Consider the following 68663-nt stretch of genomic DNA (forward strand, 5'->3'; position numbering starts at 1 on the left):
AGCTAGCAAGGGAGCCGGGGAATTCGGCGGGGCGGGGCTGGGATGCACGCCGTGGCGCGAAAGTGCTTCCTGGGCTGCAGCCAACCCTCCATCAGAGATGTTTGGGGAGGGCGGGACGCGGGGGAGCAGCCCTGCCCTGGACGTGCCTGCGGGAGAAAAAGACACATGTGGGCTTTGCCTCGTTCCACTGGCGAGGCAAGCCCCACACTCCGCCATCCGGGAGGATGCACGTCGTCGAGGGCAGCAGTGACCAGCTGATGCATGACGGTCTGGCGAGGATGCACTCGGCCTTGGCAAGCCTTTACCTTTAAGGGAAGGAATGAGCTGGTCATAACAAACACCTGGTCGCATGTGGTTTTTGGGGTGCCTGCCTCTGAGGCGGCCAGGGGCGCCCATGGTCACCCCCCACCCCTGCTGGGCCTCACCCGAAGCGGCAAGTGAGCGGGTGGGGTCAGGTGAATGGGCGGTTTGCACTAATCCCCCCTCCCCTACCTCCCCCTCACCTGTCAGCGCTCCGTCAGTCAACACCAGGTGGGAATACCGGAGTCAGGGTACCTGCAAGGAAACGGGAGAGGCTGCTGTAAATTCGCCAAGTGTCACTCCCTTCTCTCACGGAAGGGTTAATTTGTTTGTGCTTAGTTAGAAGCAACTAGCTTGCATGAGTCCAGCCAGACAGACATTTGCACTTCTTCCCTTTTACGGGAAGTGCCTCCACTTTTTCGCAAAGTCCCCTGAGTGCATTCTGTGCCTGCCACCATGAATGCCCTCACCCCCGTTCGGTGTTCAAAGGGGCAACGCCACGCAGCACACGGACAGAGCCTCCGGCGATGTGCTCACTTACCTGAGGGTTTTGGCCGGTGCTGGCCGGATGTTTTGTAGGGCGCGGTTGCAGGTGATTGGGTGCGGAGAGGGGGGCTCGTCCACGCCGAGCGCACACGCTGATTGGTCCCCGGGATAGTTCGCATCCTATGCTCCTTCGGGCCACAGAGGTGGGGCTGAGCGCTCGGAGAGGGGGCCGGTTTTTCGCCATTCCATGAGCGCCTATGGGCTACGCCTTCTTTTTCTGTGGCGTAGCTTTTTTGCACCGCTGTGGCCATTCCCGCTTCTGGAGGGGCTTAGGGAGCAGACTAACTCCGACCCCGCTCTGTTCCTGCCCCCCCCCCCACGCCGGCGCAGGGCTCTACGCCGCTCCTCTGCCTCCGCCCGGCCGCCTGAGGCTTGCGCTGGTGCCGGCCCACCGGCGGGCCAGCGCCGCGTCCCAGTGCGGGTGGAGGGCGACTTACGCGGGCGTAAAGCCCAGATACGCCATCGCAAGCCTTAGTTCGGTTCCTATTCACTTTCCCCGCCCCTCTTAGGATTGGGCTGCCCATCATGATAAAATAATTTCAGACATAAAATCAGATACGCAAAATAAGAAAAAACTGAACCATTCTTGGTGGGATAGATTCCACATAATTAAATCCTTCTGCGTACCAAAACTTCTATTCCTGTTTAGATCTATTCTGGTGAAAATATCAATAACCCAATTGCAAAAATGGCAATAAATTCTGAATAGATTTTTGTGGCAAAACAAACCTCCATGGGTCTCTTTTAATATCCTCTCGTTGAAACATTCTAAAGGAGGTTTAAACTTTCCTGACTTGGCAATTTACCAAAAAGTAGTTAGTCTGTTTAATGTTCTACAACTCTTATCAGCACCTGAACTCTCTAGTTGGACTATACCATTGTGTTCACTCCCAAAATCATTCTCACTTGATTTGGAATCAAAGAAAGGATCGCCCTCCATTAAATAATAACATATTACTGTCAGCAATACTATCAGATAGAGATAAAATAGTTCCTAAGATTTCAAGATTCTCCTCTTTTCACTATCAAACATGGTTTCCACCAGGAGAAAACAGTAATTATAACTTGACCCTCAAAGATATGCAACTCAATAGGCTTATAGACATAGCTTCTGGGAAAGATATAATGTCAAAACAAGAATTGGAAAATAAAACGCAAAAGAAAATTCATTGGTATGTTTACCTGCAGATTAAAAACATGACAGCGAGTATAAATCTTTAAAAAATTACGAGTACCCCTTTGACTGATTTTGAACAAATTTTAAACAATACACAGAGGGAGAAAAAGGAGATGATATCTAAAATATATGCTATTCTGCTCTCTTGTCTAAAAAGTACTGATTTACCTTGCCAATCCAAATGGCATCAGGATTGCAATATCGAAAAAACACAGGAAAAATGGGAGGAAATCTGGTCATCTTCAATATTCACATCAAAAGTAATTTCTATAAGACTTCAAACGTTTAAAATTATTCACAGGTGGCAACTGATGCCTAAAAGATTGTCTACGATGTCATCCTCTTGCTCTCCCCTGTGTTGGAAGGGTTGCAATGAGGTAGGTTCCTTCTCTCATTGTTGGTGGGGTTGTCCACGGATAGCCACATTTTGGAAAGAAATATTGGAAGTAATAAAACAGATTACGAGTTAAGATATTCCATTATCGCCTTCAATTGTCTTTCTAGACCAATGGAATATTCCGCAGATCCCAAAAGCTATCAGGAATCTTATAGCAATATTTTTAGTTGCAGCAAAATCAGCGACAGCTTCAGTCTGGAAACTAAAGAAAGTGCCAACTAAAGAGATGTGGCTCTCTAAGATATGGGACCATTTCATCCTGGATAAGATTGATGACAATATCCTCAATGCTGAACGCTTTCCTGCCAGGTCTAATTTCTATGAGAAATGGTTCCCTTTTCTTGAATGTATAGACATGCATGATTTACATCCCAAAATAAGAATTGCTCGGACGTTGACTCAGTTTTCTGATATTTGGTAATATAATGTATGCTTTGTTTAAAAGTTATTGTAATGTTCATATGCTTCAAAACTTGCAAACTATTGTTGATTAGTTGTTGTGTTACAGTTGATGTTCATTGTTGATTTCTATTTGTTGTATGTTATAAAGCTTAATAAAAAAATGGGGGGGGAATAAAGAGATAAAATAGTAATACCATAAAACAAGATAAAAGCATCAATACAGTTTGTTAATGGTTTGTAAACTAGAGTTTGAGATGAGATTTTTCACAGAGAGTCTAAGGAGGGTGCTTTGGGTCAGTGGTGAACACAGTGAGCAAAAGTGAGCAACGAACTCAGGCAGGGTGTGACATGTAATGGGAACAGGAAGGTCTGGAAGGCTGCAGAATGGGAAAGGAGAACAGGAAGGGGGACAAGGGCAGGATTTTTGCTTGAAAATAGAGGAGGTGGCTCATATCAACCTCATGAAAGCGTAAGTAAACAGAGGAGCTGAAACGAAGGATAAATATACAGATGGAACTGATTCGGTGATAGCTACACATCTTCTAGAAATAATTAAAATGTAAAGTATTTAATTCCACTACCTCTACTCCCAGGGGCTGTCATTGCACTCATGGGGCTGTCATGCCAGTCTCACAGCCCATCTCCTACCCCTAGGGTCCGTAATTCCACTCAAGGGTCTGCCATTCCAGTGCTACAGCCCTTCTGCAACACCTTGAGGCTGTCCTTGGAATCAGGGGCCTATCATTCCTCTATCAAAGCCCTTCAAGCTACACCTAGGGGCCCACATTCCATTCAGGGGCCTGTCATCCCAGTCCCAAAGCCATATGGCTGCACCCAGGGGCTGTCACTCCACTCAGGAGCCTGTCATTCCACTTCCGGAACCCTTCTGTTACTCCCAGGGATCGTCTTTTAACTCAGAGGCATGTAATTTCCAGTCCCAGAGTGCTTTTGCTACACCCTGGGGCTGTCATTCCACTCCCAGAGCCCTTCTGCTACACCCAGGGGCCGTCACTCCACTCAGGGGTCTGTCATTCCACTCCCGGAGCCCTTCTGTTACTCCCGTGGATCGTCTTTTTACTCAGAGGAATGTCATTCCAGTATCAGAGCACTTTGGCTACACCGAGGGGCTGTTGCTCCACTCAGGGGCCTGTCATTCCAGTCCCAGAGCCCTTCTGCTATTTCCAGGGGCTGTCATTGCACTGTGGGGCCTGTCTTTCCAGTCCCTGTATAGTCTAACTGGGCCTAGAGATCTTCCTAGAAAATCCATTCCACATCTTCTCCCCCACCTTTTTTTTTTGCTTGCTGTAATGAATTTCAATGGAGCCCATGCAAGTAAATTGGCATTCTTGTTTCCCATAATTTACAATGGGCCTTCCAGCCTCTCCCATTATCCTGCCAGGGAGCATCATTCCCCTCTAGGGGGCAGTTCTCAGAGGAAGATTCTCCCACTCCATCCCAGGTTTGCATTACAATTTTTGGGTGCTGCGAGGCAATGCTAGCCAGTTGGCTTTTGCAGCTCCCATTATCTGTACTGAAAGTTTCCTTGGGGTGGCCGCTTTGGGGGCCTGTAACTCAGACATCTGAAATGCAATCTTAACCAAACTTGGAGGGTGGATGGAGGAGAGGCTTCGGAAGATTCTGAGTTTGGGCTGCCTGGGTGCAAAGGGGGCAGAGCCAGGCCCCCTGGAAGTGATGTAACCTGGTTTGCGAACTGGGCTGGTCCATTTAAAAGTTCGTGGTCTGTGGTCCATGAAAATCAATGGACCACAGACCAGTGGTCCATGCCCTCTCAGCGATCCATGCCCACCTCTAGCCCACAGCAACAACGACCAAGCCAACATGAAGGCAGGGAAGGCCGCAGTAACAAGGAGTCTGGAGGGAAGAGAAGTTAGGCACAGAAGTTGAAGGAACAGGCAGTGTCTACTGGGTCCTAGACACCACCACATTCACAGCCCAAAGGCAGCCAGGAGTAGACATGGGCACGAATGGGGGGGGGGGAAACCCTGAACACTGTTCGAAGTTTGGTGCCACCATGAACAACGAACAATGAACAACGAACATGGATGAACATTAACTGTTCCCGAACATGTTCATTGTTCATTGTTCGTGGGGGCCAGAACCACCCCCACCCCCCAAAACCCCTCCCACTTAGCCCCCCCATCCCTCAAACCCACTTACCTGGCTCTTTAAACATCCCTTTAAACTATCAGCTGGCAGGCGGTAGGGGGGGGATTCTCCCTGCCGACTGCCAGCTGATAGTTTAAAGGGCCCAGAGAGAAGTTGCACAGTCAGGCTGCCTGCCCAGTGCAAGAGAGGTGGGGAGATTCTTGAGAGAGACCCGAGAGAATCTCCCCAGTGTCCAATACCCACCAAATTTGCAGGGGATATAGTCCCCAATGTCCTCTGAAGACCCCCCCCCCAGTTTCAGAGAGATTGCATCCCAGAAAAGCACGATCCATGGCTCTCCCCCTTTAGTCCTCACTGTCCTCTGAAGAACCCCCCCCCCAGTTTCAGAGAGATTGCACCCCGGAAAAGGCATGATCCATGTGTCCCCCCACCCTTTGCTGTCATTTTCTGTTCACAGTGGGAAAAACAGAACTGCCTGTTGGAAGGCTGTTAATTTGAGGGGTTACAAACTGACCTTCCCAATGTCCAATACCCATCAAATTTGCAGGGGACATAGTCCTCACTGTCCCCCAAAGACCCCCCCCCCAAGTTTCAGAGAGATTGCACCCTGAGAAAGGCATGATGCATGGGTCTCCCCCTTTGTTGTCATTTTTCCTTCACAGTGGCTAAAATGGGACTCTCTGCTGGAAGTACTTTGAAGGGTTAAAGCCAGAAGGCGTTCAGACAGAGTTCATTCCCTCCCTCTCAAGTTGCAAAGGGGATTGATTGCAGCAGGCTTCAGACTGTCTGGCTTGCTGAACGGCTGCCGAAGGCAACTAACAAGGCTTTTAATGACCACCTGTTAGTTTAGGATGGGGCCTCCCGAACACCTTGCTCGCGAACAGCAGATTGGGCTGTTCGTGGGTTTTTTCTGTTCGTAATGCTGTTCATGCCCATGTCTAGCCAGGAGCCCCAGAGCAGAGGAAGGCTGCCATAGCCCGCAGCCCAGCAGCAGCTGGGAAGCACTCCAAGGCAGGAGGGTTACTTGAGGGCAAGACAGGGAAGGAAAGGGCAATAGGCAGGAAAGAGGGGAAGGAGAAGCTTCTGCATGCAGGGAAGCTGGGGCCCTGCAGGGATTTAGCATAAAAATCTATTTTCCTAAAAAAAAAATCTATTTTCCTAATAGGTGTGGCTGCCTAAGGCACCTAGAGTAGTTACCCAATTGCTGGGTGTGGGCCTTGGATGGTGGAAGCTGGAATTGGTGAAGGGATAAATGGGCAGTCATCTAACAAGCCAAAGAGGAATGAATAGTGTCTGATCAAGAGCATCCAAGGGTCAGAGTTAGTCCAAGAGAGGAGGGACTAGGGTGCTGCTAATCCCCCCCCCCACACACACACACTCTTTCTGAGGCTTGTGGCGCCCCAACCAGCCAGCAGGGGTCACCACAGCCACGGCTGACCAGGCTAATAGAGTCCAGACAAGGGGAATCTCCAAAATTGTATTTTACACAAAGATCCCCACATTTTGCATGCTGCTTCGTCAGAGGACCTGTAAAGCAACTTTCCCACCATATTATGATGAAGCAGCATGTGAAACATTTAGGCACCTAAATATTTTTCCCACTGTACTATCATTTTTCTTCTCTGCTTTGATAGTTATATAAGACCAAGAGAATTCGTGAAGACTAACTAACAAACCCAATAAAGAACATTCCCACAATTTATTATCATCAAAGTCTTGAAGTGTAATTTGCCAATACTTTTAGCAACAATGTCTTGAGATATAATTTATAACTACTCTATTATAACCAATTCTAGAGCACATGCAACAAACCCCACTCCAGCAGCAAGAATAGTACAATAATTAATACAGGAAGATCACTTAAAGTGCAACGTGCAAATGCCTATATATATACAATTGCAATTCATTCCCAATTACTGGGTATATTCTTGAAGTGCAAATGCTAAGGTATGAAGAATGTTCATTCAAGCACGCAGTGCCTCCCAAGGAATGTAAAAGTCCAATAATAATCTGCAAGCGAGCTGTGGGTGTCACCAGAAGAAGGAGTGGTCCTGTCAAGGACGTGCCATCTGACGGATGGACCGTTTCCTGTGTAGAAAGCCGTTTCGGTTCTTTTTCAAAGATGGCAAGCTGTGACACAAACGGGTACTGACGCTATCCTTGTTCCATTCCTATAAAGGTTTTAAGGACACAATAAAGTATACAAATACACAACCTCCATTCTCTTGCACAATTCAAATCCATACTCACATAATTTAACAGTTCATCAAACACGTCAGACCCACACCCTCTCAAAGGAAGTCTGTAATAAAGTGCGTGTGCATTGGAAACAACCAAGACCCATTATATACAAACGCTGAATAGTCGCTAATAAGCACCACTTAAAGAGACATGCCAGCCAGCAAACCTCCACTACAGATAACAAGAGAAGTCATTGCTGATATTCATACCTCCCGGGACCAATGTTCGTAATGTATAGATCCAAAACATTTCCTTTCTGTGAATATCTGTAGCAATCGAGTCAGGGTATTTTTCTCTAGATATATAAAGGACCGTACATCTGACGTCATTATCATTATGACCTATTTCTAAAAAATGACTGACAAGGGGCACTTCCAACACGTCATTGCGGATACGTGATTGATGTTCCAGTATCCGTTGCTTTACATAACGTGTGGTGCTTCCAATATACAATAATTTGCATCTACATTTATTCAAATACACCACATTTTGTGTGTTGCAGTTGGTAAAGCCCCAAATTGTTCTTATATCGAGCCTCTGCAAATCCTGTTCACTCATTACTAACGGGAATGCTTTACAGCCGCTGCAGCTATAATGCCCCACAGGCAGATGTCTCAATGATGTCTTTGGCGTAGATGTAAATTCAGATCTAATTAAAAGGTCCCTAATGTTACGGGTCTTACGAAATGCGATAACAGGAGGTTCTTTACAGCCCGGAACATCAGCTACCAAATTCCAATACTTATAAATGGCTCTCCTAATATTGTTTGCAAAAGGGGTGTAATCTAAGACACACTTTATTCCAGTCCCACTGTTTCTTTTATGTGAGGTCAAAAGATCCTCACAATTTACCAATTCAGCCCTTTCCTGAGCATTGTTGATGACACTAGCTGGATAACCCCTAGAAGCAAATTGCTCTGTCATTAATTTACTGTGTGTCCTATAATCAGTCAACTGAGTGGAGTTTCTCTTCAGGTGCAGAAATTGTCCAAATGAAATGTTATTTCTTATATAGGGTGAGTGAAAGGACTGGTAATGTAAGTACAAAGCCTGGTCCATTGGCTTCCTGTAGGGTCGTACTGCCAAATGGTTGTCCTCATCCTTGAAGATGGTAAGGTCCAAAAAATTAAGTTGCTGGGCACTATATTGCCAACTAAAATGTATATGTGAGTGGACCCCATCCATCCAACCACAAAATGTTTCCACCTGCTTGATATTTGCATAAATGATGAATAAATCATCAATATAGCAGCAGAACAAAATAATGTTGTCAAAAATGGATTATGGATGGGATTACAAATAAACTTTTGTTACAAGGTATGCATGAACAAGTTGGCCACACTAGAAGCAGCAGTACAGCCCATCGCCACTCCCTTGGTCTGTAGAAAAAAAGCATTGTCAAACTTAAAATAGGTTTTTTCTAACACTAATTCCAACAAGGAGACCAAAAAATGGGTTGGTGGCAAAAGTTCGGGGCGTTGATTTAATGTGTCTTCCACAACGAGCCTAGCCTCATCATGGGGAGTACTTGTATATAACCAGGCTACATCCATTGTAATTAATGCTGCCCCTTCAGGAAAGTGCACACAAATTATATCCCTAGAGTCCTGTAGGAATGTAGGCATACGTCTTACAAAGGGCTATAAGAACATGTCAATATATCTGGATAGAGGTTCAAGTATTGAATTGGACCCCGAGACTATCGGTCGTCCCGGCGGGGTGGACTTTGTTTGTGAATTTTGGGGAGTAAATAAAACATGGGTGTCCTAGGTTGGGAATTAATAAGAGCTCTATGTGTTTGCTCAGTAATATAACCCAACAACAGCCCTTCATCAACAGGAATCTTAATTAAGTTGGCAATATGTTTGGTGGGGTCCTCAAATATCGGCTTATAACTGACACCATCAGACAGTTGCCTCCTCGCCTCCTTAACATAATCAGATTTATTTAAAGCCACAATTGCTCCCCCCTGGTCAGCCTCTTTAAATATAATCTCAGGATCCATAGCCAACCCTTCCAAGGCTGCCCGTTCCTCACGAGTAATGTTATGCCATTTGGACACTGCAGATGCTTCAATTTTATTAATTTCCTTCAACACCATATTTTCAAAGATAACAATATGGGAATCATTGACACTAGGCACAAAAGTAGATCTAGTCCTAAGAACAGGAGCTTCATAGGGAACAGTCCCTTCACCAAAAAACAACCATAACTTAAGTTGACGAATTAATTTGTATAAGTCAATCCGGGTCTGAAAGCCTTTGAAGGGGAGCGGAACAAAGCCCAACCCACTATTCAATGTATTGTCGAAGGCTTTCACGGCCGGAGAACGATGGTTGTTGTGGGTTTTCCGGGCTGTATTGCCGTGGTCTTGGCATTGTAGTTCCTGACGTTTCGCCAGCAGCTGTGGCTGGCATCTTCAGAGGTGTAGCACCAAAAGACAGAGATCTCTCAGTGTCACAGTGTGGAAAAGATGTAGGTCATTTGTATCTACTCAGGAGGGGTGGGGTTGAGCTGAGTCATCCTGTAAGAGTTTCCCAGGGTGTGGAATGCTAATGGCGGGAGGCTTCACTATATCCTGAGGAGGTTCTTTTGCATATGGATTGGTACTTGATGTGCTAATCTTCTCTGCAGGGCTATTGTCGGGGATAGAATGTTTTGTTAGCCTGGTGTTTTTCAGAACTGGAAACCATGCTCTGTTCATTCTTAAGGTTTCTTCTTTCCTGTTGAAGTTTTGCTTATGCTTGTGAATTTCAATGGCTTCCCTGTGCAGTCTGACAAAGTAGTTGGAAGTGTTGTCCAGTATTTTGGTGTCCTGGAATAAGATACTGTGCCCTGTTTGAGTTAGGCTATGTTCAGCCACTGCTGATTTTTCAGGTTGTCCAAGTCTGCAGTGTCTTTCATGTTCTTTTATTCTTGTCTGGATGCTACGCTTTGTGGTCCCGATGTAAATTTGTCCACAGGTGCAAGGTATACGGTATACTCCTGCAGAGGTGAGGGGGTCTCTACTGTCTTTTGCTGATCGTAGCATCTGTTGTATTTTTGTCATCAATCTGACAGACCGTCAACTCTCACCAGAAGAAACCTCCATCTTGGCAAAGGGAGGAAACTTTGCAGTCACCCCCACCAGAATTCCTGTGGAAGACATCATTGCAAATGTAGAAGCTGCCATTCGTCATCTACCTGAAGAGGAAGCTGAGGAAATAAGAGGAGAGACAGCCAGGATTCTACGAAAGGCAAAGCTTCCCACCAGCAATATAACACGCAAGGAGAGAAATGCCATCAAGACCCTCAATGCAGATCCAGACATCATCATTCTACCAGCTGATAAAGGCAATGCTACAGTGATCATGAAAAGAGAGGAATACAAAAAGAAGATTAAGGAACTCCTAGACCCCTCCACCTACAAAAAACTAAAACGAGATCCCACTTGCAAAATCACCAGGCTAACAAATGCGCTGATCAAGAATTCCTCACTACATCCCGACACGCACAGAAAACTATGCAAGACTGAAGCACAGCCACCTAGATTATATGAACTCCCCAAAATACATAAGGATTCAGTCCCACTCTGACCCATTGTGAGTGCCATTGGTTCACAGACATCTGGCAGATCTCCTGCAGGACCACATCAGGAAAATCTCATCTTACATCAAAGATTCAGCAGATTTCATCAACAAAATCAGTTCTCTGAAACTCAATCCACAAGACATACTTGTCAGTTTTGATGTTGTATCCCTGTTTACCAAGGTTCCAGTAAAAGACACTATTGCACTTATTAATCAGATTTTCCCAGAGGATGTAACAGCCTTATTCCACCATTGTCTGACAACCAGTTACTTCCAATGGGACAACGAATTCTATGAACAGACGGATGGGGTGGCCATGGGGAGCCCACTCAGCCCAGTTATAGCAAACTTCTACATGGAACATTTTGAAAAAACAGCTCTAGAATCAGCACCCCACAAACCTAGTGTATGGTTCCGGTTTGTGGATGATACATTTATCATTTGGAGCCATGGGGAGGAAGAATTGATGGGGTTTTTGAATCATCTCAACAACATCCACCTGAACATACAATTCACAATGGAGAAAGAAATCGAGGGAAAACTCCCATTCCTGGATACCTTGGTCATGCGCAAAGCAAACTTTCAGTTAGGTCACAAGGTCTACAGGAAACCAACTCACACTGATCGGTACTTACAGAAAAACTCCAATCACCACCCCCGACAGAAAAGAGGCATAATGAAAACATTAGTGGATCGTGCAAGACGGATATGTGAGCCGCACTTTCTCAATGAGGAAATTAATCATCTAAACCACGCACTTCAGGCAAATGGCTACTCCAGAAATGAAATCCGAAGAGCAATCAAATCCAGGATGAATCAAACAACCAAGGAAAAACAATCTCCTACAGGAAAAGTGTTTTTGCCATATATCAAAGGAATTACTGATCAGATGGGAAAGCTTATGAAAAAGCATAACCTTCAAGCAGTATTCAGACCCACCCGAAAAATACAACAGATGCTACAATCAGCAAAAGACAGTAGAGACCCCCTCACCTCTGCAGGAGTATACCGTATACCCTGCAGCTGTGGACAGTTTACATCAGGACCACAAAGCGTAGCATTCAGACAAGAATAAAAGAACATGAAAGACACTGCAGACTTGGACAACCTGAAAAATCAGCAGTGGCTGAACATAGCCTAACTCAAACAGGGCACAGTATCTTATTCCAGGACACCAAAATACTGGACAACACTTCCAACTACTTTGTCAGACTGCACAGGGAAGCCATTGAAATTCACAAGCATAAGCAAAACTTCAACAGGAAAGAAGAAACCTTAAGAATGAACAGAGCATGGTTTCCAGTTCTGAAAAACACCAGGCTAACAAAACATTCTATCCCCGACAATAGCCCTGCAGAGAAGATTAGCACATCAAGTACCAATCCATATGCAAAAGAACCTCCTCAGGATACAGTGAAGCCTCCCGCCATTAGCATTCCACACCCTGGGAAACTCTTACAGGATGACTCAGCTCAACCCCACCCCTCCTGACTAGATACAAATGACCTACATCTTTTCCACACTGTGACACTGAGAGATCTCTGTCTTTTGGTGCTACACCTCTGAAGATGCCAGCCACAGCTGCTGGCGAAACGTCAGGAACTACAATGCCAAGTCCACGGCAATACAGCCCGGAAAACCCACAACAACCACCACTATTCAATGCTCTCAACTCCACCCCTGATAGTGGGCGTGAGGACAAATTTACTACTAAGTTTGCCTCCCCCTTCGTTGTGGAACCCCCCCCCCCGTAAAAAAATCACCACTATTATTGCTGGACCATTCCCTCAACCTAGTATTCCTTGACCGAGAGTGGCCAGTAGTATAGCCCTCCTCCAAGGAGGTGTCTGTCCTCTCCCTCCGTTGTATCTAACTCAGAGGTAGATTCAAGCGGATCCGACCATGTGACCCGCTTTTTTGGGTTGATGTTATCTGATTTCCAAATATAAACTTGTCCCAACGAATAATCCTTGCAATCTCGATGGTATTTTTTGATTTTGATTTCTTTTATTTTCGATTCAAAGTCCTTAACGTGAGATTCCAGCTCCTCTATTCGTTTTTTATACGAGTCAGAGGGCACTTTTTGTTCCATGTTGTGTGTGCTCTAGAATTGGTTATAATAGAGTAGTTATAAATTATATCTCAAGACATTGTTGCTAAAAGTATTGGCAAATTACACTTCAAGACTTTGATGATAATAAATTGTGGGAGAACTCTTTATTGGGTTTGTTAGTTAGTCTTCATGAATTCTCTTGGTCTTGATATTTATATGTCAGCAGGAAGGAAATCAGTGGTAACTTCAGGTTATCGCCAGGACTCACCTGGATATTGGAAACTTTATGAAGTAGCCCATCTTGCTCCCTTCTCCATAATTCGTGTACATTGTATATTTTATTTATTGTTTATTTATAGCATAGACTTGAAATTCATTCAACACCTTATTTAAACACACATAATTTTACAATGAAGTTAAATGGTGTTCCAGAAAAGGGAAGAGGAGCCCTAAAGGGCCAGCTTCAGCTGAGCGCAATAACTATTTTTGCCTGAAGTCAGTATTGAAGAGAGAGTTGTGCCTTTCCCACTTCAATCACAACTCAAGTTATGTACATCCAGACCTAGTTTTCAGTAGTCAACATGGGAAAGGAATAGGTCACCCGTGCAGACTAGAGAAATGTTCAGTGCCAACTGGCTTTTAGTAAAATTCATTGATCAGGCACATGAAGTGTGTGTGTGTGTGTGTGTGTGTGTGTTTGTGTGGCTCTAACTGTAGCTTTCAACTTTGCCTTTAGAATATAAATCTCTCTTCCACTTGATTACAAAATAAAAACACCCATGAAGATGTGGCTTTTAAATTTTTTTAAACAGAACCAACAGAGAAGTAGAACCTAAATTCAGATGAAGCCACTCACATACATGCACGCACGCACGCACAAACCATAATTCCAAATCTCTCTTTTCATTTCCCACCCAAAGTAGTTTTTTTCTTCCACAACTTCCTCATAGCATTTTTCACCTCTTGATTTCTCAAAGTATAAATTAAAGGGTTTAGCATAGGAGTGATAACAGTATAGAACACAGCCACACTCTTGTCCTCTGAAAATGTGGTGGAAGGCCTCATGTAGATGAAGATGCATGGTCCAAAAAATAAGATGACTACTATGATATGGGAAGCACAGGTGGAAAGAGCTTTGAGGCGTCCTTCCGAGGAATGAGTTCTTAGCGAGATTAGGATGAGAATGTATGAAACACTCAGCAAAAGAAAGCTGCTGAGAGAAATGATGCCACTATCAGCAAAGACGATGAGCCCCGCAATGTAGGTGTCAGTGCAGGCCAATTTCAGTAATGGCTGGACATCACAGAAATAGTGATCAATCTCATTGGGCCCACAGAAAGGGAGATGTGTGGTAAAGACTGTCTGTATTATTGAATGCAAAAGCCCTCCAATCCAGGAAGCCACTACCATCCAACTGCACACAGTCTTGTTCATAATTGTTGTATAATGGAGAGGTTTGCAGATTGCAATGTACCGATCATATGCCATCACAGTGAGAAGAAAGATCTCGGTGCAGCCAAAGAAATGAAATCCAAACAGCTGTGCTATACAGCCAATAAAGGAGATGGTTTTCTTCTTCACAAGGAAGTCACTAATGAGTTTGGGAGTGGTGACAGAAGAGTAGCAAATATCTACAAGTGAGAGGTAGCTAAGAAAGAAATACATGGGAGAATTCAGATTGGGACTACTCTTGACTGTGACAATGATAAGCAGATTCCCCAGGACAATCGCTGAATAGAAGACCAAAAATAGCCCAAAGAAGACTTTCTGTAGGTCCTGATTTTGGGTAAGTCCCAAGAGGATGAATTCAGACACATTGTTTGCATTCTCCATGTATTCAGTGTAGATGATGGGCTACGGCATAGAATTAAATAACCTGCCATTATAAATAATTAAGAATTGCATAAGATAAAATTTCATTTTCTTACAATGAAAAAATAACACATTCAAAAATGGAATATTAACATCTTGCCCAGATATTAACAGCTATTGATTCTCCTGGATTATTACTTCAATATCATGAAATGCAGTACTTGGTCACTTACCTCCCAGAATGAAAGATAGATACGAGCTTTGAGTTAAACTAAAATTTATTTTTAAAAGCTGAGCTGCAACTGGTAACTCAATCACACCCAATTAGTACAGGCACCCTAAAAGTCTACCCAACAGGTTCATCAGCATATGGGCAGTCCCACCTTGGCTCCAGTCCCTAAGTGATAATCCAACTGATCTTTGCTTATTCTTGCCTGAGCACTCAGCTCATCCTGCATTAGGCAGGGGGTTGGACAAGAAGGTCTGTATGGGCCATTCCAACTCTGATTCTGTGAATATTGTGTTAAGAAGTGCTGCCAATCAAGGGCTTTCACCCTACACCAGACAGCACGAAGGTTCAGGCACTGATGACCAGTACCAAATGAGTGCCCTCCCAAGCCTTACCAGTCTACTCTGACCATGCCTATTCAGCTTCCACCCCCTAGCACAGCGTGGAGCAGGCAAAAAAATGTTTTGCTCAAAGCCAGTTAGAGAATGCCCTCAAAAATTCCTGCTCAGTCTAGGGATTCCAGGTCCCCCATGAGGGCAAGGGATCTCCCACTCCCACCCTCTGCTCCCTGCCACCACTCACCTTGCTGATGGGGGGGAAAGGCGGAGAAACAGCCCTCTCGACGTGTTCCTGCGGTGGCACAATGGTGCCAAATCTGCCTTATTTGGGGCCCAAATCAGCTCAGTGCGAAGCACTGGAGCACTGCTAGGCCCTGCACAATGATGTCCTTCCCAGAAGTGATGTCATCATGCTGCCCTAGGAGAGCGTGGACATGAGGAAACAAGAAAAGTGAGTGCCAGATCCCCACCCCTCTCACCGGGAGAGTAACTGGGCCTGGCAACCCCAGCTCAGCCTCAAAGCAACTAGCCATTTCTTTACTGAGAAATTGGGAGGGAGAGTAGGATAGCTCCACCAAGAAGGCTGGCTCAGGGGTACTCAGGCTTAATGTAAACTGCAAATGCATCCAGTGATTCACTAAGAAATTAATCTTCCCAGTCACCCCATCAAATGGCTGTATCCTTAATTTTAAATGTGGGGAGTGAGTGACCAAACAGCAGCTCCCTTCCCTCAAGGCAGAAACTGACTCTTCTCTCTGAGACTGCTCAAAAACAATTGAAATAATTAAACAAGAACTCCGCAATTCACAATGATATATGCAGGATGATTCTGAAATAACTATTTAACAAGCCTATGTGAAGATACCTCTTAAAACTTTTACCAGGCTTAGTAAAGGTGAAAGAAAAACCATTTATAACTCAGATAATTTTGTAATAAATAATGTATTAATTTGAGGGGATATCACCAGTTGCATCAGTGGTTAGAGAGCTGAATAAGCTTCAGAATTACCATCTAGGTTCTCTTTCTAAATGGGAAAAACCTAGGTTGAGATACTTACAGGTCTTTACTTAATGGTAATAATGTGATAGCCTTTGATCTGGTCTGGAAAGAAAGTAATGGTCAGGTTAGTGCTCTTGAGTATTTGCAGATTAAGATCATCTTGTTAAGCAAATTACTTGGTGGATTAGTTTTAAGAAAACTTGCTGAGTTTAAACACCTTTTTCTCATCTATATGACATTTGTAAAATAGTGTTTTTTCAGTAAAAGTAGAATGTAATGTTAGGACTTGAATTGCATGAAGAGGCATGGAATTATATTTTGTCTATCATTTTCCATTTATTTACAACTAAAAGAAAATGTGTTCAAAGTGATACATCAATGGTATTTAATTCCTAAAAAGCTGGCAAAAATATACAGAAACTTTACAAGCAGATGTTGCATTGCAACTGCCAGAGGCTGACTTCTTCCATGTATGGTGGAGCTGTCTTCGGGCTGCTGAATACTGGAAGAATACTGGTAGTTTGAAGGATGAACTTAGCTCTTAATTTGAACATCCCACTACTACCTGAAATATTCTTCTTAAATAACATTATGACCATCCCAAGGAAATATCAAAACATTCTTCTATATTCTATAATGACAGCAAGAATAAACTTTGTGAGATACTAGAAGAAGGTTTCTTCACCCAGTATTTATTTATGACTGGAAAAGATTAAAGAAATGTATATTGTGATGAAGTTAACTTGTTTACTGAGAGGAAGAATATCACAATTTGAATTATTATGGTCAATTTTTATTAACTGTATTGAAAAAAGTTAATCTAAATTAGTAACAATTTTGATGGCTTTGCAATTGTATCTATGTAAGTCAGACTTTTATGGTTGCTTGTAGAGCTATTTTGTATTCAGATTTTTTTCTTTTGTTTAATCTTTTCTCTTTTTTGTACCTATGTTTAGGAAAATTGGAAAATAGATGGTAAAAAAAAAGAAAAGACCAAAAAAAAGATATCTGTAGATCCAGAGACAGTTCCATTAATTATCTTACTTGTTAAGGTTCCACAAAATATATTTTGCCATAAACATGGGATTAGGCTGTAATTCAATGTTTCCTCTGTACATTTTAGTCTATACTGCATAGAAGCTTCAATGTCCATATATGATGATGTGTATCCTTGGGTGTTTACAGTCACACACCCCAAAACAACCGAGTCAAGATTATCCAATGGCATGTTATTAACAAATTTTATAGCACCTGTTGATACTTATGAACTTGCAGCTCTCTGGACTAAAGTGTTAATGTGACTGTGACACAAATGTACCGGCTCATCTACCTGATGTTCTTTGTTGAGGGCTGGACACAGAAAATAGATTTTGAGATAATAATAACAATAGCAGACTAATAACGTTTGATTTATATACTGCTCTTCAGGAGCGGTCTTCAGGAGCAGTTCACAAGTATGTCATTATTATCCTCATGACAATCACTCTGATGTGGGTGGGGCTGAGAGAGCTCCAAGAAGCTATAACTGACCCAAGGTCAGCTAGCTAGCTTCAAGTGGAGGAGTGGGGAATCAAACCCTGTTCTCCAGATTAGAGTCCTGCTACTCTTAACCACTACTAGACATGAGCATGAACTAGAAAAAAACCGAACCATGGGGTTCGTGGGGTTTCCATGAACCATGAACTGGCACAGAACTGGCCCAATTACAAACCAGTTCGTGGTTCGTGGTATTTAAATGCCCCTTTCCAGCAGGGAAGGGGGCATTTAATCATTTAAAGGGCCCTTTCCTGCCACTTGCAAGGGGCAAGACCCTTTGAACTATCAGCTGGCAGGCGGGGGAATTCCCCCTGCCACCTGCCAGCTGATAGTTTAAAGGGACCTGCCCTTTGCAAGGCAGGGCCCTTTAAATGGCCCCAACCTGAGTCCCCAGCCCCAACCCCCCACTTACCTTCCCTCTGATGCTTGGGTGGTGGAGGCCTCCTTCGCTGCCCTGCAGGCCCACGCAGCAGAGGATAAGGCCAAAAACGGCCTTTCTGCCCCTCAAATGGCAGCCGCAGCCATTTTCAGCTTCTTCTGCTGCTGCCTTGCGCACCCGCAGGGCAGCGGAGGAAGCCTCCACCACCCCAGCATCAGATGGAAGGTAAGTGGGGGGCTGGGACTGGGGCTTGGGAGGGGGGTGAGGGGCTGAGTTTGGGGCTGGGGGTGGGGGCAGGGGGGTGGGCTGTTTAAAGGACCCTGCCGCAAGCCACAGGTCCCTTTAAACTATCAGCTGGCAGTTGGCAAGGGGGGATCCCCCCCTGCTGCCTGCCAGCTGATAGTTTAAAGGAGCCTGCCACTTGCAAGTGGCAGGAAAAGTTTAAATGGCCATTTAAACTGGCATTTAATATGAACCAAACGAACCAGTAGTCCAGTTCATGGAAGTTCATGGAAATGAGCTTCCACAAACCCTGGTTCGTAAACCCCAAACCGGGCTGGTTCGTGGGTACAGAAAGACAACTGGCTAGATTATTTAAATTATTTAAATGTTACAAAACTACAACCTGAAACCCATTTTATTCTAGGATAGTCTAGCATAGTTGGCAGTTACTGTGCTCTACTTTGACTTAAAAATAACAAGATTTAGCAACAGAGATTTATGAGGGAGAAAAGTGTCTATTCACAGATTTCCCAAACAGTATGCACAACAACCTTCAAGCAGGCTCTTACATCTAGATCTTGGAGTTCAATGACCTTACTCCGAAGAAAGTGTTCTTAGGATTGCAGCCTATCGATCTCAATGCTGTCAAACTTCTGTTGCCATTCTAATATTAAAAGAAAGAATGGGGATAAAATCCATCTCCTATGAGTTGAACCAAATAAACCACAATCAAAAGTTCAAATATTACTTGCCTTTCAGGATTCCCTCAGTGCCCAACAGCATAACCTGAACATGTTACTAAAATATTCAATCTTTTAAAAGTTCAGTTTAGCTTTCTATAAAGCACATGTGTTTGAATATTAAAAATACAGCTAAGATCTAAAAGTTTTCAATATGTTTAAATATTATCCAGTACAGGTTAGTAGATTAATTTCTGAATTTGGTGGTGATTGGTCAAAGAGTTGCCCACATTGTTTTCTGCTAGAGGCTCTGCCCTTCTAATATCCGTGTGTCATCCAGAAATTCAACAGTTGTAGCTGGATGGCCAACTGTAATGAATGAATCTCTGGAGCAAACTCCTAATGATACTACATCTGAACATAACTAGGACCCAATGGCCATTTCACCCTTACAACGGACCTCAGGACAAGGGATGAGCAGAAAGTGCATAACCTTTCTACTGTCATTCACTTTGCCTCTGAATCTTACATAAAGGCACACACAGTCAAAGAAAGCTACCCCAGCCAGGATTCTGAACAAATGTTGACCTCACAAGAACTAACAAACAACAGCTATTCAATGGTTCAAAAAGCCTTTATAGAGTCAAGAGGCGCCTTATAAACTAAGAACATTTATCCCTTAGGCAAGAAAAGGAATTGTCAAATATATAATATAATGGGAACAATAATGATCTGAAAGAACGTTTCCCTCCTTTAGCAATTAGGATGAGCTGGACCATACAAAATATATATTAAAGGAAGAAATTGTTGATCCAACAGAAAATCCTAATAAATATTTTCTTCAGTATTCTAATTAGCCATCTGTACAATTAAATCAAGTACTGTTGACCACCTTTGTTACCTTCACAGAATTTCTTGTAAGGCATCCCTTAGTCCACGATATAGATGCTCTTGTATCTTCTGTTCCAGTGTCCTTTTACCCTTGCCGAGGTTCGCCCAAATTCCACTCAGTTGTTCGGTGGATAAGTGGACTGCCCTTCAGTGATATGCAGTTCTAGTGTACTGTTTGAGCATTCCTAGCTCAAACAGCCTCAGAAGCCATTTCTTCTCTTCACAGGCCAGCAAAGCCACTGGCTCTATCTGTAGCTAAGTAAATGAATTGCTTCAATTTCTTAGTTTTCTCTCTCTCGCCGTGTTTATTTAATATTTAATATTTAAACACTGGCATGGCTTGCTAGCATGTCTATGATTTTGTTAATATGCTCCCAAGAGCATTTTGAAACTTTTCAATATGTAACAAGTCCCTGAAGAAGTAACTCAACTTTTTAAAGCACAGTGCACAGTTTTTTTTCAAACTTTTAGTCGTTTGAGTTATTACTGAATTTACAGGTCTACATTAAAAGAATTTTTGCAATTTCCCACATTTTCAGTATTCTGCATAGGATGACACATGGTAGGATGCCATCCAATTTTTCAGGCTGGCCTAAAACTATCCCGTTTCTTTTTCAATGAAAACCATAATAGGATACAGCACAGTCACAACAGTATTGCAAAAAGTTAAGAGGAAAACATTTCATGCTTGTGTTGTCAGGGCAAAACTAGCTGAAAATAAGCTCTGCTGAGCCTTAGTTTCAGTTGTGGGAGGAAAATGAAGCAAGCTTTGCGCAAGACTACATATGAATAGCCTGGGTACTATTCTGTCCAGGTTTGCCAGACCAGAGCTCTTGATGGAGCTGGGCCCGTGAGACTTACACTGCAGAAGCGGGCACTGGCTGAACCAGCTTTTTGCATCTTCAGTTGAAGGGAAAGAAGAAGTTGAAGGTAGTGCTGACTTTCTGCACAGCAGAATTCTATACGTAGATTGAGGAATGAATTCACATTGAGGCTTGTCAGAAAAGAAATGTTCTTTACTGCAAGGGAACATACAAAACAGGAGAGGCAAAGTAAAAACTATCTTTCCTAAACAAGGATGAACAGAGATTGCCCCCGCCTCCAGTCAGAATGAAGAGGCAGACACAAGAGCTGGGAACTAAAGTGCCACTTTATTAAATACAACAACATAACTGTCAGCATGGCAAGGGCCTAACTATCAGTACAGGTCAGGCCCTGGAGTCGCTCTTAGACCTCTATCTTGACCTGTCTGGGCGAGCCACCTGCTGCCCTGGGAGCAAGCCATCCTGCATACGGTTGGGACCTGGCCTGGCCAGGCGATGCAATTCGCCCCTAAAGCTCCACCCCTCCAGCCATAAAGCTAGAGGAGGACTGGCTTGTCCAGAGGTTTCCCACTAGTTCTCACCACTGGGCCATGAAGCAGCCAGCCATTCCTGACAGACTCCAATTCCCCACCAATGAGGTTATGCCAAAGGTGATCACCAGCCCACATCTTTTCCCCCAAGTTCTAACCTGCCAATACCAAGGCCAAGCCTCTGCTTAGGCCTCTGTGTCCCACAGGTGGCTTAAAGCCAACCTGAGCCCTTGCTGTAGGTCCTCCAGAAATATGTTATTCCCTTTCACTGACAGGTGAACTCCATCTCCTCAGCAGAGGTCTGCAAATTCAGTCCTGATTTGCGGATGGGGCAGATAAATTCCCAATCCTTGCACCAAATCTTTGAAGAGGGCTCTGTTGGCCTTCCTCTCAGCCCTCTCTATTGCCTTAGGGTCCAATGCTTCCTGTCACATGCAACACGGAAGCATTGCAGACCAGAAAATCAGGACGCCAAGCCAGCACTTGCCTATCTCCTGCAAGTCCACTTACACCTGCAAAGAAAGGTCCTTACCCTTAACAAGATTGTTACTGCCCAGGTGCATGACCAAGATGTGAGGCGGAGGAGCAGTCCTCCCTTCAAACAAGAGCAGTAGCAGTCCTGGCCATCTCAGGCCTCTTCAGCCTTGCCATTCAATAGGGGCCCACAGGCTCAGGCCAAGCTGGAACCCAATTGGTGTCCTCTTGGCTTGTTGTGCCGCCAGGGCCGGTGCATCCATTGAGGTGGAGCTGGCAGCCACCTCGAGCGCAGGTCTCTGAAGGAGGTGCTGTGGCCCATGCTGGCCCCCGATGACCCCCCCAGCCTCATCCAGCATCAGCGCCGCAGGCTGCGCAGCACAGAAGTGACCAGGCTGTGCCTGTTGCTTCATGCACTTCCGCCCCTGGCCCGACCCAGTGGCAGCACCACAGAACGCACAGCGCAGAAGCAATCAGGCTGTGCCTATTGTTTCGTGTGCTTGGTGGGTTTTGGACATTGGGAAGGTCAGTTTGTAGGCCCTCAAAGTAGCTTCCAGCAGACACTCCAGTTTTTGCCACTGTCTCTGCCAATTAGAGAGCTCCTATTCTGGCCCATCCAGCCAGGAAAAGGGCCAGCCCCTCAAAGTAGCTGCCAGCAGACACTTCTGTTTTTGCCACTGTGGAGAGAAAATTACAGGAAAGGGAGGGACCCATGGATCATGCCTTTTCTGGGGTTCAATCTCTCTGAAACCCGGGGGATCTTTAGAGGACAGTGAGGACTATGTCCTCTGCAAATTTGGTGGTTATTGGACATTAAGAAGGTCAGTTTGTAGCCCCTCAAAGTAGCTTCCAGCAGACACTTCGGGGGCAAACATAAGCTTGATAAGTGGAGGAGCGCCACTGATTCACCCTTTGAATGGCTAGCCCCATGTAGCCCATTGGCTGCTGCTGTGGATGCTGACCCAATTTGACCCCTGCCAGACCCAGTTTGAAGACTGCCCACTCCATGACAATCCAAAACTGGTACTTGGTCAGCAGAGAACTGTCCGAGTGGTGAAACAGCACACCCTGCTCCATGCCTCTGGCCCTGATCTGAGGGCAAGTACTGGGCACGAGTCCCTCTCAGCACATGGGCCAAGGATGACATCTATTCCCTTCTGCCTCTGATCAGTCTTCGAGCGTGGAGTGGTTAATACAACCTGCTCTCCCCACTGACCCTCAAGGCTCAGCTGGGCTCATCCTTAAGGGACTGAGGAATGAGCTCGCTAACTGTGAGCACTCCAAAGAAGGCAATCAGGGAAGCAGCGTGGAACAGGACTGCCTCAAATTTAGAGTGACAGACCCTACCCCACACTGCTTTCAACCCCTTAAGGATTTCAGGCGAGATGGGCTGTGTCTGATGTCTGGGTGCCCCCACCTTGCAAGCCCAACCCTCCAGCACCTTCTGGATGCGGAAGTCCCCTGTGGTGTCACCCAGGCTATGGACTTCGCACGCAAAGGCCAGAGCCACCAGCTGGCTCCGAAATTACCTGACTGCTAGCCCCATATCTTTCTGTGTCGTGCAGAACTGCATCAGGTGCTCCACAGGGATAGTAGGCGGAGACCTACTTCACACCTGAACCCTGCAAACTGCTGGACCGCCTGGCCGTCAACCCTCTGGGTGCCGGGAACCATAGCTAACTGAATGGCCCTGAAAGCCTCAGACTTCTAGTCTGCCAAAGTTCCTTTGGCTTCTGAGCTGGCAACAAGTCAGCCTCGGGGCAAGCTGATGAAACTGGTCCATCTGTAGGTGAGACAGTGTGTCTGCCACTCCGTTGCTCACACCAGGTACATGCCTGGCTGCGAACAAAATATTAAGATGCAAGCACCTGAGGGTAAATGCCCAGACCAGTCTCATAACCCTGGGTGATTTGGATGAGAGGGAGTTAACCACTTGAACCACTACCATATTATCACACCAAAAGTGCACTAAGTGGTTCACCAGCCCCAACTGAACCACTACCAGGCTTGGGGAAAACTCAAGGAATGTCAGGTCTCTTCTGCTCAATCAGCCAGCCATTGGGCCACACATCAGTGTCCCTCAAAAAGTACCCCAAAGCCATCGGAGGAAACTTGGACCTCCCCCTCCAGCAATAATTCCTGCCTCCAGAAGGATATACCATTAAAGGAGTCTAACAATTATCCCCAAACTTCATGGTCTTCCTTCATCCCTGCATTAATCCACAAACAATGGTGCAAGAGCATCACACAAATGTTTAAGGAATGCCCTGCTGGGTGCAACCACCCTGCATGCAAAGTTAAGGGGTCCATCACCTGCTGAAGTTCTAGCACAGATCTTACAATTCCTTTTTAACCTGGCTTAACGAACCTGAGGGGTGAAGCGGCCTTATAAGGCCTGTGTCTCCACCCCTCCAGCATACCCAGGATGCCTGGGCAAACCCCACTGCCTCCCCCTCCTATGGGGAGGCAAATTCCAGCTCCCAGCCAAGAGGCTCTTGCTGCGGCCAGGAGTGTCGCATTGCATAAACATGTCCAAGCCTCATTGTGGGCAAAAATAGAGAGAAAGAAGTGGAAGGAATTGTATTCTGGGTGGATAGCTGCAGGAGACAGCAAAGGTCAGCAAAGGTCAGGAAAGGACAGGAAATGTCAGGAAGCAGCCTATCTAGCCCTGTACTGACTCTCCACTGTCTTCCCTTGAGACTCCAATGTCTGTGCTAGCATTAAATGACATTGCACTTCCCACAAAAGTGTCTGTCCAGTTTCTCTGTAGTGTCTGCTTATCTCACCAGCTTCACAAGGCGCTTTCCAGGACAAAGCAAGAAGACAGGAATAGGATAGAACCTTTTTATAGAGTGGACCGTGTGTTACAAATATAGCTAGAATTACAGAAGAACAGTTTCTGGATTTGGCCAAGAAAATCATAGAAGTCTTTGCACAAACGAACAGGGCTAGCCTGGCCCCATAGCTAGACATGCCATGAAGGGAGTCTAGAGACCTAGAAAGAACAACCTGGGAGAGGGGCATGAAACAGAGGAGTAACACAGTTGAATGGCCTTGTGTAGATTAGAAGGGCCGTCAAAACCTTTGAAACCCCAAGTGCAGAGAGCGTATGAGAATGGCAGGAATGTCTAACTTCACAGAAGTTGGAGATATAACTCAAGGATGGGTGTATTGGTGGAGGGCTAAAAGATATTTGTATGTATGAGAAACTTGTAATCACTAATTTTATATAGACTTTGTTAAAATAACATTTAATAAGAACTTTTGTATACTTTAATAAGATGTTTCAAATAGAGATAGCCTTGTCTGGCATTTGAAGTTATAAGATAATAAGAATATGAGACCTTTGAAGCTGAACAGTTAGTTATTGTTAGGAGATGGTTCTGAAACCCTACAAAATTTGAGAATAATAATAACATAATAACATCTGATTTATATACCGCCCTTCAGGATAACTTAACACCCACTCAGAGTGGTTTACAATGTCATTATTATCCCCACAACAACAATCAGCTTGTGACGTGGGTGGGGTTGAGAGAACTCCAAGAAGCTGTGAGTGACCCAAGGTCACCCAGCTGGCTTCAAGTGGAGGAGTGAGGAATCAAACTCTGTTCTCCAGATTAGAGTCCCGCGCTCTTAACCACTACACCAACCTGGCTGAATTGATTAGGAGAAGCTGAATTTATTAGGAGCTTCTTCTTAAAAGGAGTTCCCTTCCTACAACCTGCTTATCTTTGGGTAAGATACTTTCTTGGACTCATATGATTGTGCTCTCTTAATGATCTATGTACTTATGATAGATGGTATGATTTTCTGTTGATTGAGGTGATATTTAGAATGCTAAATAATCATGTCTTAATAATAACAGCTTAGAATGGAAGCAGAGATTCTGTAATTGTATTAATTGTATACTATACCAGGTAATTAACCTAAAATGTTATTTGTGGTGTACCTCTTGCCAGGAGTTAAATTATTTTATATAGGAAAGCTAAATAGAAGTTTAGGGCTTCTTAAGTTAATGCCTATATCTGAATCAGGCTGTCCAGTCATCCGGAACACTTGGAAGGACAGAAAGCAAACACTTGGAGTAGGGTTGCCAGATCCCTATGTCTTCCCAGTGGGAGAGGGCCAGCCTTCCCTTCTGCCAGTGCCAGGTAAGTGGGGAGGAGGAAAGGGTGGGAGGGAATGGCTAGGTTTAAAGGGCCCTGCCGCTTGTGAAAGGGCCCTTTAAACCTAACCCCCCCCCCGGGTCCCCCAAAGCTTCCTGAAGCATTCCGAATACTTCGGGATTTCCGAATCAGGTCCAACATGTTGGCCCCGATTTGGAAATCCCGAAGCTTTCTGGATCAGGTCCGATGCGGATATTTTACCCGAATTGGATTCCCGAAGCGCACACCCCTACCTGGAACTTACCAGGAGTCTCCTTCCTTCTGGGAAGTGATGTCATTACACTGGCAACAGGTTTGCTCCTGAGCTTTGCACAGGGCCATTTCAGTGGTGGGGGCCAAAATTGTCCCCATGAAGCACAGAAGCAGGCCCACCACAGGGCGCAATGAGGTCACTTCAGGAAGTGGCATCATGTCAGCCAGAAGCGTGCCCACTGCACACTTACTTGGGAGTTTCCTTGCAGGTTTTGAAGAAGGGTGGGACCTCAGTAGAGTATAATACCATAGAGATTGCCAACCTCCACGTGGCAATCCCATGATTATAACCTATCTCCACACAACAGAAATCAGTTCCTCTGGAGAAAACGGCTGCTTTGTAGGGTGGCCTCTATGGCATTATAACTTGTTGAGCCCCAGCTCCACTCCAAACCCCACTCTCCTCAGGTTCTACCCCCCACCCCAAATCTCCAGGTATTTCTCAACCTCAAGCTGACAACATTTTCAGACACCTCACCGATGCAGGTTTTTTTTCATGTTTCCACATGATGTCATCTACTGTTTATGAGGGTTAAATTTCATTTCTACAAAAAAAAATGATTTTAAAATTGTAGCAAAATGTTTTTTTCCTGTAAAGGATGCTTTCAATTCCAACATAGGAAACAGCATATTTGCAGAGGACTTTGGTGAAGAATTAGTCAATTATTCTTTATCATTTGTTGATGACAGCAGGTGGCCAGTCCTTTGCCACAATTAGTATAACAGAAAAGAATTGCCTGCCTTTTAAATGTGGGAAAGGGGTGTCTGAATTATTCCTATGCAGCAGGAGGAATAACACAATACCTGTGGAGGTTTTTTTATGAGAGAGAGAGAGAGAGAGAGAGAGAGCTTATTAAATCAACCATTTTACCAAAATATTTATTTTATTTTGAAATATTCCTATTAAACTAAACCCAAAAGATTTAAAAGCTTGCCAAAATAATATAATAAACTTCCTTTGGTCTAATAAAAGACCAAGAAAAAATTATTTATTAACAAAACCAACCAAACTTGAAGGATTAGGCTTTCCTAATTTAAGCAAATATTATGAATCAGCACAAATAAAAAATATATTATCTTATAACTCACAGAATAAAAATCAAGCATGGCTGCTAATAGAACAAACATATTGTCAGGTTCCGCCCCGGGCGCCACTGTGCTGGTTGCTGGCGTGCTTGACTTTGGCCTTGGGAAGCTGTCAGGGATTGTGCAGGTTCTCGCTCTGTGGAAAGAGGGGTGGTGGTGGTAATACATCACCCTCACTCTCTCTCAATCCACTCACAGGCCAGCTCAACCTGACAGAGCCCCGGCTGCCTCCCCATATATCCTGCCTTCCAAAGCCTCCAGGCTTGCTCTTCCTCCTCTTCTGCATCTTCCTTGCTCTTCCTGCTTCTAGCTTCTCTCTCTCATTCTCCTAAACTCCACCACCCACCTACAAAACCCACCTCCTTCTCCTGCTTCCTTCTCCTAACTCACCACCCCACCTTGTGGGAGAACTTCCCTTATATACTTTTACCCATCCCCAGCTCCACCTGTCACCCATGCCCCCATCCCTCTAGCCATGGCCCTGGCTGTCCTAGGCAGCCACACCTGTGGTTGCTTGGCTGGCTGCTCTGGGAAGCCAGACCTGCGCCTCCTTTGCTGGCCGCCAGGCTTTCTCTGCTGATTGCCTCAGGCAGCCCCACTTGTGGCTGCTTTGCTCCTAGCCTCACCTGGTCCTGGCTAATCCCTTCTAGTCTGTCTACAAGTTGGGGCACAGCCCTTTGTTGCCCTGGCTGCCTTTCCTTTTCTGCTGGTAAGGTTGCTGGCTGGCTGTCACTGCTTCTTGTGCCCTCTCCCTCTGGTTGAGTCCCTTTCTAGCTGTCCTCACTATCCCTGCCTGGGCTCATAGCCTCCCCCCGGAGGGTGGGGCTAGCCAGCTTCCACCTGCCCCATCTAACCCTCCAAGGCTTGGGAGCTTCTTTCCCTCCCTCTAGTGCTGGTGGGTTCTGGATCCGGGTGTCCGTTGGGGCGGCTCAGTAGTTGCCTCACGGCTGTCTCCCGTCTCCTCCTCCCAGTAAGTCTGGGGGCTGAGCCTCTGCCCCTGGACACATATCTTGAACCTAACTATCTGCAAGGTAGTATTTGGAATAAACTCAAAAAAAGACCCAAATTGTTTTAGATAACCCATTTGTACTGCTCTACATGCATGGGATCAAAACAGGACCTTTTTGGCCCCTGATATTTCCCCTATAATGACCTTTCTGGTAAAAATAATAAATAATAAATAAAAGGTATTTATAGACTTTGTGATATATATCATAAAGGACACCTGTGGTCAAAATCACAATTAGAGACAAACTATAAGATGGAGATTCCTTGTTTTCAATACTATCAAATTCATAATATGGTTTATAAAACAGCTATTAAGACTTTGGTGGATAGAACTTGAACCCCATTTGAAACAATAATGAGAAACAATGTACATAATCTAAAAGGTATAATTTCCAAACTTTATACACTTTTAAATCAAAAGCACAGTAGCAACAACACAAAAATCCTGGCAAACAGATTGTGGAAAAATTATTAATGAAAAACAATGGAGTCTTGTCTGGAATTCTAATTTATATAATTCTGAAGCCTATAACATCAAAATGCAGTCTTACAAGATCTTTGCTAGATGGTATCTTACAGCACTGAAACGTTATTATTGTAAAACTAGCAAAGATCTTAGATGATGGAAACACTATGGCAATTTAGGAACATTTATCCATTGTTGGTGGACAAGTCCAAAAATCCAAGAGTATTGGGGGGAAATCATAAAAGAAATCAAGAATATAACAGGCTATATGATGCAAAAAACTCCAGAAACTATACTATGAAATCTATGAACTGATGACAATATGCCAAAATTGAGAACAGATTGTATTTCATCATTTCAAAAAGGCTTTTTACTCAGATAGGAGGAGTGTATTGTAGGGAGGGGATCTCAGATGATCTCCTAATGAGTTAGGATCAGGAACCATAGACCTCACCACTGTGTTGTATTGGATTCCTACTAATGCTATGTCTTTGTGAACTTGTGTCTTTGTGAACTTGGCATTGTTTGTGGAAATGTTCCTGATATTGTCGCTCGTGCATTGACGTAAATGGGGCGCCATTCCACAGCTCCCTATGGACTTTTGCAGGAGAGTCCCACCAGACAAGGCAAGGTGCGGCCACTGCCAGGAGCGCCCACCCACCATTCCCCTGACAACCCCACTCACACCAGGCAATGGCCACACCCCTCCCCCGACATCCAGGCAAGGGGCAGGCAGTGGCACAGCCAATGGGGAGTCCATGATCCTAACTGCTGCCAATAGGCCCCCCTTCAGAACGCAGGCATCCCTGCCAGGGAGGGGGCAGAGGTGACAATGAAGATCCAGATCGAACACCCACCCTCTCACCCATCCAGCCCCCATTTCCGATGAGGGCCAGGCTGGTGGCTGCAGCTTGTTGTGCCTGCAAATCCACGCTGCTGCCGCCACCACCACAAGAAACAGGTTCCCCCTCCCTGAAATGTAGGGCCAGATAGTAGGGAACTGATCTCTGTTGCCTGGAGATCAGTTGTAATTCTGGGAGATCTCCAGCTACCACCTGGAGACTGGCAACCCTAAGTAGTCCCCAGGTTCCGGAGAAGCAGGTGGGGGAGGTGGGGTCTTCAATGAGTGACAGGAACCATGAGGGAGGCCGTTTGGATCCCCCACACCCTGGCAGCAACTTCCCATGTGCAGTGACCATCTTCCTGGCTTATCAGATGCCAGTAGCTCAGACTATCAGAGAATGAAAGTCCTCAGTGCCCGCCCCCCACAGACATTCATGGGCCACACTTCAATTCCCACCCCACTGCCTGAAGTTACATTGAAGGGAGGAAGGGGGCAGGGAGGCTGGATGGGGGCGCCACTTGATACATTTGCAGGAATGTGTAAGAGGACATGTGTGACAGGGAGCTGAGAGGGCAACTGCAGGCAATGTCAGTCAGGCATGCAAACACAGAAGTTTGTTGTTTTTCAACTCATTTTATTAAATTGGAAAAAGTGCCAATGTCTCTTGGCTGGAAAGGGAGCTAAGGCATTTTGCGCAGCCCTCATTCTGCACTCCCAGGGGTGAGGATGAGATATAGACTGCCTTGAGATATTGCCCCCTGGTCTGGATCTGAATGACACTCACAGAGGATTACGGGGGGGGGGAGCAGACATGCTCGGTTGATCATCTCCCAGATGTGTCACAATGTGCCTGCAGGAGAAAGACACACATGTGCTGCAAGTAACCCAGCCTGGTCCATGACCAATGCAAAGCCCACACTCCAACATCTGAGAAGATGCGCATAGTAGAGAGCAGCGGCGGCAGCCCCACAGGTGCAGCTAGCAACCAGCTAGCAAGACCCTCTGGCGAGGAAGCGCACTGCCTTGGGGTGATTTTACCTTTAAGGGAGGAAGTTAACAGGTAGTTACAAACACCTGGTCAAGAGTAGTTTTCTGGGCAACTGCCTCTGGGGCAGGCAGGGGCTGTCGCCACCGTCCTCTCCCCCGCCAAGCCTCACCTGAAAAGGCTAGTGGTCAGGCGAGTTCAGGTGAGTTCAGGCGAGTTCAGGCAGCAAGCTGCACCACCCCATCTCCATCTTACCTGTAAGTGCTACCTTGCTCCTTACTGAGATGGAACTTCAGAGTCAGATGACCTGCAAGGAAATTTGAGTGGTTATTGTTAGTTAGCCAAACACTCTGGACTTTGCCCTTCTTCCCTTGAGCAAGTGCAAAGTTCTCCCAGTTTTCTCGCTAAGTCCCCTCAGTGCACTCAGTGCCCGCCACCATGAGTACCCTCTCTCCCGCCTCGTGCTCAAAGTACCCATGGCAGAAGGCTAATGGGTAGAGCTTTCGGCCATGTGCTCACTTATCTGAGGTCATGACAGCGCAGCCAGATGTTTTGTAGGGTGTATGAGCAGGTGATTGGATGCAGGGGGGGCTCGCCCACCCCGGAAGTGGATGCGGATTGGCCCCCATGGTAGTTCCCATCCTATGCTCCTGCGGGCTGCAGGGCAGGGCTGAGCAGCAAGAGAGGAGCTTGTGTTTCTCCATTCAATGGGCGCCTACGAGCTATGCCTCCTTTTTTCCTGGCGTAACTTTCCCAGGGCTAGAGAGGCTTTAGAAGCGGACTAACTCATGCCCCACCCCCTCCCCGCCCCCTCCTGTGCCAGCATGGGGACTTGCGCCTCCACCTAGCCACCAACGTGCCCGCTGCTGGTGACCCATCTGCGGTACTGTGCCTCGGGCAGGCGCCGGTGGAGAGGGGTTTATGTTGGCATAAGTGCCATTTACGCCCGTGCAAGGCTTAGTTCTCTCTCTATGCAGTTTCCACCCTGCTGCTTAGGATTGCACTATGAATAATTTTGCCTTTAGTTCTGTGCTGGTCAAAGACTTGTTTATTTGGTTTTTATGCAAAATATGGAGAAAAGTAGGTCACTATTTGGTTATGCATGTGCAGATATCTCCCATCACTGCAACTGGAATGCAGAAGAAGCTGGTAAAGTTCATAATACAATTTGACTGAAAGGTACATTTTGTGATCTATGAACGTACCATGATTAGCATACAAAAAATAGTACTCGTAATGTGCATGCATGGCAGAATCCTTTTATTTAAGAAGTTTCTTCTTCGACACGGCAGAACTGGACAATCCAGCAGCTGATACCATTGTGGAGATATTTCAAAATATTTTGCAGAGGCATGGGATGGAAGACAGCTTCTTATAAAGAAACTGGTTGCTTTCTGGAAGTGAAGACACATCTGATATGCTTACAGACTGACAAGTTCTTTAACTTGTGAGCAAGAGCCCAGATTTAATAGTTGGCGCTGTAGTAACAGCTGTTTGAAGCTAACTAGTAACAACATAGTGCATGAAATGATGTAAGTAAGCCACATGGAAATATCTTTTGACAGGTTATATTTTATTTAGTAGTGCATTTTTAACCCAACCATCCTGCCAAGGAATTCAGAGTTTCACACATGGTTCTCCCTTCTTCATTTTATTCTCACAACAACCCCGTAGAGCATATTAGGCTGAAGTCACCCTTGGAGCTTCATGGCTGAAAGGGCACTTGGGTACCATGCAGTTTTCTGGAATTTAAGTTGTCCTAATTAATGGCTGCATTAACCTGAGCCTTAAAGATTAAAATTGCTTTGTACCTCTTGCTTTAGTAAATAAACACACTAATGAAAATATTAGTTTCTTATTGTTGTTTTATTAAAATAGAACCAGAAAAGAATTAACATACCAGCTATCCAGATACAGGTACAACCACCAAGCATTTTATAAAATGAAGTGAAAAATTTCCTCATCAACAGTTCATGTACCGGTGAGGATAAATAAAGCTGGCAATTACTTGCTGTCTATGTTGGGAGCCAGAGTGGTATTGACCAACCAAAGGTAGCCATGAAAGGTTGCAGAGCGCAGCCCATCCCCTTAAAAGAGAAATAGATTATATGTTGATTTTCTATTTAATAAACTAGTTAAGCCCCTTTCTTGTTGTCCTGTCTCTTATTTGAAGGGAGGTGCCGGGAACATTTTTAAAAAGCACTATACCGGACCAACACATAAAAATGTGATGTTAGGAATTTGAAATGTTTTTCCAGTTCTCCCTTAACATATATTTTGTAAAGATTACACCACCATTTCAACATTAAGGTCCAGTTCAAATGCCCATACATGTTCAAGTACACATAGCTGGCATAATGAAAATGCCAATGGATGAATAAACTTTTACAATGCAATTCTAAACAGACTTCTACTCATCTAAACCCATTGACTTTGATGTACTTAGAAGTGTTATCATAACTGTTTACGATTGTATTTCTTGGTTACATTTGTAGATATTTCAGAATTTATCTTTGAAAGGTGCAGACCAACTGAAAGATATGGAAAATTTCGCAGAAATGAAGACTGATTTACAAACAGAACAATGTCTAAGTATAAATTTTTCTAAAACACTATTTCTGCTGAATATGTTAATCATTTTTACTCATGCTGTTTAACTAAAATCAATCTAAAGGTCACATTCTTGTTTTCCCACTTGATATCAGTTTCCTATCCCATAATTTTCTCATGGCATTCTTTACCTCCTCATTTCTTAGTGTGTAAATTAATGGGTTCAGCATTGGAGTAATAACAGTATAAAAAATAGCCACCGTCTTATCTTCAGAGAAGTTACTGGAAGGACGGATGTAGGTAAAAGTGCATGGTCCAAAAAATAAAATCACTACTGTGACATGGGAAGCACAGGTAGAAAGAGCTTTTCGGCGACCTTCTGAAGAGTGAGATTTCAAAGACACCAAGATCACAATGTATGACACAACCAGGATGAGGAAGCAGCTCAAAGCAATCATTCCACTGTTAGCAACCACTATGATACCAACTACATAAGTATCTGTGCATGCCAGTTGCAGTAAAGGGTGGACATCACAGAAATAGTGGTCAATTTCATTGGGCCCACAGAAAGGAAGCTGAGTGGTAACAAGAGTCTGCACCATTGAATGCATAAAACCTCCTACCCAGGAGGCTGCCACCATCTGGCCACAAATCCGTTTGGTCATAATGGTGGTATAATGGAGTGGTTTACAAATTGCAATGTATCGATCATAAGCCATCACCGTGAGGATGAAAATCTCTGTACAACCAAAGAAATGGACCCCAAAGAGCTGCGCTATGCAACCAATGAAGGAGATGGTTTTCTTCTCAACAAGGAAGTCTGCAATCATTTTGGGGGCTGTAACAGAGGAATAACAGATGTCTATAAAAGATAAGTAACTGAGGAAAAAGTACATAGGAGAGTTCAGACGAGAGCTAAAAATTATGGTGACAACTATGAGGAGGTTTCCCAGCACTATGATTAAATAGAAAATCAGAAACAGCACAAAACAGATTTTCTGCATCTCTTCATTGTGAGTAAGGCCCAAGAGGATAAATTCAGTCACATTGCTTATGTTCTTCATTATGGAGGTGTGACGTATGTCTAGATAACCTGCAATGACAAGTAATAAATATATTCAATATTTTACATCTTTTGCTGGAGATTGAGTCTAAACCTATAGCAGCAGGAAGTGTCTGAAGAAGGAAACTCTGACTCTCGAAAGCTTACACTTGTTGGTCTTTAAGGTGCCACTGGATGAAAATCCCGCTGTTCTACTGCAGACCAACATGGCTACCCACCTAATTAAACCTACAGCAGAATGTGATGGTAGAAACCTGAAGTGGTACAGTGTGCCATGCTATTTCACTGGCACATGGGGAAGAAAGGTTCTAGACCAGACCCTCCCTACTGTATTGATTTCTGCTTGCTGGGAGATTTTTTACATGGACAAGCATTCAAAAATGTGATTTCCCATCCACAGTCTAAAGTGGTAGAGTCCTCTGGACTTCACCACTTGCTGCACAGTCTAAAGTGGTAGAGTCCTCTGGACTTCACCATACTGCACGTGTAGACCAAACTTTTGTAAGTTGCAGAGTGAATCCCAGAGTGATGAGTCACTATCAGCTACAGAGAATGTAGCTGATAGTGATACACTGATACATTCTTCCTTCTAGTACTTCATCTAGAAATTTAAGATAATAAAATGCTCTGAAACACTTTACAGAAAAGATCTCTATAAATGGTTGAAAGAAAGCTCATGAAAGCTTGTACCACAATAAATATGTTAGCCTTCAAGGGACCACAAGACTGTTATTTAGAAAGAGAGAATGTAAGTCCTCTAGAAAAAGATATTAACGATTGACAAAGTTAGTCATTTGTAAAATAAAGATTACAGTTCATATCCAAAGACTGAAATTAATGTATCTGATGTTGACAATTGAATTCATTATTTATCACATTATTTACCTTCCCTTGCTCCAAGGAGTTTAAAATGTCTTATATGATTCTCACAACAACTCTGTAAGTTTGATTAGGCTGAGAAAGAAATGATCTGCTCAAGACCACCCAGTGAGCTCGATGGCAGAATAAAGATTTGTACCTGGCTTTCTCCCATCTATATACTAACAGCCGAGTGCTCACTTCACCACAGATATTTAATCCTGCTGTTGAGGGGCACTTGGCTACAAAGCAGATGCTTCTGCAAACTTGGGGAACCCCCCAGGGTTGCAGAAAAATGTGACAACTAGAAAGAAACATTGGGGAGGTTAACTCCCCTCCCCAAACTGAAAACAATGGCTGCACTTGTACAAAACCCATAGGATGCTCACAGAACCAGTGGCAAACCTCTCCCACCCCTATACTCAATGACCCAACAGTCTAACAACCCTCAGGCCTCTCTCAACCTCTGAGAGGCCCTGCGAAGTACATCCCAGCTTGGTGGCATCTTCTCCCTGACTCTGCTCACTCACTTTCTTTTTCCCACTCACAGGGACTTCCTGCACCACATCGAGTCATCAGATAAAGTAGACTGACTGTTGGAGCTCTGTAGAGGAACAGGAGCAGAACTGCTTGGCAGGTTAGGAGGCATCCGGAGCTTGGATAAGATGCCTATTGGTGTGGGGAAGCATAGGTCAGAAAGAGCCACTGACAAAGCTAGCTGTTGGGGTGCTGATGAAGGGGGGAAGGTTGGCAGAAGAGTCTCCTAGAGGTGGCTGAAGGGGGAGACCGACTTTAACCACCCTGCCCACCATTTCTGGCCACTGTGAGGGGATTTGGTGGTGGCTGCAGGTCCTTCTGCATCCTCCCAGCAATAAGCCATGGAATCCTTCCTGTTTTTCAGCTCTCCAGAACTGGCAGATAAATTCCCTCAGTCAATCCAGTTGGAAATGTGGAATAATTTATGGATTACTCTCTATCACAGTAACATAACCATTCATGAAATATTTTCACCATGAACAAGTGCAAATCCCATCAGTGACAGAAGGAATGAAGGTAACCTTCTTGTTCTTTGATCATTTAACTTTTAGTATTGAATGAATACCAGCATTGCTGGAGGATTAAATGGCCAAAAAGGTTTTTAAAAAATTAAAGAACAAATTTTTTAAAAAAATGTTCACAAAATGGCAAACAAATCAAAAGAGCATAAAAGACAACAAAAACAATATTGTCATATAAGAGGACTGAATAAGTGAGCAGGCAAGGAGAAGGGTTTTTTTTACCTACAAAGCACTGGACTACAGGCAGTATTTCTTCACACACAAAAACTAGCCCTGAACCTACTTGTCAGATAGAATGAATACATGAAGGAAGGTAGGGATCACGTCCCTGGCCCCGACCCCAACCTTGATACATTTATCTGACCAGCTATACATTTTTGCAGAAAACATCTTGCACCAGCTTTATACAAAAAGCTGAATATTGGCAGGGCCAGGAGATGGAATCCAGCTCCCCCTCCAATTATTCTTTCTACTCTACATGTTGCTACCTTCTCCCATCATCTGCTGAGGTCATAAATTGTGATTGATTGATTGATTGATTGTTTGTTTCTTCTTATCTCTATTTGATTTCTTCTGACTTCCATTTTTCTTCATAAAATGGCAAGGTCATGGAGAGAGTTTTAGCCCAATTCTGCAGTAATTGTCAGAGAGACTATCCAATAAGGGATATACACACAGCATTCACAGTAAGAATAGAAAGGAACAAAGGGTACCTAATATTGCAATACTATATTACTAGATACTCAATACTGCAATTTAAATGTTTGCAAAATGTGCTATCTATCAACAGAAGGCTGTACACACATGTCTTATATGCATGAAGATATGCAAGCAGGGAATGGCAGCTAATGGAGAGATGATGGTGATTAACATTGTGGAAAGCACAAAAGAATTATTAAAATGAAGGGCAAAACAGTGGCTGTTGATATTACAGGGAAAGGTCACATGGAAAAAATGTGTGAGGGGACATGGTAATGTTCTAGCTCAGTGATTATATAAAAGTGCAAAATGGGCTCTAACTTTCATTGGCCCTGTTTCTCAGGCAAAAGGCTCACTTTTTCATATTTGGTGGGATTGCCCTGTGGTACAAACGTACTGGCAAATATATGCACAACTCTTAGCAAAATTTTGATGTACCAGATGTTGTGTAATCCAGTGTTAGTTTTATTAGATAAGATGGAAAAAACAGGAAAAGAAACATAGCTACCTGTTAAGAAACTTAGAGCTGAACTGCAAGAGACAAATTACACAAGGACAAGTACGTGAAGGGAGTCGCAATGTTAGCCGGGAAGCCGAGTTTTAAAAGAGATCGGAAGGCTTTGTCAATTTCCTCTCTCTACAGAGCCAGGGAGAGCTCTGCTCAGAGGGTTTGTAAATTTCCTCTTAGCCTCCCAAAGGCTCTGTCAGTTTCACCTCTCCTTCTAGAAGGCAAAGAGGAAATAAACCCTCTGAGCAGTGATCTCCCTGGCTCTGTCCAGAGGGGAAATTGACAAAGCCTTCCAATTTTTTATAAAACTCAGCTTCCCAGCTAACATTGCAACTCCCTTCATGTGCTCCTCCTCATGTAATTCGTCTCTTGTAGCTTAGTAGTAGAAGCTTAGAGTACTATTGACCAAAAAACTGGCTGCAAGTGACAAACCTTCAATGTAAATCTTGTTTAAGAAATGCTGGTTCATCATGCTGACAGAGAAAATTACAACATATAAACTTAGGGAAAAGAAAAAGCTTGTGCAAATTATATTTATTCAAAAATTGAGGTTCTTTATTATTTATTGGAATTAGAGAAAACAACAGAGAAATGTTAAACTAAAGACACAATTGTATGAACAGATGCATGCGCTGGATCTAGAAGTTATCTTAAGTATTTATCACAGCATCAATATAGCTGTTTTTCTTTGATTTATCTGTTTTATATAGTGCATGTTTTGTAATTTTTATATTAAAAATTTAAAAGAGACAAAAGCAGACAAAAGTGTTGAAGTGATTGAAGTATTCTTGTTTAATAGATTATAAAAAGTAGGTGTACTGAAGTTATTAAGTAATGAAGTATTATTCTTTGAATCAGAATCTCATGATATAACATATATTTTAGCTTCCTCAAAGTTGTCATGCAGGAAATATGATACTAAGGTGAACTGGTGTAATGAAGAATGCAGGCAGGCATTGTGTAAAACAACTGGGCAAGATATCTCCCAAAACACAAGCATAACTGTCAAAAACTCATGCTTTTTCAAACATTCTAAGTTCATGCAAGGAACACACTGGGATAGAAGCAAGATCACAGGGGCAATCTCTGACTCTGACCTACATGCGCTCATTTGAATGCTTGCACAGAGCATACATAAACATTGCTCCTTCCTCACATTGAGATTGGGGACTGTTCTTGATGCCATGATTCTGTGCTCACTTACACATATATTGAACACATTCATTGCACATGTTTAAAATGTTTTTTTTAATGAAAGAATAAAAGATGACATCAAAAGAAAAGAGAGCATCTAAAATAGATGTGGACAGAACCTGAACAAGTACTGCAGCAGCAGGAAAGAATTACTAAAAATTCTGACACCTGATCACTCAAAAATCACGAAGGTCTCTTTCTAATGTATGTGTGGCAGCAGTATATCAATGAAATGAACACTGCTACATGCTTTCCCCCAGTGGCTGACCTATCGACTTCTTGCACCTCCTCCCTTCCCCAATAAAGGAAAATTAGGCACACTAGATCCTCTTGCCTACAATGGGGTTTGGCTGAGATACAACCTTGAATCCTAAGGTGTCATTCTATAAGTACAGCAATGGCTCCTATAATTGAATGGTTTTTCCATCTATGGAGGAGAGAAGTGAAATTTTTGCCAGTCCCCCACTCCAGCTTCAGACTTGCAGTTTTCTCCCCACACTTCCAGTTTTCTCCTTTGCTTCAGCACAGTTTCAGCGAGTAAGAAAAGCTTTGGGGTGTGTGGAGGTAGGAAGGTGACTTTCTCTGGTGTAATTCTGCTCATGCTCATCCAAATCTATTGAAATTCCCAGAATAAGTCCCTTATAGCTTTGTTAGAAATATTTCCTAGAAATCTTCATAACATATGGCAGGGCAGAAGTGGAGTTTATGCCTATTAAAACAATGATTATTTCTGCAACCATGTATTTCTGCAAACTCATATTTTCAGACGAATGTATGTTTCTTGAGAGATGATCTTTCAGAAAATATGAGAATTAGCAATCAAAGAATCTGTCTGTCCTGATGTAACAACAGGATGCATGACCAAGATGAAAGATTTTGAATCAATCACGCAAACTAAGGAGAGGCACTTGACAGGAAGAACCTCAGACCTCAAGATTATCTCTTTTTATCATATTATTAAAATGATTCATGCTTTTGATATGACTTCATGATATGACTTTTAAATCTCTTTGCAGGATCTACTGGCTGTATAAGGCTACAAGTTATACCCTCACAGTATAATCCTGGGATGGGGATATTAAAAGATTACAGTAGCTTTATGCTTTGGTATATGTTATGGCCACTCTGGGTAAAATCTTATCCATTCGTTCTATTGTCCAATGCCATTTGAAAGAAATATATATAGGGACTGATAATACATATCCATAATGAAGATAATTAAAGCTGAATGAAAGGCAATTAAAGTGGAAAAGTCTTGTGTATGACATTATTTTATGGCTCACAACATTTGCAGTTCAGCATATGAAGAGAAAACTTGTGTAAACAAATGTTGTGAATTATAAACAAGTTTACATGAGATATATTGAGCTACCAAGTTTTTTCTGTGAAATTTACCAATTTTACCTACCTGGTAAATGTTATCATTTTTAATGTTATTATTGTAACAGCCTGTTTAGCCAATTGCACTGTATTAATTTTTCCTATGTCATGTGTTACTTGTTTCATTAAACAACAAATCTTTGTGCTAATTTAAGAGTTTTAGAAAGAGAAAGGAGAGCAAATAAATATTTCAAATATAATGAAATACAAACATTATAATTATAAAAACAACAAAAAAGGGCCCCTTCTGCAACAACATACCTTGATCATATGTGATGTTCTTTGACAGCATTGTCTGTTTTTTCAGGTTGTCTCTGCAGTTTCTTACTGTTCCTGTCACAAGGTGTTTGAAGCAAAATGTTTCTGGATGATACAGAGCCTTTCATGGACTGTTTTGTTTTATACTACTAGTAGATTAATTGGTGAAAAATCTCTTAGATTATACTTCAAATACCTGCACTCAAAAGAACGGGATTTTCTGACTACCTGCCTTGATTATTAATAAAGCAGCTAATTAATTCAGTACCAATTGATGAACGATCAAGGCTCTTTTTGTATATGTGTATCCAAGAAGACACAATATTTTTTTAACTTCCCTGTTGGTGGATGCTCATTAGTCTTCAGTCCTTACTATATAAAATCTACCAACTAACATCATCTTTGGGGAGGGGAGCAGAAGGATGAGGAAGTGTAACTGTCCTGTTTTACAGAGTTAGAACAGAAATATTGTGTCATAGGCTAAAAGAAATCATAAACTAGAATAATAAGGTCCCAAAGGGTGTTGGAAGGGGGAGAGGGACACAAACCAAAGTAGCTAAACTTGGCATCTCTTCAGAAAAGTATTTGTACCAGGCTTTAATGCATACTTTAACTTCTTGTGTTCAGGTTAGAGAATGCTTTTGCAAAGTGGTTATTTCATGGTACTTCTGCACCAAGAGCACTTTAGGTGCTATAGATTTAATGCATCTAACACTTGCACATATATGGAATCTGGGCAGACCCTAATATAGATTGCTGCACATCATAAGACAGTGGAGTCACAATGGATCATATAGTCCAGGTGTATTAGCCAATATCCTAAACTTCTAAGCTATACTTGATAAGCTTCAGAAAGTCAACAACTGTTCTGCTCCAGGCTGAGTTCCAGGAGTCAAGGGTGTATCATAGACATTAGCCCCTATATCATTACTTAACAATGATTATAAAATTTTTGCAAAGATATTGGCGGAGAGACTGAAGGGGTGGCTCTCGGAAGTTATAGAGGAAGAACAAGCAGGTTTTTTGCCGGACAGACAAATAAGAGACAATTTAAGGACAGTGATCAATGCTATTGAATATTATGACAAGCGTTGTGACAAGGAGGTTGGTTTCTTCTTTGTTGATGCTGAAAAGGCGTTTGACAATTTAAACTGGGACTTTATGTTTGCCACTATGGAAAAGCTACAACTGGGAGAAAGATTCATCAGAGCAATTAAAGAAATATATAGGGACCAGACTGCAGCAATTGTAGTGAATGATGAACTGACCAAGAAATTGACGATTAGTAAAGGAACAAGACAAGGTTGCCCGTTATCTCCATTGTTGTTCATATTAGTATTGGAGATTCTGATGATACAAATACGACAAGACGAGGAAATACGAGGAATAAAAATAAAGGACTATTCATACAAGGTTAGAGCATTTGCAGATGACATAATGTTAATTGTAGAAGATCCATTGGAGAACATGCCAAAAGTGATAGATAAGATTAAGGAGTTTGGTGACTTGGCAGGTTTCTTCATTAATAAAAAGAAGTCAAAGATACTATGTAAAAACATGACTAAGCAGAAACAACAATTGTTAATGGAAACAACGGACTGTGAAGTAACTAGTAAGGTGAAATATTTGGGAGTTGAGCTGACTGCAAAAAATATAGATTTGTTCAAGAATAATTATGAAAAATTATGGACTCAGATAGAGAGAGACTTGATCAAATGGAATAGACTGAATTTGTCATGGTTGGGCAGGATTGCAGCAGTTAAGATGAATGTGTTACCAAGAGTAATGTTTTTGTTACAGACAATACCAATCATCAGAGACTCTAAACAATTTGAAAAATGGCAGAGGAAAATATCAGATTTTGTTTGGGCAGGCAAGAAGCCTCGAGTGAAAGTAAAAGTTCTACAAGATGCAAAGGAGAGAGGCGGAATGCAACTGCCCAATCTGAGACTTTACCATGATGCAATCTGCCTAGTTTGGCTAAAAGAGTGGATGACATTAAAGAATAAGAAACTATTAGCCCTAGAGGGATATAAAAAAATTTTTGGATGGCACGCATACCTATGGCATGACAAAGTAAAGGTCAACTCGATGTTCCTGCATCATTTTGTAAGGAGAAGTCTATATACAATCTGGAAGAAGTACAGAACTTACCTACAAGAAGGAACCCCCTTGTGGGTGGTTCCATATGAGGTGATAGATCCGAGAGCTGTGGATAATGAACAACAATGTTTAACGTACAAAGAAATAACTAAGATTGAAGTATCTAAACTTAGAATAAAGACGCAAGAGGAACTATCACCTAACTATGATTGGTTCCAGTATAGACAGATTAGAGACTTATACAACTCGGACTTTGCAAAAGGGGGCATACGAATAGAGAACTCGGAACTAGAGCAGACCCTTCTTAAAGAAGACAAGAAAAGAATATCCAAGGTATACCAAGTACTGTTGAAATGGTATACTGAGGATGAGATAGTTAAAACACAGATGGTGAAATGGGCTATAAATTTCAATAAAGAAATAACAATGGAGGCATGGGAATACTTGTGGAAAACTACAATGAAGACAACGACATGCATTAATATTAAAGAGAACATTTTCAAAATGATCTATCGTTGGTACATGACACCAAAGAAGATTGCGCTAGGGAACTTGAATACTTCTAATAAATGCTGGAAATGTAAGAAACATGAGGGCTCCCTCTATCATATGTGGTGGTCGTGTGAGGTAGCTAGGCAGTTCTGGGGGGAAATAATAAGAGAAATGAGTGAAATTTTACAGTTTCAAATAAATAAGAACCCAGAACTCCTGCTGCTAAACTTGGGAATGGAGGGAATTCCAGCCCATCATAGGACGTTGATTTTTTATATGACTGCAGCAGCTAGACTTTTGTACGCGCAGAAATGGAAAGTACAAGAAGTGCCAACTATTGAAGATTGGATTTACAAATTGCTGTATATGGCTGAAATGGACAAGATGACAAGAAAACTGAGAGATCTGGACTCAGGGCAGTTTAACACAGACTGGGAGAAGCTGAAACAATATCTGGAAAAGAAATGGGAGGTGGGAGGAAAACTGTGGCAGTTTGAGAACTACTGAAGTATAATAAAAGTATAAAAGAGAGGGGTGACTTTACCGGGGGAGGAAGAGAAATGTGAATTTATAAGCAGTTAGATTAATTGATTGAGATATATATAGATATGTATAGGTTAACTGATAGAACATTGATAGAGAATAATTAATGATAAGGTTTAAACATGAGGATTGAGTAAATAACAATATTTTCTTTCTTTGATAAGATTTATATGCACCAAACTGAATGTACAGAAGAGTTAAATTGATTGATTATGCGAGGAGTTATATAGAATTACCATAAAAAGTTGAAATGAGTAATATATAGAGAACAAATCAAATTGTTTGATTTAAATGTGGGAAATTTTTATGGTTTATGATATATAGGTTTATATAGAAATATTCAAAACTGGAAAATGGGATAAATTGTTTATCTAAAGACGTATAGTTTGGGTGTATAATAAGTAAAGGAGTTAAAGATGTACTGCTTAATATAATGGAGAATGTATATCTGTTTTAGACAGAGGAATTTAATAGAAGTAAGGGAAAAGGGACAGAGGGTGGGAAAGCTGTTGGAAGTCAACAAAAGGGGGGGAAAGGGAGGGGGTTAGAAACGAAAAATTAGGGGAAAATTGACTGTAATGTAAAAATAAAAATGTTCTAACCCAATTAAAAATTTTTCTAAAAATGACATTAGCCCCTTCTGCACCAGGGACATAACTCCTGAAGTCAAGCCAAAAGGCATGGAATCGGCTTGTCTGTGGCCATTCACACCTCTCATTGGAGCAGCAAGGAATCACTGGCAAAGCTCCGTTCCTGCCCCCTTCTCTGTTGCCGCCAAGCATCTGTTTCTCCACCATGGGATAAAAAGAGAATCTAAAATTCAATTACTTCTGATGCCCAGATATTTAACCCCCTATACAATGTTCCCACCAGCACCAAAGCAAAAAGAATAAAAAGAGAACTTCCCCCTGCCTGCTTTCAAAACAGCAACTCACCGATCCAGCACTAGACTTAAAAAAAAAATTAAGAGGAAAGAGGGGAGAGGAAAGAATGGAAAGGAGGGGAGAAGGAGTGGCTAGCTAGACAAGAGTAGCCAATCAAAATGCAGTTGGCTGGCAGGGAGCAGGAGCGCGGGGAAGAGGATGGAACATCAAAATGGAATAAGAAGTATGTATGAGGAAACAGCCTACTGCAAAGCAGACTTTTTTTTAAAGTCAGGGAATAAGTGCTCCCAGGAAAGCCAGGAAAATGCTGCACAGAAATCTGGTGCAGATGGTCACCAAAAAAAACGCTGCACTATGGGAACTGAACTGGCGAAATATTGTTCCTGCAATGACTGTGGTTGAACTGAGACCTTAAATCCTACTGCAAGGTAGTGGATATATATGTCCCTCCCATCCAAAAGTAAGCTACTAATACTTAAAGGTGCTGTGCCTGGTTACAATGGTGAGTACTGTCATGGGGTTGAGGTGGTTCAGGGATTAGTTGGGGAGAAAATTCTGGTTCAGCAGCAGCCAGCTATGGGGTGAAGGTTCAGGGACTACATCTTGCTCAGAAGGCAGGGATGTGTCCCAAGGTGAGCAGGCTAACTCAGACTCTTGGGGCTCCTCCTGCACATCAAAGGGGGCTCCTCAACATGTCCCAACTGCCTCCTTCTGTGATGATGTTAGGTATGATGGTATTGGGTGACCAACTCTCTCAGAAGACTAGAGGTTTTGGCCCTTATCATCTGATGAGGAGGTGTCTGTATGCTACTCCATGACAACAACCACACATTTTTTTGCCATTTAGAATTGCCAACACCAAGTGAGGCCTGGAGATCTCCTGGAGATCTCCTGAAATTCCAACTAATCTCCAGACTACAGAGATCAGTTCCCCTGGAGAAGATGGCTGCTTTGGAGGGTAGAGTCTATGCCATTATACCTTGCTGAGGTCCCTCCCCTCCCCAAACTCTGCCCTCCCCAGGCTCCACCCCCAAATCTCCAGGCATTTCTCAAACTGGAGTTGGCAACCATGCTATCATTCCACAGTATAAAATATTAAAATTGTACTTTCTGTATTTTAGAATGTTAGAAGTAATGACTTGTAAAGAAGAATTTTTGACACAGAAATCTTATTGGCAGAGTGTACCTGTTGGGACACCTCCAGGAGAAATGCATCATAATTTTTTTTAAGTGCAGAAATTCATTAATGCAAATCCAAATTAATAACATCAAACACAGACAAAGCATACGGCAACGGATCCACAGCATCATATGGCCCCTTGCCATCCAAAAGATGCTTCCCCAGCACAACTGCTGAGCACCATGGGATAGCAGGGGGTGTTGTCCCACCCAGATGAGGCCCAGGCGGTCCCTGCCACCCAGGCTGATGCCTGTACAGCCAGCCCAGGTGCACATCCTTTGGCTTCCCCCAGATACCTTAAGGGGACCCCAGAAAGGGAAAAGGTGAACCACTCAGCACAACTCACCCAATGGATCTAGTCCAATGCCTCAAAACCACCATAAAGTTGTGACAGGCAAACTCCCAGCCACAATTGGTACCAAGGAAGGGAGGGAAAGAAGGAAACCATCTGATGAAGTGGGGAGGATAATCACTGCTTTTTATCATTATTGCACAGTTCTGGAATTACAATCATATAAAATAATAGAAAATTAATGAAGAATCACTTTGGCTGCATATTACAGCACACCTGCCCCCTTCCCACCCAGAACGAGGAAGTAATTAAGGCTCAGTTTTAGAATGCAGTACCACTTTAGAGAACATGAAATGATTAATTAGAATAGAACTTAAAGAACTGCCTCTCCAGCTGTCTCTTCTTTCTGTGCCTTCATCTAAGACAAGTGGATCTGCCTCAGCCTCACCACAAGGTTTTTTGGCATTGGTTCCAATCCTTTGGAATAGCTGTCCTGAGGAAGTAAGGAGAGCAGCCACCTTAGCAATGTTCTGGGAACGCTGCTAAGCAGAAAGGTTAATCCTTTCTTTTTTATGATATTTACAATAAATCTACAATTATTTAATTGGGTATTACTTTAAATATTATTGATAGGCTGTGCTCAAATTTATCTAATACCTTTTTTGTAAGCCGTTTTTAGTCCCCTTGCCCAGAGAAAGGTGGGATCTAAATATTTTAATAAATAAAAATCAATGAAGCTTGGAGAATTCAGTGCAATAAAAAAGGGAAGTAACAAAATGTAAAGGGCCTATTGGATGAAGAAGAAGGCCCATTGTTGAAAAGGTCTTAGATTAACTAAACATATAGTAGGATCTGGTGAGTAAGATGAGCATTCTTGGATTTTTTTAAGGTATGGTGCCATAGTTAATGTAGGACCACTGTTTCAAGTCCATAGCTTTATTACTAGAACAGCAATCTTTGAGTTAATATCATTTAATATTTCCCTGACCGTCTTTCCTTTCATAAAGAATATTTTGTATTCTATAATAGAAACCTATTTCTCTGCTTTTAAAAAATGTTCTTTCTAACATAAGGATACAGCTTTTAAAATAGTTTCAGGTAGGTATCCATGTCTGTCTGTAGCAGTAAACCAAAATTCGAGTTCAGTAACCCCTTAGAGGCCAACAAAATTTTCCAGGGTATAAGCATTTGCAAGCTGAAGCTCACTTTGTCCAACATCTTTAAAGGGCTACTGGATTCAAATTATATTCAGCTTTTAAAATATAATTTATTACATTACACCCCTGCTTTTCCTCTCAAACGTTTGTAGTAGCTTTCAGGAAATCTTCCATCAAGGCAGTTTACATGGAAAAATTTGTTCAGAGTATGTGCTCCATCACAACATTCTGCTGGCCACTCTAGACCAACAAATAATTCTCTTCTTCCTCATGCATTCTTCATGCATGTGTGAGATGGGGGAAAGATGCCACTTCCCTTTTTTCTCCTTTAGTTGGTCGAATGTACTTGAGCAGTAGGTTCAAGAGGAAAAATAATCCACAGTGTCTCTGAGAATCAAAGAATATATATTTTTTTAAAGTTTTATTTTATGCACACACACAAATCTAAAAGGTAAAAAATATGAAATACAAAGAGCAAAAAAATAAAAATAAAAACACAGGTTTTAACTTCCTAAATATACAAGACTTCAGACATCTCTCTGAAGGTGAATTACTCAGAGTAGACAACTCCATTCAGAAAGTGCATGTAAATACCCCCTCTTGCTGTTCTTAAAGAATACATCTTGCTTTAAAATGGTACTGGGATCAGAAATGCTACGATTTCAAAATCAGGAGGCACAACTGACATTTAGACTTCCACTTCAGCTTCTCACAAACTTTTGGTCACATATGAATGATGTTAATGTGAGAAAAAATACAGAAGAGAATGTCAATGTGCAGACACTGTAGCTTTCCCATTTGCATTAAAGACAACTTAATACAAGGTCAACTTAAGCCTCACATGAGAAAAAGCCGTTTTCTGACTTTGGCTAGTTGTCATCTCTGTATCTGTATTGCTGACGCCTTCTCTCCCTGTCCCAGGACTTTTCTCCTCATTCAGGGCCCTGTACAGAATGTAACGGAGAGGCTCCCTGAACTGCTTCTCCCTATGGCTACCTACTAGGAAGTAAATTACTGGATTGATACCACTGTTCACAGAAGCAAGTAGGTAAAAACATTTAGGGAGTTTACAATAACCCAACTCTCTGAGAAAGAGTTGTATACTGAGGGGAATCGCAAAAATGATGAAGCAGAGGACAGTGAGTAAAATAACTGTATAGAGGTGTCCTGCATAGCGTTGTTGTAAACAGTACCTCACCTTTATGAACAGGGCAAGGCTAGACAGAATCATGAATGGGGTGACGATAAAGAGGTTGACAACAGTGATTACTGTGGTCATATTTTGACACACAGGATCAACCCATAAGGAACAATAGAAAATGTTAACGCCAGAAAACACTATGGCAAGGGACCACAGCACTGCAGATACAGAAACAGACCCCCACTTAGGCCAATAAGATCGGTACCAGATTGGAAAAAGAGCACAGCAACATCTCTCAGTGCTGATGGCTGTCAGAAAATACATGCTACTGCTGTATAAGAACAATTCCATCTTGTATAATATATGCATCAGTGTGCACAAGGGGAAATTGTAGCTACCAAAGTATTCAGCAGCAAAAACTGTGATGACAAACAGGCAGCAGAGGAGAAAAGCAAAGTCAGCCACTGCTAAACTGAAGATGTAGATGATGAAGGAGTTCTTCTGGATGTTAAATGTGAGAAACCAAAGGACAAGCCCATTCCCTGACAATCCAAAGAGGCAGATGACCTGATTGATCATATAGATTACCCCATCAGTTGATGTGTGCACACGATTGTTGCATTCCGTTCCATTGTATACCCAGCAATTATTGCTTTGTCCTGCTAAAGGCAGCATTGCAGTTGTCATCTCAGCCATTATAGAGCCTCTCTTGTGGGATGGCAGAGTCTTTCTCTCCCTGGTGCTTTTTCACATTCCTCTGAAGGCAGCAAAAAAGTGGAAACAAACTAGTAACTCAGGCTGCAGTCACAAGGTGGTTGTTGCAGTAAGCTAATGGAATAAATCTGCACATTACATGACAAGGATTAGGCATGGCATATGCTTTACAAATGAAATAGTAAGTCTTCCGTGACACTAATTAGACTAAGACCCTCATAGGTCTCCAGCGCAAAATCTTGGCAAACAAATCATGTGAATGCACCCAACCTAGACACTGAGGCAGTCCAGACTGTGGTTTCCTCCAGTGTTCTTAGTGCTACAGCTAAATCAAGAATGTAGAACACATCAAGGAGCACATACCAAATAGCTTGGAAACATTGGCTTGTATCCTGCCAGAAATTACTGCTGATGGGTGGACTTTCTCACTTCACCCCTTCCACTGCCACCCACAATGCCCACTGAAATGCCTTCCTTGGAAATGGGGGATCCCCAGGAAAAGCATGAGGGAGGAGGTAGAAGTTTGCATGTAGAGAGGTAACCAGTAAAAATTGTTCCTCTTCCATACTGGAAAAGTAAGGAGGGATCCAAGCCATTGTGTTATAGTCTGATCTGGACATGCCACCCAGTGCTTTTTTTCTGGGGGTACGCAGGGGTACGCATACCCCTAAATATTTTGTGAATCTAACGGGAGAAAGTAAAATTTTAAAATGTTGGAATTCCCGCTAAATCAACTCCAAACGTATTATGGATATTTATGTGATTTGTTAAGTTTTATGTAGCGTATGTTGGCAACAAAGATGTTTAGTTATATTTAAACTTACTAGGAGTTCTGTTCGTCTTACAAAAAATGGAACGTCTTTGAGCATCGAACACGCCACCGAGATCGCTGGCATAATCGGTGATCGTTAGGGTGCAGACAAATACAAACAAGTCTTCTCTAAGCCGCTTGGAGCTCTGGTAGTTTGAATCTAGCACGGTGATTGGTCAGTCTTGTTGCTACCCCCAATGGCGGCGACCAATTTGTGTATTTGTGTACGTTTTGCGCAAAGAGTGCAGAGTTTATCTATACCGAAACTCTTTGGTTGTGCGCACGTGTCACTATAGAGGGGCTTGGTTGGCAATATTGATACCCATAATTCTCATCACCGACAGTCTTCTGATGTCATTTCCTTTCACGGTGTTTCCAGAGTCTCAGGGCCAAACTACAAGTGACGAATGACACAGGTTGGACACTTGTCAGCTTCCCTCAAGTTTTGATGGGAAATGTTGGCAGCTTGGTGGAATGTTGGACAAGTGACAGCTGAAAAGTCCACTGGACAGCAGTCGGAGAGCCAAGCTGCAAGACTAGGATGCCTACATTTCCCATCAAAACTTGAGGAAAGCTGACAAGTGTCCAACCTGTGTAATTCGTCACTTGTAGCTTGACCCTCAGTTGGAAGCGAGTGTTTAATCTGTGAAGCAGTGTGGTGTTTTACTGATGAAAGTTTGGCCTATAACCTCATTGAGTGGCACAGTGAGCTGTGTAATATGAGGTAATGCATGTTCTTGGTAATTTTGTCCATTGACTGCATTTATTTTTTCCGATTTGAACTATAAAATGGTGATTTTCTTGAGTCAAACTCAGAGTACCCCTAAACATTTTTTTTGGAAAAAAAGCACTGATGCTACCCATACTGATCCTTCTAGTTACCAGCCTGCTGTTTGAAAAATGTCAATACAAGGACTGGTACCAACCCAACATATGCTGAATTAGTTGCAACTAAAATACGGGGAATTTAACAAACACCCAACAAGTAATAATGAGAAGGGTATTGTCCTCTGCACACACACCTAACATATGAAGCTCTATCAGAAAAAAAGTAGTGTGTCTCATTTTTCTTTCTCTCACACTATGTGTTTTTTGGAACACTCAGACTGTTGTTTTCAACTGAATCACTATTTAAATTTTACCCATCCCAAAGATTCAAATAGGCAGCATAGCATGTGATGAGATGATCATTCCATTATTAGGTAAAATTTCTGGTCTCACTGAAAAAGCTAGACTTTATTACCTTCTGTAGGATAAGAATGCCAAGATTACCTACCAAGTAGCCAGATATTGTTTAGTGATATTCAGGTCTCGGAAATTATTTTGTATTTTAACTAGATCTTAATTCCAAATTGTTGTATTTGTTATATTCTATGCTTTGAATTTTCTTTTTAGTGCAATGATGTTACATGATTGGTCAAATGACCGCAAGTAAAGAAATGAATGATAGAGACAGCATAAATAAAAGGGAATAATCTTAATCACAGTCAGCCAAAACATAAAAGCCTTGCATGATTCCAAAAGATGAAGATTTGTCTGTTGAAAGGAGTGGATACTAATTGTGCAGCAGCCCCCAAGAATGCATCTGTATGCACCTTTACAGTTATTCACTACTTGTTACATGTTATCACTAAAAGGTTACTCTCATAAAGAAGATAATGGGGAAGGATGGTAATATTGTCATCCTGGGAACAGCAGAAGAGTGGGAGGTTGAAAGTTGGAAAGAAAAGCCATTAGGAACATCAAAGGTTCATACAGAAAAAATAAATTCTTTATCTTGTTCTTCTTTGATCTTTCTAAATGTCACAGCAAGAAAATACTGCTTCCAAAGCTAGCTGTGAGTAAGTCATCTTCAGTAAGTCAAAAGCCTTGTAATTATTAAATGTACTATAGAAAACTTCTGAGACAGTTTTTGCTCTGGGTTGTACATAGGTTTCTTGCGCTGAACATCTGCTGGACGAGGCAACATAGAAATATTGCATAATCACCATCTCATTATTTCCTCTTGAGGAAGAAGTGGTTTTGTATTTTTATGCAAGCACACACTAAGTGCTTCTTTCCACGTTAGCTATTTTCTTGAAAACTGATATAATTAGCTCACTTGGGCTTTCTAAAGAATTCATGATTACTGCAAACTACTGTGTTCCAGTGGTTTATATGAAGCCACTCAGTTCACTGAAGTGCAGAGGCTTCTTGCATTGAAGGAAGATTCCATATTTTTATAATCCAGTGTTAACCTCTGCTCCTTCCATCTTTTTAAAGGCCTGCCTTGTGCCCATTTTTCTGACTTTGAACTTGCTTGCAGCACCAACCTTGATGTTGTGGGAAATGGATTTAATGAAAGAGATTTTATGTGACTTTATGTGCCTTCTATCACTGTTATGCACTTTTACTACTCTCAGGAGCTAATGTATTTGTAACGCAACTTGCAAGAAAATGAGACTTGAAACAAAAGACCGAAGCAGAATGTATGTTATGCATGTAAATCACTGTGAGAAGTAAGATCAAAGTACTGTGAAGCTTGCTACCAGGTAGATTGCGCTCAATAAGCACCTGCTTGTTTCTTGACACCTGTTCCTTGCTGTATACAGAAACCCCTTTGTGAAACTGTCTATGCAAAATGCTGCAATGAAAGCTAACTAGATTAGCAAAACCTCTCAAGGCTGAGAGAGGAAACCACGAAGTGAAGAAGGGGTACTGAATGTAACTTTAAGCACTTTCCTAAGGAAGGGAGAGCGTCCCTCTCCCACAGAACCCAGAAAAATATTCTCCGCTTGAAGCCCACAAGGTTGCCAGAAGCAACAACGGGGCACCTTTACAAATTGTTACATAGACCAAAGGAATGGGCATAAATGAGAAGCCTGTGAAGGAGATGTGTGGGAAAGGAAGAAAGATGTTCCTTTCAGAGATAGAACCAAGGACAGATAAGATAAAGAAATAGCAATTGGGTAATGCTATAACTATGCTGTTGACCTAAGTTGTTTCTTCCAGTCAGAATACCCTTAGACACTTGTATCATGAGAGGTGGTCGCCCACTTGAGCCAATGGGGGCCACTGTGTTTTCTGAGCCAATAGAATAACAAATATTATAATTAACCAAAAGGTATTAATTGCTTTGTACTGCTATTGTAGCTTTGATGAGTGTTGGGCATGAGGGGACCTTATACTCTTTGTGTAACTATCATTCCTCCATCGTTTAATAAATGGTTATAGATTGCTTCATCTGCAGGACTCCTCATCTGTCTCTTATTATGATTGGCTAAAGGGACGTTCGGGACACCAGTTGTGTCCAACAATGTGGAAAAATAGTCTTGTGACGCTGTTGATGATAAGCATGATATAACTCCAGCATTCTGTGTTGATCTCTGGATAGTTCCTGCTTGCACAGCTATATTTTACCGCCTTATGCACACTGAGCCATTTCTGTAAGGTTAAAAGTTGGGAGATCAGTTGTTCTGGAGAGAGAGAAAGGGATTGGGTTCAGACCCTCTTTTTTGGGTGAACAGCTGATTGGTTAGATTCATGGTTCCTTGTGTGTCCATCATTGCATGTTCTGCAACACGACTCTCTTGTTATTGTTTTCAACAGCCAATATTTTCCTTGCTTATTTTTGTTGATTTTCATTTCCTCTTTATACTGAAAAGCTAATGTACAAAAAAAAATTAAAAAATGAATCAGAAAATATATTGGGAATACTATCACTAGTGCTGTAATATACCACCTACGTTTGTGGTATATTTATTTTCTACATTGCAATGCAACAGTCTGCTTCCCCCTCTGATATTTTTGTGTTGGTTTATTTATTTTATTTAAACCTGTTATTAGCCACCTTTCTTTGTTCAATGGGCTGGAGTATCTTTGTTTAGGACTGCACTGAAAGTTAATTAAAAACAGTCCTAAATAAAAAGTGTAGTGCTTCAGGGTACCTTTTGCCCAGCTTTGGTTGCTGTGCTTGTTCCTGGCTAAATCAGTTCTAGCCCCAGTGATCCATGCCTGAGTTACATCTAGACTGGACTACTACAAAGCACTTTATTGGGGCTATCCTTGAAGAGCAAAATGCTGTGGCCAGACTGTGGTTGAGGCCAGCTACCAGGAGCATGTGACCCCAATATTATGGCAATTACACTGGCTATCAATCTACTCCTGAGTAGAGATGGGCATGGACCAGGTTAAAAACCACAGGCCATCAGGCCTTGGTCCATTGCGTTTCATGGACCACAAATTTTTCACAGACCCACCCCAGTTTGCAGAACAGTTTGTCAGTCCATAGTCCGTCATGTTTAAAAGTTAAAGCGCTCCTTTCTGCGCAACAAATATAGATCACTTTCAAAGTCTCACTTATTCTATGTTAAACATAAGAGCCCTCTTTTTTCTGTTGTTCATAATTCTTAATCCATAAATCCAGATAGCATCAAGTCATTATTATCTATTTCATATAAAAAGTCTATAAAAGGTTTCCATTCTGTCAACTAATGTCTTTTCTCTAATTAGTGAAGTAAGTTTTGCAAATTCCAAAATTTGCAAAACTCAGTGTCTCTCTGAGACACTGAGAGATCTCCGTCTTTTGGTGCTACACCTCTGAAGATGCCAGTCACAGCTGCTGGCGAAACATCAGGAACTACAACGCCAAGACCACGGCTATACAGCTTGGAAAATCCACAACAATCCAAAACTTTTATTCACCATTCCTCTATTGTAGGCAATGTTGGAGTTTTCTATTTTTGTGCATAAAGTACTCTTGCTGCCATGATCAAATATAAAAACAGAGTTCCGAAGCTTCTTTCCAACTGGCTGTCCATCATTCCCAACAAAAAAGTCTGGTTTTAACTGGATTTTAATCTTCAAAATCTTGTGGATCGATGATTTTATCTGGTACCAGAAACTCTTTGCTCTCTTGCATGTCCACCACATATGATAAAATGTCCCTTCTTGTTTAGCACATTTCCAACATAGATTTGAAGCATCCTTGTACACTGTAGCCAATTTTTCAGGAGTTCTATACCAACAATACATCATCTTTTAAAGATTTTCCTTAATACTAGAGCTTAATGTAAATTTCAACCCCCTTATCCACATATTTTCCCATTGCTCCATTTATATGTCATGTCCACAGTTGTTTGCACATTTAATCATACATTCTTTAACTTGCTCTTCTTCTGCTTCAAACCTCAACAAAAGTTTGTACATTTTAGAAATAACATGTTCATCATTTGTACAGAAGGCAATTTCAAATTCAATTTCAGATTGCTCAAAATTGTCATGTCTCTTATCTAGTTTAAATCTCTCCGAGATGTGCATATAAGGAAACCATTAGCAAACAAGCCCTTCTGCAGCTAAATCCTTTCTTGATTTAATTTTAACTTGACCTTGAGAAAAATCCAACAAGTCTTGACATGTTAACCATTTAGTTGGACTCACCATTTCCCTTCTAAAATGAGCCTCTTGCGATGATAACCAGAGAGGTATTTTCAAACAAAACTTAAGTTTATATTTATTCCATACTCTCAAAATGGCACACCTTGCATAATGATTATTAAACTCTGCATTGACCTTAGCTTTGTCATACCATAGATACCCATACCACCCAAATTTTAAATCGTTCCCTTCAAGGTCCAATAATCTTCTATTTTTTAACAAAATCCATTCCTTCATCCAAACTAGACAGTTAGCCACAAAATATAATTTCAAATTTGGTAGACCCAAACCTCCTCTTTCTTTTGCATCCTATAGAACCTTAAAATTAACCCTTGGTTTTTTGCCTTGCCATATAAATCTTGATATATCCTTCTGCTGTTGCTTAAAGGGTACCTCAGTTGTCAATACTGGAAGTGTCTGAAATAGGAATAACATTCTAGGAAAAACATTCATTTTAATTGTAGTTATTCTTCCCCAACAATGATAATTGAATGTTATCCCATCTTAACATATCCCTTTTAATTTCATTCCAAGTCAAATAGTTCATATTTGACAAGGTAATGTCCAAGTATTTAACCTTTTTCTTAATTTTAAACCGTTTTGCTTTCCAATTTCATTTGATCCTGTATTTTCATATTTTTAGTTAACACTTTGGTCTTCTGCTTATTAACCTTAAAACCAGCCACTACACCAAATTCTTTCAGTTTTGATATTAAGGTTTCAATTCCCTTTAAGGGGTCCTCCAAAACCAGCACCAGATCATCTGCAAAGGCTCTTACCTTATAGGTTTCCTGTTTCACCTTTAAACCTCCACTTCTCCCATCTTATCTTATGTCCCTGTTCAGGACTTCAAGCACCAATATAAATAACAAGGGTGACAATGGGCAACCTTGTTTTATACCTCTTTGTATTTCACATGGTTTAGTTAACTCCCCAGTTCCTGCTCTCTGGTGAGAGGAAAGTGTTGACAGGCTGTGGGGATCACAGCCTGCACATTGACTGCACCTTTGCTTGCCACTTGCGGGCCTGTCATGGGGGCAGCATGGCCATTGGGAGATGCTGGTGGGATTGTCAGGGGAACAGCAAGGTGTGCACCTCCTGCTGTGGCCTCGCCGTGCCATGCCAGGTTTGTCTGCTGGTGTAGCTCTTAGAGAGTGGATGAGTGGTGCTGCAAGTACACATGCGTGTGGGCCCCGGTAGCATGGCAGGCCTCCAGGTCACGCTGTTGAGAATATGTATTAGACATACCAGAACTGCCCCAAACTCCTTATGCATCAGCTAGAAATGCAATCCTATCAGAGTCCTGGAGCTGTCTGCACAAGAGCACTCTTTGGGGAAGGGAAGGGGGAAGGGAAGGCTTTGGAGTGGACGCCCCTCCCTAGCACCTTGCAGGACACCATATCCTAATGCCAGAGATGTATGAGCTGATTTTGTTCAAACTTTATTTTGGGGTGCAGAGCAGTTTAAATATCATCAATATTTGTAGTTGTATTGGAGAACAACAAACTAGGAAATGCAAATGGAGAACTGGGAACCAACTTTTCAGGCTTGTTACATCCTTATCCCTTCCCTGGTTAACAAAATGAAAATAAATGTAAGCAAAATAGCCAAGACTGCAGAATAAATTATACAAAATAAGGGAAACTGTGCAGGTCACATATTCAGCTTCTCTTGGTATAGAATTTGAATGGAATGTTGTTGCAAATGCTCAGAAGCACTAAAAATATTGCATTAGCATGGCTAGGAAATGGAATATTTTCCTCCTAGACCCATTTTCTTCAGGAGAAGTATCTGGATCCCCTGAGTCAAATGATTGCCAGTTGTGCATTTGAGGACCTCTGGAAAGCTCCTGGAGAAGAAAAAAAGCCAATTAATAATATCCTTACCATGCCAATGAAACCTGTCTTACTCAAGGCTTTGCTACCACCATGTGGCCAAAAATGGCAACATTCTGAAAAACAGTGGGAGAACGTTTTGATCTCTGAGAATACTCTGCTCGTGATTTGCAACTATTATTCAATACAGGCACGTCATTCAAAGTGATGCTGGATGGTATTAATCAAGGCATGAGGCGAGGTGAAATTTTTCTCACCCATTAAATTAATTTAGCAAAACTACAAAGATTATGGTCACCAGTTACTGGTGTTTTTTAAATTTTTATTTTATTAGTGAAATCAAAAAGAGTCCAGTAGCACCTTTAAGACTAACCAATTTTATTGTAGCATAAGCTTTCGAGAATCAAGTTCTCTTCGTCAGATGCCTGATACAGAGACTGGTCAGATACAGAAGAGCAGGAGAGAGAAGAGGCAATTAGGGGGGGGAGGGGGAGGGAGCAATCAAAACATTCCTTTGCTAGTATATGTAAACATCTCCTTTTAGTGTGTGTATCAGTTGGCTTCAAAGGAGTTTGCCCTGTTAGTTTGTAGAAGCCAAACAGCTAGACCATCCAATTCCAATGCAGTATGGGCCTTCGATAACCACAGCTCTCCCTGCCAGATGCATCTGACAAAGAGATCTGTGGTTCCCGAAAGCCCACGCCAGGTGCCACTGAGCTCCCCCAGACCCCACCTCTGTAAAGGAAATCTGTTACCTGTGGTAATGTGATAACCATTCATAGTCCCTATTCAGTCCCAGCTTGACAGAGTCAAATTTGCATATGAATTCCAGTTCAGCAGCCTCCCGTTGGATTTTGTTTTTGAAAGGTTTCTGTTGAACTACAGTGACCTTTAAGTCTTTGATGGAATGTCCTGGTAGATTGAAGTGTTCTCCCACTGGTTTCTGGACGTTTCCATTTCTAATGTCAGATTTGTGTCCATTTATTCTTTTGCGTAGAGGTTGGCTGGTTTGTCCAATGTACAGAGCAGAAGGACATTGTTGGCACATGAGGGCATATATCAGATTGGAGGCTGCTGAACTGGAATTCATATGCAAATTTGACTCTGTCAAGCTGGGACTGAATAGGGACTATGAATGGTTATCACATTACCACAGGTAACAGATTTCCTTTACAGAGGTGGGGTCTGGGGGAGCTCAGTGGCACCTGGCGTGGGCTTTCGGGAACCACAGATCTCTTTGTCAGATGCATCTGGCAGGGAGAGCTGTGGTTATCGAAGGCCCATACTGCATTGGAACTGGATGGTCTAGCTGTTTGGCTTCTACAAACTAACAGGGCAAACTCCTTTGAAGCCAACTGATACACACACTAAAAGGAGATGTTTACATATACTAGCAAAGGAATGTTTTGATTGCTCCCTCCCCCTCCCACCGTAATTGCCTCTTCTCTCTCCTGCTCTTCTGTATCTGACCAGTCTCTGTATCATGCATCTGACGAAGAGAACTTGATTCTCGAAAGCTTATGCTACAATAAAATTGGTTAGTCTTAAAGGTGCTACTGGACTCTTTTTGATTTTGCTACCACAGACTAACACGGCTAACTCCTCTGCATCTATTTTATTAGTGCAAACCCATAAAAAAGGAGAAAACAGTTATTGGTGTTGTGAATGCTCACTATGTTTATTTTTATATATTTTTGTCATTTTATATGGCAGTATCATAGACTACCATTTGAATGAAGATGTATGTCATGCGTCTAATGAATTGGGCTCTAATCCATGAAAGTTTATGCCACAATACCAGTGCAATCCTATACAGAATTACTCCAGTCAAATCCTATTGATTTAATTTGATCTGGACTGAAGCAACTCTGCATAGGCCTGCACTATAAATCTGTTAAGTCTTTGAGATTCCCTTTTTCTCCCCAATTAAACTTGATGAGTTTTTTAGTAACAGCAATAGTTGGCATTTGTACAGCACATTCTTGTGAAGTCATAATCACCATTTTATTTGCTCTCAGATGCTGCTAGTATGAATTATATTCATAATGTTTACCTTCAGAGCTGACATCTCCAGGGGATAGTATGACTTATATGATGGAGAAAGAGGAAGAACAAGCATGCTTGCAAAGACCACCACCACCCTGGATTCAGATGGGCCAGGAAGAATCTACAGAGGGAAATAAGCATGAAAGGCAGCCAAAGAGAAGGGGAACCATGAAGCAAAACAAGAAGACTTCATAGCAACACTGTAGCACGTTCAAGCTACGCCCCCCCTCCTTTGCTATTGAAGCACATTTCACATAAGAGCATAGAGATTAAGCTGGCAATCTTAGGTAGTTACAATGTCTCACTTTTATATAAGAATTTTTTTACTTATGCAAAGCAAAAAAATTAAAAAACAATAAAAACAATGGTAGCAAGTCTATACATAGTCTTCTGCAAAAGGTCTCCAAATATCTAAACATAAGTCCGTAAGCAACTGTTGTCTATATGCTATACGTTCAAATGCTGGTAAGTTTATAAAATCCTCTGTGGGTCTGTAGGTCAGCAGGATAGGCATACCTACCCTGACCAAAGGGCGCTCTGCTCCCCTCTGCTCGTAAATGCTTAACAATGCAAAGTTTCTCTCAGCTACGTGCAGTTTCGCTGGTCCTGTCAGTAACTGGTTAACTGGATGTCAGCACAGATAAACATTTTGTCCTTGGTCATCAGTCCTTGTGTATGCATGCTATGCTTAAATAAAAGAGCCACTGCCTAGCTAGAAAGGACTGGCCTTCACAGACTGATGCTCAGAATCTTCAACCCTGTGTCGTGACATTCCTACAATCTTCAAGGCAATAAATTACGGTAAGTGGACATTTGTTTTTCCAGTGCTGTAGTATAAGTCTTTTAGCAATTGTTAAGTGCACAGAGGGTCCGTGTCAGGTCTGATATATGTATTCTGTATTCTGACCAGAGAGACTCCATTTTAATGCTGTCAGTATTTTAAGCTCTTCCCTTGCAGGTGCCAAGCAGCCCAGCAACACTTATCTCAACAAAGAGCACTATTTTGACTACAGCCTTTCCAGCCTTGGGAAAGTTTCATTCTCTCAGCTTCAAGCCGCATGTTTTGTGAACTGTGGGGGGAGGATGGGATTTGCTGGGCTATGCTATTCTGTACCTGAACCCTTGCCTTCATTCGTAACAATATACGTGTACCAGCCAGGATATTGAATCTTGGCCAGTGGACTATAATGGTTGTTTTTATTCAGTAAAATCTTTTGGAACCAATGGACTCATGTCTAATTGCAAGAGATAGTCTGGATTGCAACTTTTAATAAGCCACAATCTGACATTTTGTTACGAATCACATCTGTTCCAATGCCTAAACTGGGACAGACGGATTCCAAGGGTGCTCCCAACAGGGACCCTTTCTTTGATCCCTATACCTCCCCTGGTTCGGAAGGACTGGAACCTACGGGACCCATCCAGGGAGGGACGGAGCCCAGACGTACTGCGCTGATTACCCTCGCACCTGATAGAGCCGAAGGTAGGCCCAGGGCAGCGGCAGAACCTCTGATATCTCTGCCTACGCCGAGGCAGTGGGGCTCGAGGCCGCGCGACACGAGGGAAAGGAGGACAAGTGCGGTGTTCACTAAGTCACAGATGGACGGGAAAAGAAGTATCGGCTCTATACCCGAGCATCCAGGTAGCCAGCCATGGTACCACTGAAATCGAGAAGCTGATCAACTTGAATGGAACCAGAGAACTGCAGAGAGTACCCAGGTGTGGGAAACCTCCCGTCACGATATGATGAGCTGGGATTATGCCGAGAGTACCCCATGGATGGGGCAACGTGAGCCAACCGAACAGAGTTGGGTACAATTGCAAAGTCGAACTTTGGCAGTAGATGCTGGAATCTCGGCGGTAACTGGATTGACCAAAGGGATTTTGGCGGGGAGATCGGAAATGGAGCAAGGTAACGGGGTTCAGGGCATGGGAGAAATCCGACCTTGGCCCCGTGCTACAGCATCTTACACAGAATATATGGAAACTACTCAAGTTCCCAGAGAAACTCCCCAAGAGTATGCTGAAGAAGGGGCCACGGCAGCCCCAGAACGAGTACAAATACTCGAAGAAAGACTTTGTACCATGGAGGAGAGTTTAGCACATGCGGTTCATTTACTCTCCGTACTTGTTGTAGGAGGATCCGAGGAAGCCCCAACCCAACTGGAAGGGGCTCCCGGCCAAGTTGTGGAGCGTAATCTGGCTGCCCTGCAAGTTTTGATTCTGAGGGGACAACCGCTGATACCTCCCGATGATCAGCAACAGCCAGTACATCCTCCGGATCAACCTCCGGAGCCAGCAGATGAGAGACCGGAGGAACTTCCCCTAGAGGAGCCAAGAGGGCCATGAGAGGAGGAGGACGGGGAAGAGGCAGCGCCAGACCAACCGCAAGAACAACCGCAGGAGCAGCCCCAAGAGTTGCCACTGGGGCAACCCCAAGAGCAGCCGCAGGAGATTCCAATCCGCCCGATACAGCCGCAAGAGGAGGCTCCGGTACTCCCGCCGCCACCACGGGGGCTACCACAGGGACCGCCAGGGCCTAGACTTCCTCCACCATTTAGACCATGAGGTCCGCCTCCACAAGGCCCCCCAGCCCCGTGACCACAGAGACCTCATCCGCGGCCACAAGCTCCTCCAATACCAAGGCCCTACGGAGTCTCACAGCCAAGACCCCAACTCCCTCCTATGCAACCGCTCCCGCGCCAACCTGACTGGCAGCCAAGGCAGGAATGGGTGCCTGTACCATATCACCCACCCCCAGCACCACCGCCCAGACCTCAAGAATTACCAATGGGATGGGTGAAGTTGGAAGCTACTTTCGATGGGGATCCCTCGAAGCTGGGATTTTTTCTAGTACAAGCCCTACAATTATTTAATCGTTGGGGACACTTGTTTGTTAACGAAGCTAGTCAAATTGAGCATTTGGGATCCCGATTGCAAGGAAAAGCCGCGGAATGGTATGTAGCATTATACGATTTGGGGGCCCCAGAATTAGATTCTCTACAAGGGTTAGTAAATGCACTTTGAGCGCAATACGAAGACCCGTTAGAGGAGAGCAGAGCCCGAACGGAATTACAATCAGTCAGGCAAGGTAGCATGTCGGCTAGAGACTATGTTACAAAATTCCGACAGTTAGCTGCCAAATGCCCAAGGTGTGAGGAATCCACCAAAATAATCATGTTCAACCAAGGCATGAATCCCAGACTGTTAGATCGAGCCCTTATGCAAGATGATCCCCCCACACTTTTGGGTTGGATTCAATTGGCTTGTGAAGTAGAGAACCGGATGCAAGAAGTGCGTCTGGTTGAGCAACAGCAGGCGAGCAGCAGCCGCCGAACCTCCATAATTGTCAGAGGGGGCAGAGGGGCAGGATATGCAACTAGAGGAGCGAGAGATGCTAGATGGCAACAAGGACTGTGTCTACAGTGTGGTCAAGGCGGCCACTTTGCAGCGCAATGTCCCTTCCGGCCTGTGCAAAGAACTCCATTCCCACCAAGGCGTCCGGCCCCTACTACCCTCCCTCAGCCATCCCGTCCAACGCCCGCTCCGCGAACTTCGCGTGGGAGAGGTACATTCAGAAGAAACCCTCCCGAAAGAGGATTAGAGCTGGAGGAAGTTATGGACTTTGACCCAACCGCTCTAATCGGCGAAGAAGCGCCCGAGAGTCCTAACTCGGGAAACAAGATGGATCTGTCGTAAGTGGACCCAAATGGCAGATCAATACTCAGTCAGTTCCCATAGTGGATAGACCTCAAGGGTCCATACTATTCATGCCTGTTACACTAGTCAATCCGGAAAGAAAGACTCACATTCGAGTGCAAGCGCTCATTGACTCTGGGTGCTCCAGAGACATAATTGCACCAGCTTTGGTGAATGGACTGGTACTCCCAGTACGAGAACTTGAAAATCCGGTCATTTTTGAACAAATGGATGGCACTAATATGAATCCAGTTACCACTGAAACAGTACCAGTTATTACAGGCATGGGCCAACACTGGGAGACAAGATCCTTTGTAATTAGCTCTACAGCAAAGTACCCATTAATTTTGGGAAGCAGATGGTTGTGGGATCACAACCCGGACATTAATTGGGCAGCTGGAAGCATCACATTCAAAACGTATATTTGCAAGTCTTATCATTGGAACCAGAATTGGGGTAATAATCCTACCCTCACAGAGCTTGCACTCCTGACCCAGGAGGAAATTAATCAAATACCCAAACCGTACAGAGCCTATTTGCAAGCGTTTTCCGAGGAAGAGGCCAACACCTTGCCTCCCCACAGAAGAACCGATTGTGCAGTGGAACTTATCCCAGGAGCCACCTTACCCAAAGGTAGACTTTACCCCATGAGCCCAAATGAGAGAGAGGAGCTCCGCAAATTCATTGACACTAATCTCCAAAGAGGATTTATCCGACCAGCAAACAGCCCCCATGCTGCACCAGTACTGTTTGTAAAAAAGAAAGATGGGGGTTTGAGACTGTGCACAGACTTCAGAGGGCTTAATGCAGTCTCCTCCACAAATGCCTATCCCATTCCTCTCATCAGGGATCTTCTCAACATCGTGGCCCAAGGTAAGATTTTCACAAAATTGGACTTAAAAGATGCTTATTTCCACGTTCGTATAAGAGAAGGGGATGAATGGAAAACCGCGTTCAATACGCCATTGGGACAATATGAATATTTAGTTATGCCTTTTGGCTTGTCCGGGGCCCCTTCGGTTTTCATGTCCATGATCAATGAAGTACTGCACAAATTTCTGTACAAGGGGGTAGTTGTTTACCTAGATGATGTGTTAATTTACTCTGATTCTGAAGAAGAATATATTCGCCTAGTGCAGCAAGTATTAACTACTCTCATGTGTAATAATCTACCCATCAAACTGTCTAAATGCGAATTCCACAAAACTGAACTTACTTATTTGGGATATTGTATCTCAAAAGATGGGTTGAAAATGGATCCGGGCAAAGTCAAAGCTGTTCAAGACTGGCAAACCCCCACAACTCGTAAAGAACTACAATCCTTCCTGGGGTTTGCCAATTTCTATAGAGAATTTATACAAAACTTTGCCCAAATAACTCTTCCCCTCACTGAACTCCTAAAAACAAAAGATAAAGGGGAGCAAGCTAAACAGCCAAAAGCTAAACTGAATTGGATGCCACAATGCCAATTAGCTTTTAATCAATTAAAGCAGCAATTTGTATCTGAACCAGTGCTGCAGCACCCCGATGAAAATCACCCCTTCATAGTGCAGGTGGACGCCAGTGATACGGCGATTGGAGGCGTCCTTCTCCAGCGGGGAACAGACAATATTCTCAGACCCTGTGCATACCTTTCTCGTAAATTTACTGAAGCAGAAAGAAATTGGAATGTGTGGGAGAAGGAGGCATTTGCTGTAAAAGCGGCGCTCTCCACTTGGAGACATTGGCTCGAAGGGGCGCGTCATCCGTTTGAAGTTTGGACCGATCATAAAAATTTAGAAGCGTTACGTAGTCCCCAAAGGCTCAATGCCAAACAATTGAGATGGGCGGAATACTTCTCAAAATTCAACTTCACCCTCCAATTCCTACCAGGCAAAACCAATTTTTTAGTGGATGCCCTTTCGCGCATGCCCCAACATAAAAGCAAGCGGGAGGAGACAATAGACACAGTGTTTTCGCCTACTCAATTAGGGGGTGTGGTTACTATGCGCAGTCACACGGCGCAACCTCCTCAAGCAGACAATGGGTGGAGACAAAAACTGAAAAGCGAAGTCGAAAAGGAGGGGGATAATATTCCCAAAGACAAATTAGTTCAATCTGAACAGGGGGAGTGGCTTTCGGGTAATCGATTCTATGTACCAAAGAATTTAAGGAAAGAAGTACTACATCACTGTCACGATGCCCCAACAGCTGGCCACTATGGATATTTAAAAACTCTTCATCTGGTTCAGAGGCAATTTTGGTGGCTGGGCATGCGCAAAGACATTTCACAATACGTAGCTTCATGCCCCATTTGTCTCAGCGCCAAATCGCATAAGGGCAAACCCCCTGGACTTTTACAACCCCTTGAAACTCCAAATAGACCATGGGAAATTATTTCTATCGATTTCATCACAGATCTTCCCCCCTCCAAAAATCACACTTGCATTTTAGTGGTTGTAGATCTGTTTTCAAAGCAAGCTCACTTCATTCCTTGCACTACAATGCCTTCAGCAAAGAAATTGGCAGATATTTTTCTGAAATACATTGTAAAACTCCATTCTTTTCCGTCTAAGGTGATATCTGACCGCGGCGGACAATTCGTTGCCAACTTCTGGCGGGAGCTTATGCAACTAATGGGAATTGAACAAGGTTTAAGTTCAGCACACCATCCGCAAACCGACGGGCAGTCCGAAAAAACTAATCAAAAAACTAATCAACAGTTTCTCCGTTGTTATATTAATTTCCAACAGGACAATTGGATTGATTTGTTACCTTTAGCTGAATTTTCTTACAACAATAGTGTACATTCATCTACCGGAGAAACACCCTTCAAAGTTGTGTATGGCTACCATTTAAAACCATTTCCTTTTGAGGCTCTCCCCCCTGCAACTGCCTCCCGTGATGTTTCAGAATGGTGGGGGGAGGCAGCTCAGCAATGGATGCTTATTCAACAACATCTTAACAAAGCCAAACAGGACTATAAAAAATACGCTGATCGCCACTGTGCGGCCGACTGGGAATTACAACCCGAAGACCTCGTGTATTTATCTACAAAGAATTTGAAAGTCGCCCAAACCAGCCGCAAATTAGCACTGAAATACCTGGAACCCTTTCCAATCAGGAAAGTCATTAATAAAGTGACCGTAGCACTCGATTTACCAAAAAACCTTCGCCACGTCCATCCGACTTTCCACATCAGCTTGCTGAAGAGAGTCCCTCCAGCAGACCAATGGCACACCCGTGCTCCTCCCATTCCAACTTTAATCGATGATCAAGTCCATTATGAAGTACAACAGATTTTGGACTCTAAAATCAAACGTAATAGGCTGTTTTACCTTATTAGATGGAAGGACTTTGATTCTGGGTTTGATGAGTGGGTGGAGGATATTCATGTTCATGCCGCTCGGTTAATCAAATCCTTTCACAATCTCTACCCTCTCAAGCCGGGGGGAAGGGCATTTTAGACGGGGCAGAAATGTCAGGTCTGATATATGTATTCTGTATTCTGACCAGAGAGACTGTCAGTATTTAAGCTCTTTAATGCTGTCAGTATTTTAAGCTCTTCCCTTGCAGGTGCCAAGCAGCCCAGCAACACTTATCTCAACAAAGAGCACTGTTTTGACTACAGCCTTTCCAGCCTTGGGAAAGTTTCATTCTCTCAGCTTCAAGCCGCATGTTTTGTGAACTGTGGGGGGAGGATGGGATTTGCTGGGCTATGCTATTCTGTATCTGAACCCTTACCTTCATTCGTAACAATATACGTGTACCAGCCAGGATATTGAATCTTGGCCAGTGGACTATAATGGTTGTTTTTATTCAGTAAAATCTTTTGGAACCAATGGACTCATGTCTAATTGCAAGAGATAGTCTGGATTGCAACTTTTAATAAGCCACAGTCTGACAGTCCTTTTCCATTGACCATTGGTTAGATTCCATGTGAAAGAAAATCATTTAAAAGTACATAAACATTCTCAAAAATAAATTAATATTCTAATACCAAATTAATACAAGTAATGATTTTCTTCCAAAAAGAGCAAATAACTGGACATGTTCAAAGCATATGCTTAAGAGACACATATTGTAAGGTACAATGCCAACAATTGGACACTCCTTCACTAAAAAGGTGCTGTAGTATCCAATATACCCTAAACATAATTCTTTGCTGAATAAGTCCCAGTTTAAGATCCATGGAAGCAACAGGTATAATGCTTAAAGCCATGTCCCACGCCTTTGGTAGAATTGGACAATCTAGTTCACTATTCCATTCATCACTGAGATTCTGACATCAAGTATTTATAATAAATATTGTAGGTTTTGTTTTCTGCACTGATTCAATAAGAGTTTCCAGAAGCAGAGGTGATTCTGCTTCCACAGGGCCATATTTAAATACCAACAAATGTTGCAATTGGAAATATTGCCATTCAGCAACAGTTGGCAAATCATATCTAGATCTCAGCTGAGAAACTAACAAAAACTCATCATCATAGCCTATCAACTGATCCTCAGTAAAAATCCCCCCATCTATCCAAGCCTTCCATAAGAAAGATTTCCTCCCAATTAAAAAGGTTTTCATGCCACTATGCCCAAATTGAATTGGGAACTCTGCTTTGATTTAGGGAATCAAAAGGTCATCACAATTAGTCACCACTGCTGATTTATAAGGGGAATGTACTTTTCCTGGATCACACCAAAAGGAAAAGCCTCCAGCAATAGGTACAATTCTGACTTTTTGCGCATTAAACATCAAAGGTATATATCAGAGGCAACCCCAATAGCATTACAAAGGAACATCAATGAATGAATAATGTTAAGATTAATCTTTCTCTCACTTGCCAGAGAAGTCAGCATATAGATCCTGCATTTAAAAGCTTTCTCTGAAGCTGTTGCATCCTTTCAATATGTCAGTGCTATTAAGAAAGATAAGGGACTTCAAAAAACACCTCTCTGTAAGTAAACCAACTCCTCGTCTCCAACAAGGCAGTAGATATCATAATTCAGAGCCTCTGAACTTTCCGTCTACATGTTAAATAAATAAAGGTACCCAATGGGAAAAGAGGCATGTGCAAAGTGTTCATGTTAATTACCCTCATTTACATTACACCTATAAAGGTGTAAAGATACCACTCCACCTCCACCCCCAAGCACTGTGCTTTGTCCCTCATGGCCCAAGTCTTTCTCTGGATCTATTTTCATCAATCTTTTCTGGCTGTAAGTCCTTTATCCAGCCTGGATCAAATTGTCCTTTTTGGATCAAATTTTTCTGGTTTCACTGTCCAGGCTACCCAAAGACTAATTCCCCTTTCTTTATTTCATGCACCCTCTCTTTGGGGCCCTTTTATATGCCTTCTTCATTTTCCTCTTCTGGAAAAAATACCTTTTTCTTGAACTTATCTGCCAACCTTTACTCTTGATTCATCTTCTGCTGCAAGAATGAATGCAACTTTCAGCTGCCTTCAATGGCTCTGTATGTCTGGATACTTGTGAGCATGTGTGGGTGGTTTTTACTTTATTCTAATAGCATCCGGTGCTCTGTCTGGTATCTACAATGCTAAACTTTCCTTTTTACATTGTACCACCAAATTTGGAATATTACCAGTAAGAATAGTAGAAAAAGACCTCCTAGTTGTCATCTCTTCAGAACAGGTCATGTGGTCTTGTTTCACACCCACATCTGCACATTAAGGAAAAACAACACCAGAAGTGCCTAATTTTAGGTCCATTTGTTTAGTATGTAGTGGAAACAACCCCCTCTAGCTTATTGAATGTGTGCAGTTCAACACTCCTATCTTCATTTATATTTTCATTGTGGTGTTCTTATTAATCTTTGCTTCAGTAACCATTACTTTGATGTTGTACGGTATTTTAATTAAGCTTTGTGTTAGAACTTAGAGGTTTATGTCTGCCTGGTGAGTGGGAAATTGTACTGTAGACTGGTCTTGTTCTTGCTCTGTGTTTTTTGTAGTGCAGTTTTGATCATTGCTTTCATTATTATTCCTGTATTTGTTTATCTTGAGTTAGTAAACATTTTTATACCAGAAACTGGTATAAGTTGTCAAAGTGGTTATTTTGATGGTTGTCAGTAATGCTAATTCTCAAATAGAAAGCTGTAACTTGAGAGAACTATGAGATCTTTCTCTGCTTTAATAAATAGGGTTTGCACCTGACAACCAGGAACAGACATTCTACAGGACACAGGAAAGATCCCAGTATAAAAATTCACCCAGTGCCTGGGAGATTAAGTCATGAATGGAATGTTCATGCTAA

The 68663-nt window shown here is 42.7% G+C and overlaps 3 protein-coding genes across 3 annotated transcripts; all 3 read right to left on the reverse strand.

Moving 5' to 3' along the window:
- Positions 1-13715: 13715 nt before the first annotated feature.
- LOC129324468 (olfactory receptor 4S2-like) lies at positions 13716-14645 on the reverse strand. The gene has a single exon (XM_054971733.1). The coding sequence runs from the start codon at positions 14643-14645 to the stop codon at positions 13716-13718; it is 930 nt and encodes a 309-aa protein (XP_054827708.1).
- An 18567-nt stretch (positions 14646-33212) lies between these two features.
- On the reverse strand, positions 33213-34169 carry LOC129324502 (olfactory receptor 4S2-like). The gene has a single exon (XM_054971792.1). It carries the CDS (start codon positions 34149-34151, stop codon positions 33213-33215), a length of 939 nt encoding a protein of 312 aa, XP_054827767.1. The 5' UTR covers positions 34152-34169.
- A 10912-nt stretch (positions 34170-45081) lies between these two features.
- LOC129323541 (mas-related G-protein coupled receptor member H-like) lies at positions 45082-48593 on the reverse strand (the record flags this gene model as incomplete). Its single annotated transcript, XM_054970076.1, has 2 exons — positions 47681-48593; positions 45082-45092 (listed from the first exon to the last, which is right to left on the reverse strand). Coding segments are annotated over exons 1-2 (924 nt in total), but the record flags the coding sequence as incomplete, so codon positions are not given.
- Positions 48594-68663: the final 20070 nt, after the last annotated feature.

This window comes from Eublepharis macularius, chromosome 2 (genome assembly GCF_028583425.1).
Source record: "Eublepharis macularius isolate TG4126 chromosome 2, MPM_Emac_v1.0, whole genome shotgun sequence".
Classification (NCBI taxonomy): Eukaryota; Metazoa; Chordata; class Lepidosauria; order Squamata; family Eublepharidae; genus Eublepharis; species Eublepharis macularius.

Bases quoted from the DNA above. Each gene is read 5' to 3' on its own strand.
- LOC129324502 (XM_054971792.1), bottom strand. From the start codon at position 34,151: ATGAAGAACATAAGCAATGTGACTGAATTTATCCTCTTGGGCCTTACT.
- LOC129324468 (XM_054971733.1), bottom strand. From the start codon at position 14,645: ATGGAGAATGCAAACAATGTGTCTGAATTCATCCTCTTGGGACTTACC.